Source organism: Triticum aestivum, chromosome 6D (genome assembly GCF_018294505.1).
Source record: "Triticum aestivum cultivar Chinese Spring chromosome 6D, IWGSC CS RefSeq v2.1, whole genome shotgun sequence".
NCBI lineage: Eukaryota > Viridiplantae > Streptophyta > Magnoliopsida > Poales > Poaceae > Triticum > Triticum aestivum.
The window spans coordinates 159,165,641-159,237,729 of NC_057811.1; the positions used below are offsets into that span (position 1 = coordinate 159,165,641).

General features: G+C 46.4%; 1 protein-coding gene across 1 annotated transcript; it reads left to right on the forward strand.

The window, feature by feature from the left end:
* The first annotated feature begins 35,981 nt into the window (after positions 1–35,981).
* Positions 35,982–40,345, forward strand: LOC123144282 (protein FLX-like 2). The gene is made up of 5 exons (XM_044563363.1): positions 35,982–36,190; positions 36,288–36,958; positions 37,052–37,194; positions 37,359–37,447; positions 39,404–40,345. Exons 2-5 carry the CDS (start codon positions 36,378–36,380, stop codon positions 39,992–39,994), a joined length of 1,404 nt encoding a protein of 467 aa, XP_044419298.1. The 5' UTR covers positions 35,982–36,190; positions 36,288–36,377; the 3' UTR covers positions 39,995–40,345.
* Positions 40,346–72,089: the final 31,744 nt, after the last annotated feature.

A 72,089-nucleotide genomic window follows, 5' to 3' on the forward strand; every position in this document is an offset into this window, starting at 1 on the left:
GCGTAAGTATTTCCCTCAGTTTTTGAGAACCAAGGTATCAATCTAGTAGGAGGCCACGCACGAGTCCCTCGCACCTACACAAACAAATAAATCCTCGCAACCAACGCAATAAAGGGGTTGTCAATCCCTTCACGGTCACTTACGAGAGTGAGATCTGATAAATATGATAGGATAACATTTTTGGTATTTTTATGATAAAGATGCGAAGTAAAATAAAAGGCAATAAAAATAACTAAGTGTTAGAAGATTAATATGATAGAAAATAGACCCGGGGGCCATAGGTTTCACTAGAGGCTTCTCTCGAGAGCATAAGTATTATGGTGGGTGAACAAATTACTGTTGAGCAATTGACAGAATTGAGCATAGTTATGAGAATATCTAGGTATGATCATGTATATAGGCATCACGTCCGAGACAAGTAGACCGACTCCTGCCTGCATGTACTACTATTACTCCACACATCGACCGCTATCCAGCATGCATCTAGAGTATTAAGTTCATAAGAACAGAGTAACGCTTTAAGCAAGATGACATGATGTAGAGGGATAAACTCATGCAATATGATGTAAACCCCATCTTGTTATCCTCGATGGCAACAATACAATACGTGCCTTGCTGCCCCTACTGTCACTGGGAAAGGACACCGCAAGATTGAACCCAAAGCTAAGCACTTCTCCCATTGCAAGAAAGATCAATCTAGTAGGCCAAACCAAACTGATAATTCGAAGAGACTTGCAAAGATAACCAATCATACATAAAAGAATTCAGAGAAGATTCAAATATTGTTCATACATAAACTTGATCATAAACCCACAATTCGTCGGTCTCAACAAACACACCGCAAAAGAAGATTACATCGAATAGATCTCCACGAGAGAGGGGGAGAACGTTGTATTGAGATCCAAAAAGAGAGAAGAAGCCATCTAGCTAATAACTATGGACCCGAAGGTCTGAGGTAAACTACTCACACATCATCTGAGAGGCTACGGTGTTGATGTAGAAGCCCTCCGTGATCGATGCTCCCTCCAGCGGAGCTCCGGAAAAGGCCCCAAGATGGGATCTCACGGGTACAGAAGGTTGCGGCGGTGGAATTAGGTTTTTGGCTCTGTATCTGGTAGTTTGGGGGTACGTAGGTATATATAGGAGGAAGAAGTACGTCGGTGGAGCAACGTGGGGCCCATGAGGGTGGAGGGCGCGCCCAGGGGGGTAGGCGCGCCCCCTACCTCATGCCCTCCTGGCTGATGTCTTGACGTAGGGTCCAAGTCCTCTGGATCACGTTCGTTCCGAAAATCACGTTCCCGAAGGTTTCATTCCGTTTGGACTCTGTTTGATATTATTTTTCTGCGCAACTCTGAAATAGGCAAAAAACAGCAATTCTGGGTTGGGCCTCCGGTTAATAGGTTTGTCCCAAAAATAATATAAAAGTGTATAATAAAGCCCAATAATGTCCAAAACAGAATATAATATAGCATGGAACAATAAAAAATTATAGATACGTTGGAGACGTATCACTCACGAGCCGCGGCTCGGGTTCTGTCCGTGACCGGCCTGCTGCTCGCCCGCACCGGTACGGGCCGTTCGGCTCCCGACGAGCCGATCACCGTGATCGTCTTCTTCTTGGGAGCCATGGCGATGAAGAACTGCTAAACTAACCGCTAGACCAGATTCTCACTACTGTGCCCCCTACCTGGCGCGCCAAAGATGTCGGAGGAAATGACACCTATGGAATCACTGGGATCCCTTCTACGGTTGGCGGGCGCGGGGTTGTGCAAAGAGCGGGTCTGGCAGGAAGCACACATATCGTTTACCCAGGTTCGAGCCGCGAGGATGCGTAAAACCCTAGTCCTGCTCTGGTGTATGTATTTAAGTGTTCTTGAGCTAGCTACGGGGTGTAACTTGCCCAGAAGATCCGAATCCTCCTCCTGGTCACCTCGGGCCTCCTTTTATAGACAAAAAGGGGTTGCCACAGTGGCACACAGGAGGTGGAAAGGTGTACAGTGGATGAGTCTATCCTCTAGCACCGTCGGACAAACGCATTTAATGCGCTGTCGACGTGCGCCTCTCACTTTATCGGGGACGACAAGGAAGCACGTCCCAACTGTCGCCGCCTTGCCTGGCAGCGACGCGCGTCCGGGCTGACGAGGCGTTGTGGTGCCACGTTGGCTGGCTGCTGGGCTGGCACGGTGGTGGATCCTTCACGAAGACCTACATGCCACCACGCAGGTGCTTGCCGAGTCGGTCGTGGGGGCCGCTCGTCGCCACGCAGGTACCTGCTCAGCTGGTCGAGCTGACAGCTGCATGGGGACGGTGGTGGAGTCTTGGCAGACGCAGGCCCTGTTGCTGCCCCGTAGGCGTCTCCGGCAAGGGCCTTGCCGGGGTCCCGGCCAGGGTCTTGCCGCAGCATTGTGGTCTTCCCCGGCAAGCGTCTTGCCGGGTGTAACGCCCGGATAATTAGGCTACAGTAAAACTCTCCTGATGATGCCATGTCATCTCTGTTACTGTTGCTAATCAAGTGTTAGTTCAAAACATTTCAAATTCAAAAAAATGAATTAGTGACAAACACCCAAAGTTTTCAAAAGTCAAAACAAAAATGTTCGGTGGGTGCCAAATATTGCACTGGTAATTATTGTGGAGAATACATTTTTTTAGAAAGTGCCTAAGTATTTTAAAGTGAAGTAAACAGAAAAGAAAAGAAAAAGAACCCCCCCCTCACTGGACCAGACGGCCCAGCTAATAGCCAGCCAGCCGACCGGCCCAGCCGGCTCGGCCCGCCTCCCCCTGCCGCCTCTTTTCCCTGTTCCCCCGACCCGGGTCGGAACAGGGGTGCGCTCCCGCCCGACCACCTCGCCGGCACCGACGCTGGAGAGGATAAGGTCGCCAGCGCCCCCGCCTCCTCGGCCCCTCTCCCACTCGCCCCCGCTCTCCCTCTCGGCCTCTGCGCCTCTCCCTCTCCCCTTAGATCCACGCCGCTCCCTCCTTCCCCACTGCCCGAGCGTGCTCGCCGCCGTTCTCTGTCGTTCCCGCGGCCACCGTCATTGCCCTGCACCCCCGACATGCTGTAGGCGTCCGCCGTCATCCTCTACCTCGTCTACGCCTCGCCATCGAGCTCGAGGAGCACCGCACGGTCAGGATCGAGCTCGTCCCCATCTTCCCTGTCGCCGGTGACCGTCGTCGTGTCCGGCCACCTCTGCGCTCCTAAGCTATCACGGGCCTGCTTGCGTGCCGCACGGTGAGCTCCTCCGCCTCCTGCTCCTCCCTGTTAATCTCCTAGCGCGTCGTAACTAGCTCGCCATCGTGCCCGAGCTCTGGTCGCCGCTGTGCGCCTTGCCGTCGTGGCCACACTCACCGATGAGCTCGCCCGAGCTCGCAGTCGTTCTCAGCACGCGCGTAGGGCTCCGTAGCGCTAGCTAGCTCGCTCCGCCGTGCTGGGTATAGCCGGATCCGCTCGTGCCCGAACTCCGGCGCCGCCGTTGCCGCTTGCCGGCGCCGTCTCCGGCCTTTTCCGGTCGGGCCACCACCGCAGTTCGACGCGTGCTGCTCCGCTCGTTCGAACGCACCCTAGCGCGCGCGAAATGGTCGCCCGTAGGAGAAATACGACGAGGCCCGAGGCCCTCCGCCGCATTTTGGCATCGCCGGCGTCGAGCCGCCAGCCACCGCCGACGTGGCACACCTGGGGCCACCCCAGGGTCACTGCCAGCGGGCCCCGCGGGCCCCAATTGACTGGGTTGACCCAGTCAACTGCTGACTGGGCTGCCCAGTGACACTGACGTGTGGGCCCCCCTTCGGTTAATAATCCAAATAAACATTTTTATAATTAAAACTAATTAGTTTAGTTAAATAGACACTGACAGGTGGGCCCAGTAGTTTTACTAACTAAATTAGATTAGTTTGAACTCTGTTTAACCCACTGTCTATGATAGGTGGGTCCCCCGTGTCAGTTTGACCTGGTCAACCATACTGTTGACTGTTGACATCACACATACGTCATGCTGACGTCATATTCCTTTTCTGTTAATTTAAGTAATTCCAGAAAATGATTAAATCTTTAGAAAATCATATAAAATAATCCGTAACTCGGATGAAAATACTTTCTACATGAAAGTTGCTCAGAACGACGAGACACATCCGGATACGCAGCCCATTTGTTCACCACACGTCCCTAGCATAGTGAACCTGCAACATTTCACCTCCGGTCCATCTGTCCGAAAACGCGAAACATCGGGAATACTTTCCCGGATGTTTCCCCCCTTTGCTGGTATCACCTAGTACCGCGTTGGGCACACCTAGCATCACGCTTTGTCATGTCATGCATCGTCATGCATCTGTTTGCATTGTATTCATTGTTTCTTCCCCCTCTTCTCCCCGGTAGACTACGAGACCGACGCCGCTGCTGGTGCCCCGACCGACTACGCTGTTGACGACCCCTCCTTCTTGCCAGAGCAACCAGGCAAGCCCCCCTTGATCACCAGATATCGCCTATTCTTCTCTATACTGCTTGCATTAGAGTAGTGTAGCATGTTACTGCTTTCCGTTAATCCTATCCTGATGCATAGCCTGTCCTTGCTACTACTGTTGTTACCTTTACCTGCAATCCTACATGCTTAGTATAGGATGCTAGTTTTCCATCAGTGGCCCTACATTCTTGTCCGTCTGCTGTGCTATACTATCGGGCCGTGATCACTTGGGCGGTGATCACGGGTATATACTTATATACTCTATACATGACACCTGTGGTGACTAAAGTCGGGTCGGCTCGTAGGAGTACCCGCGAGTGGATCTTTGTGGCGGAGCGACAGGGCAGGTTGAGACCACCTAGGCGAGAGGTGGGCCTGGCCCTGGACGGCGTCCGCGGTTACTTCAAAATAACACGCTTAACGAGTTCTTGGTATTTGATCTGAGTCTGGCCATTTGGTCTATACGCACTAACCAACTACGTGGGAAAGTTATGGGCACTCGACGTCGTGGTATCAGCCGAAGCCTTCGTGACGTCAGCGACTGAGCGGCGCGCGCCGGATTGGACTGGAACGCCACTAGGCTAGGTCTGCTTCCGGCCGCGTACGCAACGTGCAGGTGTGCAATGGGCGATGGGCCCAGACCCCTGCGCGCATAGGATTTAGACCGGCGTGCTGACCTCTCTGTTGTGCCTAGGTGGGGCTGCGACGTGTTGATCTTCCGCGGCCGGGCATGACCCAGAAAAGTGTGTCCGGCCAAATGGGATCGAGCGTGTTGGGTTATGTGGTGCACCCCTGCAGGGAAGTTTATCTATTCGAATAGCCGTGTCCCTCGGTAAAAGGACGACCCGGAGTTGTACCTTGACCTTATGACAACTAGAACCGGATACTTAATAAAATACACCCTTCCAAGTGCCAGATACAACCCGGTGATCGCTCTCTAACAGGGCGACGAGGAGGGGATCGCCGGGTAGGATTATGCTATGCGATGCTACTTGGAGGACTTCAATCTACTCTCTTCTACATGCTGCAAGATGGAGGCTGCCAGAAGCGTAGTCTTCGACAGGATTAGCTATCCCCCTCTTATTCTGGCATTCTGCAGTTCAGTCCACTGATATGGCCCTTTACACATATACCCATGCATATGTAGTGTAGCTCCTTGCTTGCGAGTACTTTGGATGAGTACTCACGGTTGCTTTCTTCCTCTTTTCCCCCTTTCCTTTCTACCTGGTTGTCGCAACCAGATGCTGGAGCCCAGGAGCCAGACGCCACCGTCGACGACGACTCCTACTACACCGGAGGTGCCTACTACTACGTGCAGCCCGCTGACGACGACCAGGAGTAGTTAGGAGGATCCCAGGCAGGAGGCCTGCGCCTCTTTCGATCTGTATCCCAGTTTGTGCTAGCCTTCTTAAGGCAAACTTGTTTAACTTATGTCTGTACTCAGATATTGTTGCTTCCGCTGACTCGTCTATGATCGAGCACTTGTATTCGAGCCCTCGAGGCCCCTGGCTTGTATTATGATGCTTGTATGACTTATTTATGTTTTAGAGTTGTGTTGTGATATCTTCCCGTGAGTCCCTGATCTTGATCGTACACATTTGCGTGCATGATTAGTGTACGATTGAATCGGGGGCGTCACAAGTTGGTATCAGAGCCGACTGCCTGTAGGAATCCCCCTTTCCACACTCCTTGGCCGAAGTCGAGTCTAGACATTACAAAACTTTTACTAACATGGTTGTGTGTCTTACGGGCCCACGTCGCCATTGGGTGGTACTAGGATCTTTTACTCCTCGACCTTTACTCTGGGACTCTGAACTCTCTTCTACTCGGGTTAAACGAATTTACTAACTCTAACACTAGGATCCCGTGACCACATTCACCCCAAAGTTGGATAAGCCATAGTTATTTCTTAGAATAGTATTTTGAACAATTCACACACTGTCATTTGACTCCTTTGAACATCTCGGCTTTCAGATGGAACCCACGAGGCAGGTCGTGCGCCACACGACGGCCATTGGTGCCTCGGGATCACCTGCTGTGCTAGCTGAGATGATGACCTATCTGGGTTATCGCTGGCACCCTGAGTACACCGTCTACGAGGAGTACCAGGACTTTAACCAGGAGCAGTACCGTGCCATCGTCCACCTCTACTCTCGGGAGTATGACTCCACTACTGTGCTGCACACCGCTCATGGTGTTGGAGTGACCATCGATATGGCTGTCCACGATGCTGCTTATGCTGCTCTGACACGTCTTCGTGGAGAGTATCGGGAGTTGGACACCTCCCCTTTCAGGCACATTGCTATCGCATCTGATGTTGGTGCGGAGGGATACTATACTGCTGCCTACTCCACTGTCACCCGAGAGCCCTTCTACCATCAGAACCTGGTTCTGCATGCTGATGGGCTGGATCGAGCTAACCGAGCTCTTCGCCACGAGTTGTACACCACCCGTCAGCACCTTTACCGTGCTCTGACGCTGTTGCACCCCTTTGTCCGATCTAGAGAGCTGCCCCGTTCTGCGATCTACCCAGCCAGGACTGTGATGCCCCAGGGTGTCGGCTGGCCAGATGTGGGAGGCTACTCTCCCGCACTTGGTCCTCTTCTGCCACCTGAGCGTCAGGTTCTGCACCAGAGTATTCGCGGACCCCAGGTTGCTGACGTGGAGTTCCCGATGCGACACTACCAGCTTTCAGGCTACACCTACCTCCACAGTACCTCTTGGGACTGATGTAGGCTTGCTTGTTAGTGTTAGATGCATTCGCCGCGAGCCTGTGTGCCGCCTATGGTGTTTTAGTCTATGTACTGAACTCTGTGTACTGAACTCTATGCATGACCCCTTTTGTAAGTTATGCCGACTACTATGTAGTAGCTATCGTGCTCCTTTCATTATGCATGTTTCATCATGAATGATTCTTGTCTTTGCAAATTTCTCAATGCTGAACTACCCCTGTTATATATTAGCAGGATGGTTAGACCAGGTGGTCGTGGTAGTGGTGGCAATGCCCCACCACCACCTGAGTACATGGCTGGTATGATCCAACAGTTCGAACTGAACCGCCAATTCATGGAAAATATGATGGCTCAGTTTCCTCGCCCCAATATGGACCAGCAGCCAACCCCAGTAACTCTGCAGGATTTCATGCGCCTCAACCCAACTGTGTACCGCAGCTCAACTCAGCCTCTGGATGCTGATGACTGGCTCCGTGACGTCACCTATGAGATGGAGTCTGCCGATGTAGCCCCTGCCAGCTATGTCACCTTTGCTTCCTTCTTCCTGAAGGGACCCGCAGCTCAATGGTGGGACAGCCACAGGCGTACTCTGCCAGCTGGAACAATCATCACCTGGCCAGACTTCCAAGCTGCTTTCCGTGCCCGCTTCATTCCTCAGGGAGTCATGGACCGGAAGAAGCGTGAGTTCCGTAACCTCACCCAAGGCAACAAAACTGTTGAAGCTTATCAGCGGGAGTTTCTGGACTTGTCTCACTATGCTGAAGAGGACATTGCAACTGATGCACGCAGACAGGAGAAGTTCCATGATGGCCTTCAAGCTGACATCAAGCTCGCACTTCTAGTGCATGACTTTACTGATTTTGCCACCTTGGTGAACAAGGCCATCAATGTCGAAACTGGTCTGCAGGAATACCAGAGCTCTCACAGGCGCAACCGTGACACGGGCTCATCTTCAGGCCCGCCCTCGCAGAAGCGTAAGATATGGATTCCCAACAGCATGTACCAGCCAACTGCTCCTGCCCCAAGGCAGACCTATGCTGCACCTCATCTGCCTACTCCTCCAACTAGGCAGCCAAGGCTTCTAGCACCACCACCCCGAGCTCCTGCTCCCACTCCCAATAATGGTTTGTGCTTCAGGTGTGGTCAACCAGGACACCGTGCTAGAGAATGCAACCAGAACCAGAATCAACTGGCCCTTCCAGCAACTAGCCATGGAAACAACCAGCCCCGCAGCAACAAAGCCAAGTCTTATGGTCGTGTTCATGCCAACCATGTTGATCTCAATGAAGCTCAAGACCAGCCTGCTACTGTGATGGGTACGCTCCTCGTAAATTCAGTACCAGCATCCGTTTTATTTGATACAGGTGCATCGCATTCATTCATGTCAGAAGATTTTGCATACAAGCACGACGTTAAATGTGAGGACATGAACACCTCGGTAGTGGTCAAAACCCCCGTGGGACAGTGTCAAACCTCCATGGTTGGCATCGACGTCCCCGTGGAAATCGAAGGGCTGGAATTCTATGCCTCTCCCATTATCCTGAAGTCGTCTAACATCGACCTCATTTTGGGGATGGATTGGTTGAAAGCGCATACTGCTTCTATAGTTTGCGCCACTAAAACCGTCCATCTACTTCACCCTTCATATGAAATAGTTACTTACCAAGCTCATCTGGTGCAAAATGCCGAGGCCAGGCTCTATGCATTGAATGCATTGAACGCTGCACCACTCGAGGGCATTGAAAACATTCCCATCGTGCGTGAATTCCTCAATGTCTTTCCTGAAGAACTTCCAGGGATTCCCCCTGCTAGAGCTGTCGAATTCATCATCGACTTGAAACCAGGCACCACTCCAATAGCCAAGCGACCCTACAAGATGCCGCCGCATGAACTCCTTGAGCTTAAGGAGGAAATCGACAAATCTCTTCACAAAGGATTCATTCGCCCAAGTTGCTCTCCTTGGGGAGCACCTTCTCTCTTTGTCAAGAAGAAGGATGGGACAAACCGATTAGTTCAAGACTACCGTCCTATAAACCAAGCTACCATTCAGAATAAATACCCTCTTCCTCGGATCAATGATCTGTATGATCAACTGGCGGGTTCATCAGTGTTCTCTAAGCTCGACTTGAGGTTGGGTTACCACCAGATCCGTGTTCGCGAAGAGGATATCCCAAAGACCGCCTTCGTGACTCGATATGGTTCATACGAGTACACCGTCATGTCTTTCGGTTTAACCAATGCTCCAGCCACCTTCTCTCGTCTGATGAACTATATATTCATGGATTACCTCGACAAGTTCGTCGTGGTTTATCTGGATGATATCCTGGTATTTTCCAAGAACGAAGAGGAACATGCTGAACATCTTCGTCTTGTGCTGGAAAAGCTACGAGAGCATCAACTATATGCCAAGTTCTCCAAATGTGAATTCTGGCTACCCGAAGTAACCTATCTTGGGCATGTCATCTCTAAGGATGGTATTGCCGTCAACCCTGAACGAGTCCAGGCTATCCTTGATTGGACTCCTCCCAAGAACGTTAAGCAAGTCAGAAGTTTTCTCGGTCTCGCCAGCTATTGCCGTCGATTCGTCGAGAACTTCTCCAAGATCGCCAGGCCTCTGACTAACCTGTTGCATAAGGGCGTCAAGTTCCAATGGACAGACAAATGTCAGGAAAGTTTCCAGGCACTCAAAGACAAGTTGACTTCTGCCCCAGTGCTAGCTCCACCTGATACTAAGAAGGACTTCGTCATTTACTGCGACGCTTCCCGTCAAGGATTAGGCTGTGTCCTAATGCAAGACCGCAAAGTGATTGCTTATGCCTCTCGGCAATTGCGCCCTCACGAAGAGAACTACCCAGTTCACGACCTCGAACTTGCTGCTGTCATTCATGCGCTGAAGCAGTGGCGACATTACCTTCTCGGTAATCGTTGCGAGATCTTCACTGACCACCAAAGTCTGAAGTATCTGTTTACTCAGCCAGACCTGAACCTCCGTCAGCAGAGATGGATGGAGATTGTTGCAGACTTTGACTTGGGTATTTCCTATACGCCAGGCAAGGCTAATGTAATGGCTGATGCCTTGAGCCGCAAGTCTTACTGCAACCACCTCCAGGTTCACAAAGTTCAGCCCTCGCTTGTTGAAGAATTCAGAAAGCTGAACCTCCATATTGTTCCTCCGGGTGCACTCGCTCCCCCTCCTAAGGAGTTTCGCAAGATGAACCTCCGTGTTGTTTCCCAGGGTTCCCTCAATACCCTGGCTGTCGAACCAGATCTCTTAGACTCCATCAAGAGAATACAGGGATATGACTCTGAAGCCCACAAGATTAAGCGCTACCTCGCAGAAGGAAAGCCCTCATTCTTCACTATTGCTGATGATGGCACTTTGTACTTCAAGGGCCGCCTAGTGGTGCCATGTGCAGAGAAAAACCTGGATATGACTCAGGAAGTTATGAAAGAAGCTCATGATACGCCTCTATGTATCCATCCTGGTAGTACAAAGATGTACCAAGACATCCGTCAGAGATTCTGGTGGTCTAATATGAAGCAAGACATTGCTCGTTATGTTGCTGAGTGTGACGTTTGCCGTCGTATCAAAGCAGAACATCAAAGGCCTGCTGGAACTCTGCAACCTATCTCTATTCCTGAATGGAAATGGGACCATGTTGAGATGGACTTCGTCACTGGATTTCCCAAATCACAGAAAGGTAATGATGCTATTCTTGTCGTCATTGACCGGCTTTCCAAAGTTGCACATTTTCTGGCGGTCAAAGAAACGATCACTGCTAGTCAGCTGGCAACGCTCTATATGTCCAGGATTGTTTCACTCCACGGTATTCCATTGGTTATCAGCTCAGACCGTGGCAGCTTATTCACTTCAAGATTCTGGGCAAGTTTCCAAGAAGCTATGGGAACTCATCTGTCATTCAGTACTGCGTTTCATCCTCAGTCGCAAGGGCAAGTTGAACGTGTCAACCAAGTTCTCGAAGACATGCTTCGAGCTTGTGTTATTTCCTTCGGCAAGAAATGGGAGGAATCTCTCCCGTATGCTGAGTTCTCTTATAATAATAGCTATCAAGCTAGTCTGAAGATGGCCCCCTTCGAAGTGTTATATGGACGAAAGTGCCGAACCCCTCTGAACTGGTCAGAAACTGGGGAACGTCCACTCTTTGGTCCGGATATTATCCAACATGCCGAAGAACAAGTCCGCATTATTCGTGAGAATCTCAAGACTGCTCAGTCGCGTCAGAAGAGTCAGTATGACCGTCATCATAAAGACATGGTCTATCAACCTGGCGAAAAGGCTTATCTTCGAGTCACACCAATGAAGGGTGCTCACCGCTTCGGGATCAAGGGCAAACTAGCTCCTCGCTATATTGGCCCATTCACTATTCTCGAAAGGCGTGGAAAAGTGGCATACCAACTGGAGCTTCCGCCGAACCTTTCTCAGGTTCACGATGTGTTCCACGTGTCACAGCTCCGCCGTTGCTTCAAGGACCCAATCCGAGCAGTGGATCATGAAGTGCTCGAATTGCAGCAGGACCTCTCCTATAAAGAGCATCCGGTCCGCATTCTCGACCAAGCTGAACGCCGCACACGTCAGAAGGCGATCAAGTTCCTCAAAGTCCAGTGGTCGCACCATTCTGAAGATGAAGCCACTTGGGAACGCGAGGATCGCCTGCGTGATGAATACCCCGCACTGTTTCCTTCTACCTCCTAAATCTCGGGACGAGATTTCTTGTAGTGGAGGAGATTTGTAACGCCCGGATAATTAGGCTACAGTAAAACTCTCCTGATGATGCCATGTCATCTCTGTTACTGTTGCTAATCAAGTGTTAGTTCAAAACATTTCAAATTCAAAAAAATGAATTAGTGACAAACACCCAAAGTTTTCAAAAGTCAAAACAAAAATGTTCGGTGGGTGCCAAATATTGCACTGGTAATTATTGTGGAGAAAACATTTTTTTAGAAAGTGCCTAAGTATTTTAAAGTGAAGTAAAACAGAAAAGAAAAATAAAGAAAAGAAAAGTAAAAGAAACCCCCCCTCACTGGACCAGACGGCCCAGCTAATAGCCAGCCAGCCGACCGGCCCAGCCGGCCCAGCCCGCCTCCCCCTGCCGCCTCCTTTCCCTGTTCCCCCGACCCGGGTCGGAACAGGGGCGCGCTCCCGCCCGACCACCTCGCCGGCACCGACGCCGGAGAGGATAAGGTCGCCAGCGCCCCCGCCTCCTCGGGCCCCTCTCCCACTCGCCCCCGCTCTCCCTCTCGGCCTCTGCGCCTCTCCCTCTCCCCTCAGATCCACGCCGCTCCCTCCTTCCCCACTGCCCGAGCGTGCTCGCCGCCGTTCTTCGTCGTTCCCGCGGCCACCGTCATCGCCCTGCACCCCCGACATGCCGTAGGCGTCCGCCGTCATCCTCTACCCCGTCTACGCCTCGCCATCGAGCTCGAGGAGCACAGCACGGTCGGGATCGAGCTCGTCCCCATCTTCTCTGTCGCCGGTGACCGCCGTCGTCTCCGGCCACCTCTGCGGTCCTAAGCTATCATGGGCCTGCTTGCGTGCCGCACGGTGAGCTCCTCCGCCTCCTGCTCCTCCCTGTTAATCTCCTAGCGCGTCGTAGCTAGCTCGCCATCGTGCCTGAGCTTTGGTCGCCGTTGTGCGCCTTGCCGTCGTGGCCACGCTCACCGATGAGCTCGCCCGAGCTCGCAGTCGTGCTCAGCACGCGCGTAGGGCTCCGTAGCGCTAGCTAGCTCGCTCCACCGTGCTGGGTATAGCCGGATCCGCTCGTGCCCGAACTCCGGCGCCGCCGTTGCCGCTTGCCGGTGCCGTCTCCGGCCTTTTCCGGCCAGGCCACCATCGCAATTCGACGCGCGCTGCTCCGCTCGTTCGAACCCACCCTAGCGCGCGCGAAATGGTCGCCCATAGGCGAAATCGGACGAGGCCCGAGGCCCTCCGCCGCATTTTGGCGTCGCCGGCGTTGAGCCGCCGGCCACCGCCGACGTGGCACACCTGGGGCCACCCCAAGGTCACTGCCGGCGGGCCCCGCGGGCCCCAGTTGACTGGGTTGACCTAGTCAACTGCTGACTGGGCTGCCCAGTGACACTGACATGTGGGCCCCCCTTCGGTTAATAATCCAAATAAACATTTTTATAATTAAAACTAATTAGTTTAGTTAAATAGACACTGACAGGTGGGCCCAGTAGTTTTACTAACTAAATTAGATTAGTTTGAACTCTGTTTAACCCACTGTCTATGATAGGTGGGTCCCTCGTGTCAGTTTGACCTGGTCAACCATACTGTTGGCTGCTGACATCACACATACGTCATGCTGACGTCATATTCCTTTTCTGTTAATTTAAGTAATTCCAGAAAATGATTAAATCTTTAGAAAATCATATAAAATAATCCGTAACTCGGATGAAAATACTTTCTACATGAAAGTTGCTCAGAACGACGAGACAAATCCGGATACGCAGCCCGTTCGTTCACCGCACGTCCCTAGCATAGTGAACCGGCAACATTTCACCTCCGGTCCATCTGTCCGAGAACGCGAAACATCGGGAATACTTTCCCGGATGTTTCCCCCCCTTTGCCGGTATCACCTAGTACCGCGTTGGGCACACCTAGCATCACGCTTTGTCATGTCATGCATCGCCATGTATTTGTTTGCATTGTATTCATTGTTTCTTCCCCGTTTTCTCTCCGGTAGACTACGAGACCGACGCCGCTGCTGGTGCCCCGACCGACTACGCTGTTGACGACCCCTCCTTGCCAGAGCAATCAGGCAAGCCCCCCTTGATCACCAGATATCGCCTATTCTTCTCTATACTGCTTGCATTAGAGTAGTGTAGCATGTTACTGCTTTCCGTTAATCCTATCCTGATGCATAGCTGGTCCTTGCTACTACTGTTGTTACCTTTACCTGCAATCCTACATGCTTAGTATAGGATGCTAGTTTTCCATCAGTGGCCCTACATTCTTGTCCGTCTGCTGTGCTATACTATCGGGCCGTGATCACTTGGGCGGTGATCACGGGTATATACTTATATACTCTATACATGACACCTGTGGTGACTAAAGTCGGGTCGGCTCGTAGGAGTACCCGCGAGTGGATCTTTGTGGCGGAGCGACAGGGCAGGTTGAGACCACCTAGGCGAGAGGTGGGCCTGGCCCTGGACGGCGTCCGCGGTTACTTCAAAATAACACGCTTAACGAGTTCTTGGTATTTGATCTGAGTCTGGCCATTTGGTCTATACGCACTAACCAACTACGTGGGAAAGTTATGGGCACTCGACGTCGTGGTATCAGCCGAAGCCTTCGTGACGTCAGCGACTGAGCGGCGCGCGCCGGATTGGACTGGAACGCCACTAGGCTAGGTCTGCTTCCGGCCGCGTACGCAACGTGCAGGTGTGCAATGGGCGATGGGCCCAGACCCCTGCGCGCATAGGATTTAGACCGGCGTGCTGACCTCTCTGTTGTGCGTAGGTGGGGTTGCGACGTGTTGATCTTCCGCGGCCGGGCATGACCCAGAAAAGTGTGTCCGGCCAAATGGGATCGAGCGTGTTGGGTTATGTGGTGCACCCCTGCAGGGAAGTTTATCTATTCGAATAGCCGTGTCCCTCGGTAAAAGGACGACCCGGAGTTGTACCTTGACCTTATGACAACTAGAACCAGATACTTAATAAAATACACCCTTCCAAGTGCCAGATACAACCCGGTGATCGCTCTCTAACAGGGCGACAAGGAGGGGATCGTCAGGTAGGATTATGCTATGCGATGCTACTTGGAGGACTTCAATCTACTCTCTTCTACAAGCTGCAAGATGGAGGCTGCCAGAAGCGTAGTCTTCGACAGGATTAGCTATCCCCCTCTTATTCTGGCATTCTGCAGTTCAGTCCACTGATATGCCCCTTTACACATATACCCATGCATATGTAGTGTAGCTGCTTGCTTGCGAGTACTTTGGATGAGTACTCACGGTTGCTTTCCTTCCTCTTTTCCCCCGTTCCTTTCTACTTGGTTGTCGCAACCAGATACTGGAGCCCAGGAGCTAGACGCCACCGTCGATGACGACTCCTACTCCACCGGAGGTGCCTACTACTACGTGCAGCCCGCTGACGACGACCAGGAGTAGTTAGGAGGATCCCATGCAGGAGGCCTGCGCCTCTTTCGATCTGTATCCCAGTTTGTGCTAGCCTTCTTAAGGCAAACTTGTTTAACTTATGTCTTACTCAGATATCGTTGCTTCCGCTGACTCGTCTATGATCGAGCACTTGTATTCGAGCCCTCGAAGCCCCTGGCTTGTATTATGATGCTTGTATGACTTATTTATGTTTTAGAGTTGTGTTGTGATATCTTTCTGTGAGTCCCTGATCTTGATTGTACACATTTGCGTGCATGATTAGTGTATGATTGAATCGGGGGCGTCACACCGGGGGGTCTCGTGGATTTCCTCGGCTAGGATCCCGCCGAGGATCGCCGTCTTCTAGTCCTCATCTGATTTTGTATGTTTATGATCTTGACGAAGATCTGCATGCCACCACAGAAGCGCCTCCTGAGCCTTGGTTCCAATGTGGATGGTTGGTGGTGCTTGGAACCCGCGGGCTCAAGGGTGGCTTGCTCTGCTGGCGTCGGGCAAGTTGCCCCGGCAAGGATCCTGCCGGGGCTACGGAGGCTGCCCCGGCAAGGGTCTCGCCGAGAGAGTCCACCTCGCCCTCTTGCTCTTTGTGTCTCTTGGTCATGGCGTTGCTCCGATCGCTTCGTGCTTCGGCTCCCCTTCCTTGCCCTGCTTAGTGTGGCCGTGGGCGCAGCTCCGACTGTCCGTGCACAAGTAAAGGGGTCAAAAGGAGAGCCCCTACTTTTGTACACCGACACAATTGTGAAAGATTAAATGATAGTTGAGTATGTGGAGTTTGCCGAATCAAAGCTTTTACATAGACCCTTCCCGAAAATAAGATGAATTGCAATTGTTTGATGACTAAGAGCACGTTTGTTAGTTTTCAAGAAAGTTTATGATCTATACTTTAACATGTTGAAAGAACATGCGGTGCCCCCATGTTTGGTTTTGGTAATTGATGATAATCTCTATGGACTAATGGTTGCCTTGAGTTATATTTGAAGGTTTTGTCCATAGGCTTTTCTTGGAGTACATGTGTTGGTTTCAAGGAGAGTTTGTGTCGACCAAGGTGCTATTCAAGGAATTACCTAAAGATTGGTCTTGTGAGAGGTTGATCAATACTAAGTCAAAGAATGAATCAAGTTGATCAAAACACAAAGCATAGAAGATGTACCGAGAGGGATCAAGTGATCCCATGGTATGGTAAGCATTGTCAATTACGCTTTGTGTACTAACCCATGGTCTTCGTGAGAGTTCTTTGTGGGGTTAGGTTGCGGTGTGCAAGTTCAAGTGATGCATCACGAAGAGATCAAGTGCTTGAAGCTTGCCGTCCATTGTGGTGACAATGGACTTGTGAAGATGTGCCGAAGAGTGGCTCACCCATAGTGGACTATGGGGGAGCAATCATCTAGTCTTCATCGAGCCAACACAATCAAGAAGGTGGTCCAACTTGAGGGAGTCAAGATCGGCATCATATAGCTCAAGTGGACTTCGTGCAAGGCAAAGGTTTTCCCTTGATAGGTCTTCTATTTTATCGGTCTCATGGTGGTAGTTGGGAGACCGGGTTATAGGATCGATTGCCGTACTATCAAGGGGGGCTCTCGATGAGTAGCTTGATCGTATCATTCATAGAGAGCTCAAACCATTGCATCCTTGCATCATCTTTCTTGGTTCTTGTTTGGTTCTCTTTGTGATATTTGGAGCTTATGGTCATCTTCTTGACAAGCTCGAGTTCATCGAAAACGGAGTTCACATGCTTCTTCTATTGCGTTTTCGGTGTTGCAGGTTTTACCGGTCTTATTCGAAGAAGGGTTCTCACCGTTTTCTTATGGGCCTTTCCTAATTTGCTTCTTATTGTTATTTCAATCAAGATTGTGTTAGCCCTTGTTAACAAACTTGGTTTCGTTGAATTCGGAGTCCGTTTGCAGAAGTTGTGTCAGTTTTGGTGTCCTGATAAAAGCTGCAGCAGTACTACCGCTCGTGGGAGCGGTACTACCGCTTGGAGGGGATGTAATTTTTTACTACCGCTCTTGGGAGCGGTACTACCACTTGGAGCAGTATTACCGCGGCTACTTTCGTGGCTACTTCCGCTCCGGACCAAAAACTCGTCACAAGTCCAGCGGTGGTGGGCACGGATGTATTTTTTTAGTACCGCTCGCAAGCAGTAGTACCGCTACCCTTTGAGGTAGTACCGCTACCCCTAGTGGTAGTACCGTGCGGTCGTGCGGTAGTACCGCTCTGTGCGGGCTGTGAGCATAATGGTTGGATTTTTCCCACCTATAAAAGGGGGTCTTCTTCCCCAATGAACCTTATCCTTTGAGCTCGTGTTCTTCCCCCATTGTTGACCTTCTTCGAGCTTGCTACCTCTCAATCCCTCCATGGATTCTTGCTAGTTTTTGAGGGAAAGAGAGAGGAGATCTAGATCCAGATTTCCGCCAATCACTTTCTCCTCTATGTGAGGGGAACCCCTTGGATCTAGATCTTGGAGTTCTTGGTGTTCTCCTTCTTGTTCTTCCTCTCATTTTCCTCCCTAGCATTAGTTGCTTCGGTGGGATTTGAGAGAGAAGGACTTGGGCACTCCGTGTGCCCTTTCCATTGCATTTGGTGCATCGGTTTGAGTTCTCCACGTGATACGTGGAAGTTACAAGTTGAGAAGCTTATTACTCTTGGGTGCTTGGTACCCTTGAGCTTGTTCCTCTTGGGTGCTTGGGCGCCCTAGACGGTTGGTGGTGTTCGGAGCTCAATCATTGTGGTGTAAAGCTCCGGGCAAGCGTCGGGGTCTCCAATTATGTTGTGGAGATCGCCCCGAGCAATTTGACGGGTACCGGTGACCGCCCCCAAGGGTTGCCAAAGTGTACGGGTTCGGTGACCGCCCCCAAGGGTTGCCATTTGTACGGGTTCGGTGACCGCCCTCAAGGGTCCCTTAGTGGAATCACGGCATCTTGCATTGTGCGAGGGCGTGAGGAGATTACGGTGGCCCTAGTGGCTTCTTGGGGAGCATTGTGCCTCCACACCGCTCCAAACGGAGATTAGCATCCGCAAGGGTGTGAACTTCGGGATACATCGTCGTCTCCGCGTGCCTTGGTTATCTCTTACCCGAGCCCTTTACTTATGCACTTTACTTTGTGATAGCCATATTGTTTCTTGTCATATATCTTGCTATCACCTAATAGTTTATCTTGCTTAGCATAAGTTGTTGGTGCACATAGGTGAGCCTAGTTGTTGTAGGTTTTGTGCTTGACAAATTAACCGCTAGGTTTATTCTGCATTTGTTCAAGCCTAAACCGCAATTATTTTAAAGCGCCTATTCACCACCCCCTCTAGGCGACATCCACGATCTTTCAATTGGTATCAGAGCCTCGTCTCTCTTTGTTAGGCTTAACCTCCTAGAGAGTAATGATGTTGACTAGGGGATTAGGATTCTCTGACACTCTTAGTTTCGATGGCACAAATTTTGATGTTTGGGTGATTCGCATGCTTAATCTCTTTAGGGTCATGGACCCAAATTTAGAGCGAATTGTAGATATGTGTTTTTCTCCTCCAAAGGATCCCCAAAGATTATCTTTAGAGGATGAGAAGAACTCTTATCTCAATTCTCAAGCTTATAATGTGCTTTTCGATGCTTTGAGCAATGTAGTTATATTTCAACTCATGTCGTTCCGGGATGCTCATGAGTTGTGGACTAAGCTTCAAGATAAATATGGTGTGTCCAAGATTTGTGGGGATGATTGTCCTCCCTCCACCTCCGGCCGTGTTGCTTTCTCAACTTCTTCTACTTCACCTACATGTGGATTGCCACAAGGTAATGATATGGTGAGTAGTGGTGTTCATTGCAATGATGATAGTGGGCTTATCATTGACGATTCCTCATCACTATCTTATTGCAACGCTCCATCTTTGGACTTCAACACTTCGAGCTCTCTAAATGTTTCACATGCTTGTGTTGATAGTCCTTGCATATCATATAGAAATTGCTTTACTAAATCTCATGATGATATGCTTGCTATGTCTTGTTGCCATGATAAAAATGCATCTATTTCCTCGAATTGTTGTGCTAACAATGTAGAGGAAACCCAACACCCCATGGAACAAGATGTGGTCTTGAAAGGAACCTCAAGGGATCCTACATCATCACTGATTGAATTTTGCCTTATGGCTAAGGCTTCAAAGGTATCTCCCACTTTGAATCCCAATATATCTTGTGATGATATTGATGACGACAAGAATGATGATGATGATGTTGATAGTGATGAAGAGAATGATAGTGTTGCCACCTTAAAAATTAAGGGGAAAATGATTTTTAAAGCTCTTCATAAGAATAAAATTGCTCGCTCCAACTTCATGGAAATCATGTCTATTGCTATTGAGGGCAAGAAATATATTGATGGGTTGGAATCTCGTCTTGAGGAGCATGATGTCACCATTGAGAAAATGGAAGGTCATGAGCGTGATTATGCTAATGAGATTGCGGACCTCTCCCAAGCTCTTGAACTTGAACAAACCACCAAGGAATCTCTTGAGAAGACTTTTGCTCTAGAATTATCTAGAGTGAAGGAATCTCATGATAGAGCTCTTGAGGTGGCCAATGTTTTTGAAACTAAAAATTCTAAGCTTGAATTTTCTCATGCTAGACTCCTTGAGGATTTTGAGCACCTCGAAAATGGCTCTAGGGTCATCAAGGGTGAGCTCATCAAACTCACCGAGTCTCATGCTCAACTTAAAGCTTCATATTCAAAAGAGCTTGTAAAGTTGCCTTCTCCTCTTGCTTTTATTGATGATGCTTGTGCTACTAACTCTATTACTAGTGAAGCATCCATTTTGAAGGAGAATGTTGAGCTACGGGTTCAACTTGAGTTACTATCTAGCAAATATGGGAAATTGGAAGAAAGTCATGAAAAGCTCTCAAACTCTCATGATGATCTTCTAGTATCCCATAATGTGCTAAAGATAGCTCATGAGGCCATGCTTGCTAAGGTAACATCTAGTGAGCCTCATGTGGATACTAGCACTACTTCTAGTCAAAATGCTATATTGTCATGTGCTAGTCCTTGTAATTCATCTACTCACAATGTTGGTACATCTTGTGATGAATTGCTTTCCTTGCCTTGTTGCTCTAACAATGAAGCTTATACTTCCTCTAGTACTTGTGTTGAGACTAACCATGTAGAGGAAATCAAAGAGCTCAAGGCCCAAATAACTTCTTTGAAGAAAGACTTGGAAAAGTGTCATGAAGGGAAGGCCACACTCAACAATATCTTGAGTGTGCAAAAATCCCCCAATGACAAAGGTGGACTTGGATTCAACTCCAATAAGAAGAAGAAGTCCAAGAGCAACAAGAAGAAGGGCCAAAAACAAGTCAAGAATTCGGCCAAGATCATTTACTTCAAGTGCAAAATTGAAGCCCATCATGTTAGATCTTGCTCTTTGAAGAAGAAGGCCATTAGTGACAAGCAACAAGGGAAGCGACCACAAGTTCATTCTCATGCTCAACCTCAAGTTGAAGAAAGGCCTCTTCCCAAGAAAACTCAAGCTAATGCTTCTCAAGTTGAGAAATCAAGTGAGAAGAAAGTGAAGAGTAGACGTTGCTACCTATGTCGTGAGAAAGGTCACCTTGCTTCCTCATGCACTAGTGGTAACTTATCCAATCCAATTATTATTGATGATATCTATTCTCTTGGGAAGGATAAGGTTGGCAATGTGTTTGCCAAAGTTGTTGGTACTCAAAGTGGTGTCAAGAAAAGAACCATTTGGGTAGCCAAGCCTATTGTGACTAACCTCTTAGGACCCAACTTGGTTGGGGACCAACTAGCTCAAACTTGATCAATAGGTGTTGATGGAGGGCATTGGAGACTTGGCTACATCATGAAGAATTAAGGGATCTTCATCATTCATATTGTCTCAAGCCAAGTCAATTGGGTTATCAAGTTTCTATCTTATATCCAATGTGCCTCCTTGCGGTAACTTGTACTTAAATTGTTTACATTGAAAGTTACTTGCCCCTTTGCATGTTTTGGTTTTGTTCCTTGCATGTGGTTGTATATGTTGTACCTCCAATTTGCTTATCTTGAGTAATCAAGTATGTGTGTGTTGGTTTGCACATCATGTACGTGTGTGTAGTGCGTTGAGCCTTTGCGCATCTTGTTTGTATGTTAGTTGGCTCTTGTGAGAGATTAATGGAACATCCCATTTTGGGGAGTGATGTGCTTTGTGCACCTCATGGTCCCATAAATGTGTGTACATGAGGAATACCACCTAGTATTGATATTGCAAGCTTATCTAGTCACTATGTGGTATGTCTTCTCATGAGAAATTCAAATTCTAAATAGTCCATTAATTATCTCTTGTTGGATCCTCTTATTGCCTCTTGTTAAGTTTTCTTTAATTGGTATCACATTATGGGGGAGTAATATGCTATGTATATTACTAGCCTAGAAAATTTGTACATTTGAGATATTGTCACCTAGTGTTGATATTGTAGATTATCTTGTTCCTAGGTGGCATGTTAGCTCTACAAGTTGCAATTTGCTTGTGTTTGGTGTGAAGATGATGTTGGATATCCTTGCTATCTACCAACGGGAATTATTTCCAAATACTTCTTGTCTTATGACAATTGGTACTCACTTATGTGTGGTAGAAATTATTGATCATCTTTACATTGGCCTTTGCTTTTATTTGCCTTATCTCGTGCCTAGGATTGTGTCAACTCCCATTGTATTCCATACCACTTGTGGATCTTGTTATTTCCTTGAGCTTGTCTAGTGTTTGTATAGATATAGTGAAAGTGGTGATCCCATCTTGTGCCTTTTGTATTCAAATGCAAATTCTCTATAATGCACAATGCCTGGGGGAGCTATCCTACTTTTCTTCGAACGCTCACCTTGTGATCCTTATCAAGTGTGTGTTGGTGGAATGCAAACCGTTTCTTTTTGGTACTTTGTGCCATCATGAAACTTTGTATAGCACTTGGTTTGTTTGGAACCATTCTCTCTTTTGGGAGTTTGACATCTTTCTTTTTGCGTGTATCATTGGATATCTTATTCCTTGATGTATCTTTCATTTGATATCCTCCAAGTGTTGATTTATTCATTTGGTATCTCTTCTACACTTGGTATTTCTTTGTCAATTGGTATCGGTTCTTGAAAGTATTGAGCATGCATATTAACTTCATGTAGTTTCTTTGGCATGCTTTCCTTCTTTGACCCAATATATAGGGGAAACTCCACCAAGTCTCAAATTGGATGAGATGTGCATGAAATTCATTTTCATATCTATATGCACATATTTATGTGGAGTTTGCCCTATGTATTGTTGGTTCTCTAACTCTTTGGTCCCAACGAGTTTGGGTACCATTTTGTTTGTGTTGTTGGTCTAGGAACAATTGGAGATGCATTGGATGCTCGGCTCACTCACAAGGAAGGTGGTGTCACCATGTGCTTATTGGAGTCAAGCTAGGATGCTCAATGAACTACTATCTACTACCTTCAATTGGTTTCTTCTACTTCCTTCCAATGATATCTCGGTAACAAGTATCTATTCATGCATTCTTTTCTTGCATTCAACCTTCTGTAGGTTGCATCTTGGCATGATATTCATTCCATCTTGTGATACTTGTTTCCTTTCTCAAAGCATCCCAACAATGATCTCTTGTTGCTAGTTGCAATGTCTTTGATGTCCGTGTGGTTCGAATTCATTTATATACAATAAGACCATATCTAGCCATGTGCTATGCTCTCAAGCAAATTTCTTATTGGTATATTTATGACTTGCTTGTGGATATCTTGTTCTTTCCTTTTTGTAACTATTTCGTGTGTATATCCTTCTTTGTGGATTGATATCATCATGATTTTCATCCAACTAGAATCTTATACACTTGAGAGGAGTTACATCTGTAGTTGATATCCTTATTCTTTCACGTCCACCTTTCCTTGGTGGTTATGTGAAAGGACTTACCTTGAGTGCGGATCGTATATCGTTGCATCTTGATGCACTTTGTTGTGGTGAAGATATTGTTTTTCTCTTGCTTGTCTTGATGAGGCTTTTGCCATTTCGATTGGTATCCCTCCTCTTGACAAAGCTATCATTTTCTTTCTTCACCTTGGGTTGTCACCGGTGTTGGTTATTCATTGTGCATTTTTAGTGTGCTTGTGAACCCTTTTGCATGTGTGTGTGGGGAGGACATGTCATGCACCTTGTATCTCCACTATCCAAGACTATGTTGATGCTTAATGCTCATCGTATATTAGTCTTCTCAAGTGCTTTGCCATGACTCACACACATCGGTTTTGGTTGAGCCTATTCTTAAGTTGCCTCTTTTACATGTTGCTCAACCATTTGTTTGTGCAAGTGCTAGGCTTTGTTTCCTTCTTGTCCACTTGCACTTCTTGTGAGTTTCTATTGATTTTCGGGGAGTGATGATCCTATTTTTGTGCACTTGGTATCCTAATGCAAATATTCTAAGAAGCGCACAAATCATGGGGAGCTTCACTAGTGTCTTTAGAACACTCCGTTGCTCTCTTGCACTTGTCGTGAGGTTCTATTGATCTTGGGGGAGTGACGATCCTATTTTGTGCTCGTTGTATCCAATTACAAAACTAAATTTTGCACAAATCATGGGGAGATTCTCTAGTTTCTCTAGAACACTCCTTTGCTCATATCATAATTTCTTTTATTCATGTGGCACGTAGGATCATTGGTCTAGTTGGTTCAATTGGTATCTGTTGATTGCTTGCTTCAATTGGTATCTTTTGATTGCTTGATTGCTTGTTCTCTCTTTGTTATGTCTTTGTGGCATATCATTCTTTGCAATCTTTGGCCTCAATATAGTTTGTCTTCCTCCAAGTATTTACCTTGGATATGTGTATTGCATTCCACTCTCTTGTTGAGAAATACACAATTTATGGAGGAACACTTTATATTGGCCTTCTAAGCTTTTCGCCCATTTTGGCAATCGATGCCAATGGGGGAGAAGTTTCAGAGAGTTTTGTGGAGAAGTTTAGAGTTTTGCATTGCTTTGGTTTTGTTCCTAAGCATTTGCATCTCATACTCATGCATCATTGGTTGTTGCATTGCATGGTGATGCATAATTCCTTATATAAACTCTCTTGAAAGTGATTGTCATCAATTACCAAAATGGGGGAGATTGAAAGAACATGCGGTGCCCCCATGTTTGGTTTTGGTAATTGATGACAATCTCTATGGACTAATGGTTGCCTTGAGTTATATTTGAAGGTTTTGTCCATAGGCTTTTCTTGGAGTACATGTGTTGGTTTCAAGGAGAGTTTGTGTCGACCAAGGTGCTATTCAAGGAATTACCTAAAGATTGGTCTTGTGAGAGGTTGATCAAGACTAAGTCAAAGAGTGAATCAAGTTGATCAACACACAAAGCGTAGAAGATGTACCGAGAGGGATCAAGTGATCCCATGGTATGGTAAGCATTGTCAATTACGCTTTGTGTACTAACCCATGGTCTTCGTGAGAGTTCTTTGTGGGGTTAGGTTGCGGTGTGCAAGTTCAAGTGATGCATCACGAAGAGATCAAGTGCTTGAAGCTTGCCGTCCATTGTGGTGACAATGGACTTGTGAAGATGTGCCGAAGAGTGGCTCACCCATAGTGGACTATGGGGGAGCAATCATCTAGTCTTCATCGAGCCAACGCAATCAAGAAAGGTGGTCCAACTTGAGGGAGTCAAGATCGTCATCATATAGCTCAAGTGGACTTCGTGCAAGGCAAAGGTTTTCCCTTGATATGTCTTCTATTTTATCGGTCTCATGGTGGTAGTTGGGAGACCGGGTTATAGGATCGATTGCCGTACTATCAAGGGGGGCTCTCGATGAGTAGCTTGATCGTATCATTCATAGAGAGCTCAAACCATTGCATCCTTGAATCATCTTTCTTGGTTCTTGTTTGGTTCTCTTTGTGAGATTTGGAGCTTATGGTCATCTTCTTGACAAGCTCGAGTTCATCGAAAACAGAGTTCACATGCTTCTTCTATTGCGTTTTCGGTGTTGGAGGTTTTACCGGTCTTATTCGAAGAAGGGTTCTCACCATTTTATTATGGTCCTTTTCTAATTTGCTTCTTATTGTTATTTCTATCAAGATTGTGTTAGCCCTTGTCGCTAGCTTTCCAACAAACTTGGTTTCGTTGAATTCGGAGTCCGTTTGCAGAAGTTGTGTCAGTTTTGGTGTCCTGATAAAAGCTGCATCGGTACTACCGCTCGTGGGAGTGGTACTACCGCTTGGAGGGGATGTAATTTTTTACTACCGCTCTTGGGAGCGGTACTACCGCTTGGAGCAGTACTACCGCGGCTACTTCTGTGGCTACTTCCGCTCCGGACCAAAAACTCGTCACAAGTCCAGCGGTGGTAGGCACGGATCTATTTTTTTAGTACCGCTCGCAAGCAGTAGTACCGCTACCCTTTGAGGTAGTACCGCTACGCCTAGCGGTAGTACCGTGAGGTCGTGTGGTAGTACCGCTCTGTGCGGGCTGTGAGCATAACGGTTGGATTTTTCCCCACCTATAAAAGGGGGTCTTCTTCCCCAACGAACCTTATCCTTTGAGCTCGTGTTCTTCCCCCATTGTTGACCTTCTTCGAGCTTGCTAACTCTCAATCCCTCCATGGATTCTTGCTAGTTTTTGGGGGAAAGAGAGAGGAGATCTAGATCCACATTTCCACCAATCACTTTCTCCTCTATGTGAGGGGAACCCTTGGATCTAGATCTTGGAGTTCTTGGTGTTCTCCTTCTTGTTCTTCCTCTCATTTTCCTCCCTAGCATTAGTTGCTTCGGTGGGATTTGAGAGAGAAGGACTTGGGCACTCAGTGTGCCCTTTCCATTGCATTTGGTGCATCGGTTTGAGTTCTCCACGTGATACGTGGAAGTTACAAGTTGAGAAGCTTATTACTCTTGGGTGCTTGGTACCCTTGAGCTTGTTCCTCTTGGGTGCTTGGGCGCCCTAGACGGTTGGTGGTGTTTGGAGCTCAATCATTGTGGTGTAAAGCTCCGGGCAAGCGTCGGGGTCTCCAATTAGGTTGTGGAGATCGCCCCGAGCAATTTGACGGGTACCGGTGACCGCCCCCAAGGGTTGCCATTTGTATGGGCTCGGTGACCGCCCTCAAGGGTCCCTTAGTGGAATCACGATATCTTGCATTGTGCGAGGGCGTGAGGAGATTACGGTGGCCCTAGTGGCTTCTTGGGGAGCATTGTGCCTCCACACCGCTTCAAACGGAGATTAGCATCTGCAAGGGTGTGAACTTCGGGATACATCGTCGTCTCCGCGTGCCTTGGTTATCTCTTACCTGAGCCCATTACTTATGCACTTTACTTTGTGATAGCCATATTGTTTCTTGTCATATATCTTGCTATCACCTAATAGTTTATCTTGCTTAGCATAATTTGTTGGTGCACATAGGTGAGCCTAGTTGTTGTAGGTTTTGTGCTTGACAAATTAACCGCTAGGTTTATTCTGCATTTGTTCAAGCCTAAACCGTAATTATTTTAAAGCGTCTATTCACCGCCCCTCTAGGCGACATCCACGATCTTTCACATGTGAATAGCTTGTTACTTGATCATGAGAAGTTTTATCAGTTGAGCTACTGTTATGATATATAATGATGCTAGAAAAAGTGATTGGAACTATCATTGATCAAACTTATGCACTTGTTAGCATTCACACTTTATTAATTATTTCTTTTATCACTTACCTACTCGAGGACGAGCAGGAATTAAGCTTGGGGATGCTGATACGTCTCCAACGTATCTATAATTTATGAAGTATTCATGCCATGTTTACAATAGTTTTATATGATTTTGGTATGATTTGATTAGAACTAACCCGGACTGACGCTGTTTTCAGCAGAACTACCGTGGTGTTGTTTTTGTGCAGAAATAAAAGTTCATGGAATGCGATGAAAATCAACGGAGAATTTTTCTGGAAAATATAAAAAATACTGGAACGAAGAGTTACCGGAGGGGAGGCCCGTGGGCCCCACGAGGGCGGAGGGCGCGCCCACCCCCCTAGGGCGGGCCCCTATGCCTTGTGGACTTCCCGTGGGGCCCCTTGACTTGTTCTCAACGCCAACCTCTCCTATAAATACCCAAACCTCCAGAAAATAACCTAGATCGGAAGTTCCGCCGCCGCAAGCCTCTGTAGCCACGAGAAATCAATCTAGGCCCTCTCTGGCACCCTGCCGGAGGGGGCCATCATCACCGGAGGCCATGGAGGAGGATCCCTGAGGGGCCATCATCGCCATGAAGGCCAAGATCCAGAGGGAGAACCTCTCCCCATCCAAGGGGGAGGCCATGGAGGAGGAAGCACAAGGGGGAGAACCTCTCCTCTCTCTCGGTGGCGCCGGAGTGCCATCGGGTGGGGAATCATCGCTGCGGTGATCGTCTTCATCAACATCACCATCATCAGCACCATCCTCATCTCTTTTACGTGGTCCACTCTCCCGCACCCCGCTGTAATCCCTACTTGAACATGGTGCTTCATGCCACATATTATGATCCAATGATGTATTGCCATTCTATGATGTATTGAGTAGATATCCTTTGTCTTTGGGTTGATTGATGATCTAGATTGGTATGAGTTGTATGTTTTATTTTGGTGATGTCCTATTGTGTCCTCCTTGTCGCGCAAGCGTGAGGGATTCCCGTTGTAGGGTGTTGCAATACGTTCATGATTCGCTTATAGTGGGTTGCTTGAGTGACAGAAGCATAAACCCGAGTAAGGGGGTTGTTGCGTATGGGATAAAGGGGACTTGATATGTTAATGCTATGGTTGGGTTTTACCTTAATAATCTTTAGTAGTTGCGCATGCTTGCTAGAGTTCCAATCATAAGTGCATATGATCCAAAAAGAGAAAGTATGTTAGCTTATGCCTCTCCCTCATATGAAATTGCAATGACGACTACCGGTCTTGTTAACGATTGCCTAGGATAATTCCGCACACCGACCCATCATTATTCCACACTCGCTATCTATAATATTTAGTAATATATTCTAACTTTATGATAACAGCACCTACTTTTATATTTTAGCTCTCCGATACCATGCAAAGTTATCCTCTTCATACCCACAACATAGTTTTATTTCTCGTTTCTAGTTGGAAGCAAACGTTCGGTGTACATAGAGTTGTATCAGTGGCAGATAGGACTTGAGAGAATATTGATCTTACATTTAGCTCCTTGTGGGTTCGACACTCCATACTTATCACTTCCACCCTTGGTAATTGCTACGATGATTCCCTGCACTTGGAGATTATCAGAGGGGAACACGATCACGGAGGGGTTCATCATCCTCATTGGTGCTCCTCCGATGATGCGTGAGTAGTTCACCATAGACCCGCGGGTCCGTAGGCAGTAGCTAGATGGCTTCTTCTCTCTTTTTGATTCTCGATACAATGGTCTCTTGGAGATCTATTTGATGTAATGACTTTTTAAGATCTGTTGTTGGGATCCGATGAAGTTCAATTTTATGATCAGATCTATATCCTTGAATATTATTTGATTTTTCATTAATCTCTTATATGCATGATTATTTATAGCCTCGTATTTCTTCTCCGAAATTTTGGTTTAGTTTGACCAACTAGATTGATTTTTCTTGCAATGGGAAGAGGTGCTTTGTGATGGGTTCGATCTTGCGGTGTCCTCACCCAGTGACAGAAGGGGTAGCGAGGCAAGTATGTATCGTTGCCATTAAGGATAACAAGATGGGGTCTATTCCTACATGAATAGATCTTGTCTACATCATGTCATCGTTCTTATTGCATTACTCCATTTCTACATGAACTTAATACACTAGATGCATGCTGGATAGCGGTCGATGTATGGAGTAATAGTAGTAGATGCAGAATCATCTCGGTCTATTAATCTTGGACGTGATGCCTATATTCATGATCATTGCCTGGATATCGTCATAATTATTTGATCTTATATCAATTGCCCAACAGTAATTTGTTTACCCATCGTATGCTATTTTCTCGAGGGAAGACACTAGTGAAATCTGTGGCCCCCAGGTCTATCTTTTATCATATTGCTTTCAGATCTATCTTTTATCGTATTTGCTTTCAGATCTATTATTCTGAAAACCCACAAATACCTTGCTGCACTTTTTCTTTACTCATTTTATTTCATGTTTTATTTAGATATCCAATCTTATACAAACCAACCTATCTTTTTACCGTGGAGGGATTGACAACCCCTTTTACGTGTCGGGTTGCAAGTATTTGTTCTTTGTGTGCATGTATCGTTTACATAGTGTTGCTTGGTTCTCCTACTGGTTCGATAACCTTGGTTTCATAAACTGAGGGAAATACTTACTGTAGTTGTGCTGCATCATCCCTTCCTCTTTGGGGAAATACCGACGCAGTCTCAAGCCGCATCAGTGTTCATGCTAGGTATGGTAGCCATCCCATGAAAGTCTTCAAAACAGACCTTAATGGCTACATCCACCAACAATTATCTCAAAGATAATGCTGCTTGTGTTACCTAGATAATGTTGATAACGTAATAAGCAATATCGCTATATTGCAAATCTTGCAAGTCCAAACATGCGGCAACTTTGCTGATTTGTTCAAGTCTCTACAAGTTTCTACATTCCAGAAATATGTCCATGGAATTGGTATGGGAAAATTTTGTTTTTGCCACTCTAGATTTTGCCAATTTTCTTTATTCCACTCTAGCTTTTCACATTTCACTTTTGCCACTATTAGATTTTGACAATGTACCACAATTGCCATTCCATCGCAAAAACAAAAAATTTAGAGTGACAATTGTGATACATTTCAAAACCTAAGAGGGGGAAAAGTGAAATGAAATTATTTGCTTTGCCATGGAAGGGAAATTGTGATACATTGTCAAAATTTAAGAGTGGCAAAATTGTGTCAATTTTTAGAGTGACATAAAGAAAATTGGCAAAATCTAGAGTGGTAAAAACAAATTTTCCAATTGGTATGTGACGGCTTCGGAATTTGCAAGAGGGGATTATCTTCCTGAATTGTTTTTGTTCAAAGCATCATATTATACTTTTTTCTTTCCCTTAATGAGTTTACTTTAAAGGTCTTTAATGAGGTAATATCAACATGAGATCATATGTCGCACTTTTCGTTTTTGTCACTAGGTTTTTAGGAAAATATATACGACATACTTATTGTACTCTAAACTCTATGAGTTTTCTTGTATTGAGTTAAAAAGAGACAATAACCATTACATGTTGCATCATTTTCGTCTTTTTCTTCACTGGGTTTAAAGGAGTTTTAGCAGTATATCAAACACCTGTCTCCTTACATTTTTGTCATAGGGTTTTCAAGGAGAATCTTTATCAAGATGAAGTCTGCTCATAAAATCAAACATTGATTAGAGGGAGTGTTAGGATTAGTTAATGAATGTTAATTAAGAATAACTCCCTGCTTTTACTAATCATAGGCAATTGCATCAGCCGCGTCGGTTCCCTGCCATAAAGGCATCTTCTTGAACAAACGCCTTCCTAGTGGCATCTCTTCCCTTGTATAATAGCAGATCTCATCTCGTAGAGATACACAACTCCATTACTATCCGCTGTCTCTCTTTTACTTCGAGTGAATATGACACGGTATCATGATATGATACAAAATACTCTCTTTTCTCATTTAATTACGTGTCACCTCATAAAAAAACCAGTCGCCACACATGATACCGTTTTTGATACTCTTATTCTTTTTATACTAAAATATGATACTCCCATTTGGCCAGCCTTACGGACAGCCTAAGGGCATCTCCAACGCCAACACTCAAACCTCCCGCGACCGTCCGGACAGCGCTGTCCGGACCGAGGAAGCCATGCAACGCGGTACTGTATCGGTCCGCGGAGCGGTCCAGACGTGATTTCTCCCGCAAACCGAAAACAAACATGGGGGCTTTGCGGGAGTCCGGACACGCAAAACATCGCTCTCCGCCCCTGGCCCATCCAAAAGGAAGGCAGAGCCCATGCTTTTGTAGCATCCCGCACTGTTTTCGCGCCAAAATCCCCCACTCTCCTCTTCCATTCCCGGCAGCTCTCCGCCCAGTTCCCGCTCTTTTCTCCCACCCCTCCTTCCTTCCGCCGCCGACGCATGGAATCATCGGAGAACCTGTCAGAGATGGAGCTGGCGGAGGTGCCGGACGATCCGAGCATCACGCTCGCCCAGAAGATCAGCTCAGAGACGCGTCAAAATCTTCACGTCAAAGCGAAGGCCACAAACGAGGAGAAGCTCAAGAAGCGGTTTGTAACATCCCAAAATCCTAAATTTTGGAATGTTATATTAAATAAATAGATTTGATTGTTTGTTTGATTGTGGTGTGGTTGCTTTTGTGAAATTGAGTGAAATTTGATTTTTTTTTTAAGTTGAATGAGAGGGAATGAAATGACTTTCCCAAACTTTCGCCTTGCATTTATGATCTCCATGAATTCAAATTTCATTTCATCACAAAACCCTAGAGAGAAGAAGATATGACTTCCTCCATTTAATTAAATGAAAAAGGGGTTTTGAAAAGGTTTGAATTCCATTTGAAAATATTTCAAATTCAAAAACTTTATGCAACTCAATGATTTTCATGAGAGAAGATAAAATGACTTCTTCAAATGCTATGAAATATGAGTTGGAAGTTTCAAATAATCAAATGAAATTCCCTTTGAAATTATTTTAAAACCCACTTTCAATTTGGAGTTATTTGGTTTTATTCAAATTATTTTTCTCCAAAAATAAAATATATGGAAAATAGGGTAAAATGATTCCCTACAGTAGAAAATTGGAGAAAAATGAGTTTGAAATTATTTTGGTATTTTAAAAATATTTTTATTTGGTTTTTAATTGAACCAGTAGTACTGTTTGATTTATTTAAATTTTTGTGGAATTTATTTGCCACTAAGAAAATGTTCATGTTGTAGAAAATCTTTTTCTGAAAATTTTGATATATAATATGCCTATATAATATGTTATATTATTTCTCCTTCTTTTTTCTTTCTGTAAAAAAATTTCCTTTCGGACCGAACTGACCGAAGCCCAGCCGGCCCAGTCGCCGCCGCCTTCCTCCTCCCGTGCGCGACCCGGACTCGCCGGAGTCCGCCACGCCCACGGCGCCGGCCGGCCCTTGTCCAAGTCGGAGCACCCCCCGCCTTTATAAGCCGCTGCCCCGCCTCGTTTTCTCCTCCAACCAGCAGCAGCAGCAAGCCACCGCAGTCGCCGCCGTCGGACTTCGCCGGAGCCGCCGCCGCAGCCCTCGCCTCGCGCCGCCGCCGCCTCGTCTGCTCCGCTGCCCCGCGCCGCACTCGCCGTTGTCTCCACCTGAAGTCGCCGACCCCGGAGCCGCCGTCCCCGATCCAAGTCGCCGCCGCCACCGTCCCGTCGGACCCCGCCGCCGTCTCGTCGGACCCCACCGCCGCTGCGTAACCGCCGCCCTCCCTCACCGTCAGATCTGGATCCAACGATCCAGATCGTTCTGTATTTTTTTCGTTTGGTTTTTATTTAGTGCACGTTCGTTCGTTAAGGTTCTGTAGCGAACGTATTCATTAGATTAGGATTTGTTTTTCTTTCGAAGCGTTATTATCTAAGTAGCGAACGTTCTCTGTTTAGGTTTTTGTAACGAACGAAATCGTCGCTCATGCTTCTGTAGCAGACGTTCGTCCGTTAGTTTCTGTCTCGTAGTTAGGGACCCATATGCAAATAGTTTTTCTTACAATTTAGCCCCTGGTTTTCAAACCCTCATAACTTTTCGATCGTTTGTCCAAATTCAACGAAACCAACGCCCAGTTCTTTGTCATGATCTCATCTATCCAGAGAACTTATAAAATCAACTTTTTGAAAATTTAAAATTTGAATTAGATCATATTCAAATTCAAACTTGTTTTGGCTACAACTTAAGTTTCATAACTCTGATTTAATTGATTCTTTTTGCAAATCAAAGCTCTTGACTTGTACTTTCTGTTAAGATCAAAATCACATAATTTTGCTGTTGTTAAAAATATGTTTCTGTCTAGAAGCTTTATTTGATGGGTTTTGAAGTTTTTCGGAGTGTTTTCTTCTTTTTTTGGATCTTCGAGTGATTGCTTATGTGTGGTTATAATTGCTTGCTTACGATAGATTGATCGGAATGTGACGAGTAGAACTATCAGGAATTATGAGTGCGAAGAATCTTCATCAACCGTACAAGGCAAGTTCACACTTTGATCATACTCTTCCTATACCCAGTTTTACTTGCATTAGATACACCCCTCAAAATTTGCATGAAGGATTGGGAATTGGGCATTGCTATGTAGTTCATGAGGTAGGAACCTATGATCCTTGAAACACCCTGGGATTTTTGCTATGTCATATATTGCTTGGCCATGCTTGTAGACGGGGATTGGTATGTGAGATTCATGCAAGTTGTGAGAGATATAATAATTAAGGGTAACTTTAAGGTGGCAACATTAACACACATCTGGGTGGAATGGTTGGGGCACCCTGGGGAAACCAGTGGCTTGCCCGGGCACCTGGGGAATCCAGTGTTGTCCTAGGAGATCCCAGGCTACCCGTGTGATCATCCTATGGAATGCCACCCAGTCTCAAAGGGATCATAAGATTATTCATGCTAGAAACTTCCGTGTGCAGCCACAAGCTATTATGGGCTCTGGCATAGTTAACTAAGTTGTGGGAAACCTTTCCATGATAGGCTAGCAGATGTAGGGGGATTGTAGGTGTACCGGCCTATCTATCGGTTAAGGGGATCTCTTCGAAAAGACTATGTCTCGATCATCCGGTTCTCAAATATCAGGCAGTGCGAGGAATTCAATGGAGGAGATCGAGTCTTGTGGGGAAAAGTACGCAAACCTCTGCAGAGTATATAAACAAATCATGATTTGCCGTGTCCCCGGTTATGGACAATCTGAGTATCTGGTATTTGAATTATTGGTTGATCTCATCACTTTACTTAATAAATTTGTTGGGTTATTAATATTACTTAATTTTGGGATTGAGTCGGGGTTACCTTCTCAATATGGGTAATTTAACTTAGTAGTAAATAAAATTTTATTCCTTTGTTGTAGGGAAAAATTAGCTTTATGCAAATGTTAAACGTAGAGCCTCCACCAGCCAAATATGCATATAGAGATAGATATTCTCATTATTATTCTATGGTGTGAAATTGCCAGTACATTCAATGTACTGGCCTACATGGCTCCAACGTCTCATGTTGCAGGAATCTTACGACGAGTAAGTGATACGTTAGAGTTACGATGTCTATACTCAACTTTGCCGTTGGTGTTGTTGGGAACTCCACAACTTTGATGTTACTTCCGCTATATGAATTGAGGTGATAGTATTTACGTTACTTTATACATGTGATTTACCTTTGTTATAAATCTTCAAGTACTGTGTGTGTCAGCATACCGATCCAGGGATGACACTTAAGCACAGAGACTTCGATCCATTGGGATCGGGTCGCTACACGATTGGCCGCTGGTGGGCCTGGTGGTGGTGATGGGCATGGGGGTCGTGGTAGACGAGGCGGTCGGCGCGGCCATGGCGGTCGCTGGCATATGGGTGCGCCGACAGCACAGACATCGTTGTGGTCGGAGCCGTACAAGCCTCTGTACCACCACACCGCCAAGCAGTTCGGAACCCTCGCCAGTACGGTGCCTTACATCGTCGACGTCAATGCAGCGCCGCTCTTCTCCGGTCGACCTGATGGAGGCGACGGAGAAGAAGATCAAGCTCGAAAAGAGGAGGACCATAATCGAAGAGAGGAAGGCGACGCGAGGAGAAGAAGGCCGCGCTCGAGGAAAAGAGGGTGAAGATCGCCGCGAATGCGGAGGATGCCAAGATGTTGACCTTGAATATCGACTATTTGGATGCCGATGCTAGAATTATCGTGCAATCCGTCTGCTACCAAATGTTGGAGCGACAGAAAGATGAGTTGGTGGCAGCAGAAGATTAGGACACGACGGAGGTGGAGGCGGACATGGGTGCGGAGGCTGGCTACGCGGCGGCGACGACACCTCCTTGATCGGGGAGCAACTGCTGGGATTGACGGTCCGGCAGGGCAGAAATGCACGATCTGTCGGACTGATATTCTTTTGGATCCGGGCATGTAAAAACTAAGCATATTTGCATCTTTTTGATCGTGATTGGGGATGCGATACGACGCGAGTGTGATCTGGCGTGTTGTGTGGATCAGCGTACATTTAAATCTGAATTTTGCTGGCGGACATATTGGATGGCGGCCTCCCATATCCATGTCTGTGAACCGGTCCCACCCTGTCCGCGGTGCGGGAGGAATTTTGCGGGTTGCCGTTAGAGATGCCCTAGAAAGAAGGCCTCCTTTGGTTTAGAGGAATTTCATAGTAATTTTAGAGGATAGGATTCTTATAGGATTTTTTTTTCTTTAAAGCCCTTTGGTTCATAGGAATGGATTCCTATTCCTACATAGGATTGGTTCCTATCCTCCATATTTCATAGGAAAATAAAAATGAGCCTAGATTCAATGAAAAAATTCCTTTGATGTCAACCAAATGACATCTCGTTTTCTATTCGTACTCATAGAGGATTTGAGATACATGTCATCTCATTTTCAACAAAATTCCTAGTCCTACAATAATCCTATCCTATGAACCAAAAGAGGCCGAAATGTGGCCATGTTCCTTAAAATTAAATAAAATGCGGCCATGTGGCACGTTCCTATTTCTCGATACGCAGAGAGTGAGAAACACCAGGGTCAGGGGCCACCGTGCAAAATTACCCCCTTGCTAAGCCCTCCACCGTCACCGACCGCCCCTGGCAACGAAGACGACGAACCAATCCATCCAATCCCTAGTCCCTAGGAAACAAGGAGGCGAAGGACCACCAGACCGGCCTCTTCTCGACGCGGCTCCGCCGCTCCGCCGCTCCGGCCCCGCCGACCAGCACGAGGTGCTCTCCCTCTCCCTCTTCCGCGCCCGCCCTGGCGCCCGAATTCCATTGCTTCATTTGCGCCTAATCGATCCGCTCCGTGCGCTGGTCATTCTAGGGTTTACTGTCGTTGGCTGAATCGAGAGCTCGCGCGTTCGTGCTAGTCGCTAATCCGCGGACCGGCGGTCGTTGTGTCAGTTGATTCGCCATGGGGAGCAAGGGGCGCATGCCTCCTCCTTACCACCACCGGCCGCTCCCAGGTCCCGGCTCTGGCCCGCCGCATGGCATGATGCACCATGATCCGTACGGCCCGAGCATGCACCAACCGCCAGGGCCGGGGCCATACCCCTACGATATGTTGCCGCCGCCTGAGATCCTGGAGCAGAAGCTCGCGGCGCAGTGTGGAGAGATACAGAAGCTGGCGGTGGAGAACGAACGGCTCGCCGCGAGCCATGCGTCTCTGAGGAAAGAGCTCGCTGCCGCGCAGCAGGAGCTGCAGAGGATACAGGCGCAGGGGGAGGCGGCGAAGGCCGCCCAGGAGCAGGAGATGAGGGGGCTCCTTGATAAGGCTGCCAAGATGGAGGCCGATTTGAAGTCCTACGAGTCTGTCAAGGCGGACCTGCAGCAGGTGCACGCCGAGGCGCAGAACCTGGCGGCGGCAAGGCAGCATTTGTTGGCGGATGCGCAGAAGCTGAACAAAGACCTGCAGAGGAACTTTGGGGAGGCGCAGCAGCTGCCAGCACTCACGGCTGATCTTGATGCTGCTAGACAGGAATATCAGCACCTCAGGTGTGTCAACGTTTGCTGTACTTGTTCTCCAGCATGTCTTCTAGCCAATATGTGAATAAAACCTCAACTTTGATCATGCTATTTAAATTTTAGGGCCGCATATGAGTATGAAAGGAAACTGAAGGTGGACCACTCCGAGTCGCTGCAGGGAATGAAGAAAAATTATGACTCCATGGTTACAGAGTTAGAGAAGCTTCGTGCTGAGTTGACAAACACAACTAATATTGACAGAAGTGGTACGTCATTATATGTCATTCATTTTATTCCTTTGTAGATATATGTACCTAGAAACCTACCTTTGCAGCCGCAGTTATATCTTTGGTTGCTATGATTTTTTATTTTTTTTACCTTTGCAGTTGCAGTCATATTTTTGGTTAACATGAGTCTTTTTTATGTGTAGGTACTTTGTACAATCCTAATTTTGCTCAGAAGGATGGCGGTACATCTAGCCACCATTCTGCTTATGATGGTGGCTATGGGGTTGCACAGGTGAGCACCTTTATTTCCTGCCAAATGGGTACCTCACAAGTTGAGACATTTATTATTTTCTGAAGTATGTATCATCTGGATGATTGTTGGTTTAACTGTTTAAGCCCAGGTGATCCGAGCATTAGACTACACTTATAATGCCGAGCTCGAGCATGGCTTGGTTAGGGTTGAACTTGAATGTAGTGACACACACTTATAACACATTAATTATCTTATTGCATGATATAACGTGTGCATGTTAATTTGTTGACGTTTTTGCTTGTTTGCCCACATTTATCACATCTCCTTTGTCCTCTACTTACAGGGGACACTCCACAAACTATTTCCAGTATTTTCTGTGCATGATTAAAGTGGGATATCTTTACCATTTCTCTTTCACCCCCTTGGTTTCTTTAACCTTAAACCTCCTTAATTATTATGCCCACTCAAAATGTCACTTATAATACGTTGAGAGCAACACTGTTTATGTTTATGCATGTATCTGGCTTGAGTGCAACAGATCCTGATGTAATACATCTTCGTAATGAAAATGGAGTGGAAAGTGGAAACATCATGGCTTTTCCGCCTTTTTCGGGAATGAGCACTGTGAACTATCCACTTCAAAAAGGATAGTTGATTGAACCGAAACCAACGTCAAGTACGAGTTACTAAGCGCCGAATCAAAAAAAGTGTACTTACTTTACGCTTGATGTAGGATTTACCTATTAAAAACGCTGCTGGGCGTTAATTATGCGTTTTGGGACATACTTGCGCCCAGCTAGCTTATCCGTTCCCTAGGCGTTTAGTCCTTTAGCATGAAAGAATGACTATATAGTGAAGAAATGCTAGATGGGCTGTCCTAGCCCATTAAACCACCGGCCCATCTTCCTATTCTTCTATCTTAGGAGTGGTTGAATCCTCGTCAGGGAGGAGGATTCCTCGCTAGGGAGGTCAAATCCTCGCCAAGAGATTGATTCCTCGCCTGAGAATACAGATTTCTCCCTGGAGGACCACGCCGGCCACTTTTTTTAGCGCCTAGGGCCAAAGCGAGGTGTTATGCCGAGTTGCGGATGCCCAGCGGTTAAGTACGCCTAGTCGAGCGTCTAGGAACACTTTTTTTGAACTATGCTTAAGTCACACTTGGTAGGCCAACACCCACTAAATTAAAGAACACAAGGCTTTGTCCCACTAGATCCAATTTCACCTTATGCTAATCATAACTTCCAATATTCCAACCGTTTATTTCCCCTTTTGCAACTTTAAAAGGCATTATATTTATTCACACAATTGCTGGTTTTCCAGATTGTTTGTCAGGAATTCTTAGATTTTGTGCTTTGTTGATTTGAAAAGGCATGGCTTGACTTAGCATGGTCCCCTAAATTGCATATTTACCGTTAATTTCTTTTACTACAGTCTTACTCGTATTAAAATGCTTCATAAATACAAATTCAACATATAATTATTGTTTCAAAACAGCTAAATATTGTTGGATAATTAAAAATAACAATTAACAATTACATTGCATATTTGCGCACTCAGGATCTCTTGTTCTTGCAAAGCTGGTTTTATTTAATTTGATAATTGTAGACTTGAAATATGATACTGGATTCTACGAACTATTCGGTTTAATTCGACACACCCCAGCCACCAACTATAACACATGTAATGTTGAATCAGGGATCTGGCTCAGCCCTTGTTTTCCCATGGCCATTCAAAGCAGAGTGTCATTGAAAATACAGATTAACATAAATAAAAGCTGGACTAGCTGTCTGGCTACTGTTGTTTGCCCATGATTGCCTTTCGTTTCTTGCCTGGAGTTAATGGATTGCTTATTTTGCTGTGCAAAAGGTGGACCAGAAAGCTTTTTATTTTTATTTTTTCCGTTGCAACAATAATATAAATTGTGTTTTCAGATGTTCTAACTAACCGTTGGAGTATTTTTTCTATATTAACAACATAATTGTTTTGTGGATCCAGGCTAGGACGCCCCCTGGTATGCCAGACCCTTTAAGCGGAAGCCCAGCTGGAACTGCTCCTCGTTCTGGATATGATCCATCAAGAGGGAATTCATATGAGACTTCTCGTCTTGCTAGAGTCCATGATGCATCAAGGGGTGCTACTGGTTACGACTCTCTGAAAGTTGCTGGATATGATACTTCTAGAATGCCTGCACTTGGAGCTCAGGCAGCGGCTCCAACTGCTCATGGGAGTAGTGCTGGTTACTATGGATCAAGTCAGGTCACACCACCTTCGCATGCACGGGCACCAGGTGCACCCACCTATGGATCTGCACAGGTGCCACCATCATATGCTTCTGGGCTAGTCCCATCTTCATCATACGGCGCAACAACAGCTCAGGGACTACCATCATATGGACAAACACAGGCTCCATCTTATGCACACACACAGATGCCACCATCCTATGGACTAGCACAGGCATCATCACATTTTGCCCCAACCCAGGGGGGGTCACCGTACGGGTTGTCTGCACAGCCTCAGGGCTATGGATCCGCGCAAGCAGCACCTAACATTGGTGGTGCTTATCAAGCTCCACATGGACGCAGATAAATTGGTGATAACCGTACTTTGTTGTGATCTTGTTGGCGAGAGAGACATGGCGCTGCTTCCTTGTTTACCAGAGTCAAATTTAGTTTCTGCAGCTACCACGGTACCAAACTGCTGTTTTATCGGTCTGATACAAATCTTTCTTGCAATCTGTAAGAGATTATATGTGCAAGCACATTTGTTTCTGAGATGGCGATGACTTCCATAAATATGTGTTGTGATGGTTTTAAACCATTTTCTATGAGATGGTGATGTCTCGAGGTTAGGCAAGAAGTAACAATACTGTAAATTTCAGCTAGTTGTATACTGTTTATTTTGCATTTTAGTTACCAGGTGATATTCAGTGACTGCCAATTGAGTTGCATGTATGGTATGATCTGTGCACCTGCTAGTCCTTATTCTAAAATATTTATCGTATCCAGTAACCATCTTGGTTGTTCGAGTTGATGGCGGCTTTCTGTTGTCTAGCAATCATACGAATTTCATATCAATAAAGTTGAGTTGTGAAAAATATGCTTCAGCACGATCCTCCAGGTTTATTTCAAACTGAGATGAAAATGTGTAGAAGCCTACAGCAGAGTTCAGTGTGGTTTTAGAAGCTTTGGTATCAGCCAGGGTGTGCAAAACCGAACCGAAAACAAAAAACCAAACCGAAAAAAAGAAACCGAACCGAAGTTTCGGTTTTTTCAGGTTTTGGTTTTGGTTTCAGTTTCCAATTTAGGAAACCATTTAGCCTTCGGTTTTTTCAGTTAAAAACCGAAAACCGTTCGGTTAAACCGAAATAACCGAAAACAGAGGTTTGAGTTGAATCCCTTCACCCCACCCCTCTATAGCTCTCCACCAGCGGCACTGCTACTCGTTCGGCGATGTGGTACTAAACAGCTGCAGCTCAAAGCAACCTGGCGCACGCGGTTCTTGTTGGGCCTCAAATTAGCCAGCCAGCCCATACTGCTCCACGCGTGGAGTGCTCCGTCGGCCCATCCCGTCCCACCACGACTGGACTCGTGGCCCGATCCCTTGTCCAAAAATTCTGAATACCTGATCCCTACGTCAAACATCAATGCAGAATTGCCTCTTTCCCTTTTTCCCTATAAATAAAAAAGATATTTCCTTTTTTCTGTCTGGCCACTTGCTCCCCCATGTAATCACACACCGTCCCTAATTTGGAACCTGCCTAATCCATTATCCATCGATCTGCTACCATCCAATTGCATAGAACAAAATCATGTTTGTCGTCTAATGATCCACTCTACGTATGTGGTTCTCACACGAAAAATCTAAACTACATACACGGACAGAATCATGTGACCAAATAATTATTTGTTGTTCAAAAATTCGCGTCAACTTTGGTTATTTTGGTTATTACCGAAACTAAATGGTTATTACCGAAAGCGAACCGTATCTACGTATAAAACCGTAAACCGAAGTATAATAACCGTATAAACCAAAAACCGTATAAACCGAACCGAATGAAACCGAAAAAACCGAATGCACACCCTGAGGTATCAGACTAGTTGCCTGCAAAGGCAGACATTTCGTTAGCTTCATGTTCTGTGCATATAGCTTTCTAACCAGCTTCATCCAGTAACTACCTAGCCATCCTGGATATTTGTTTGGCCAGTTGGTGACAGGTTAGAGCTTTCTTTTAGCAATCATCATCACAAGTCTGTCGAATTTCATACCAATAGTTTCTTTGCCTGTTAAACATGCAGCGATCGTCCAGGTTTATCTGAAACTCGGATCATCTTTGAAAAAAAAAGCCATGCTCACATACAGAAAAGCTCAGTGTGCTGTAGGATGGTGGAGCATCCGAGTCGGATTATCTTCATGCAAAGGTGTACATTTTGGTCTGCTCTGTGCATCCAGCTTTCGTAACTGAAGAACAGACCGTTGAACTTGAACACTCACAGCAGCCATCCAATTCCCTCACAAGTTGCGGCAGAGCGACAGATTCAACGGAGCATTTATATCCGCACTGTCGACAATATACCATGAGTAGTCATCACAAGTTGCTTAGTGCAGTGTACCAGGGGAAAATCCATCGCGGTGATCTTGCGGAACCCGCATTTCGGTGGTCATGGATTTCACAGAGGAAAAACAAACAAAATCTTCGGACCAAGTCATCAAATTCCAGCCGATGTTCTTGGCACCGCACTACCACTGCTTCGATGGCTCCAGGCCTCTAACCGGGCTCGAGCAGAATAAATTCATGGAACCTTTTACAGAAAGCAGCAGAGAAGAGACTGAAATGGTTCCAACCCTACACACAGGGGAATATATTAGGCCCTATACTGTCTCAAGTTTGAACCTGGTACAAACCGGGGGTCATGATCAGAAGGGATGGAGGTGAAAAGAAGTGGAGCTTTTCCTAGGGAAGGTAGAAGCGAAAGCTCTTGAGATAATTGGAGGATGAAAAAGGCTCACTCACAGCCTAACTCCCTTTTTTTCCCATTCTTTCTCCTAGGGGTGCTTTGCTCAATTGTTCATAAAGGCAATCTTCTCGCAACATATATGGTCGATAAGGTATAATCTTACAGCAGTTCTTCCGTTTTGTTCTTTTTTTAGATGGTTGTTTTGTTCTTTTCTTGAGCGAATCTTAGAGTAGGAGTTTATTCAAGTATTCAACTTGCTTCAAATCGCTCATTAGTATGTCTAGTGGCGTGATAGCTTTGAGAAAAGCCGACCCATTAAACTAGTCCCACTTGATGTTATAGCTGTTTGGAAATGACTTGTACTTTTCTACATTTGTGGTGATGCCAATCATAATCCATTCTGCCTGCCTATATATTAGATGTTGCCTATATAGCTAAACTCCACTGTGAAGTAGATTAAAATTTACTAAAACTGGCAGTTTATTAAAATTTTACTCCACCGAAGAGATGACCGTAAAGTAGATTAAAATGTACTAAATCTGGCAGCTGATTAAATTAAACTTACTTTTATGGACCAACTTAAAAAAATGCTTTCCCTGTCAAATTGCACATCTGCACCACGCACACATCGAAATGGAGATATTTCTGGCCTTCCATGTCCTCCAAGTAGATATATCTCTTGCTTTCTAGGTTCTCTAAGTAGTTACTACCATTTGTAAGATTCTGTTATTCTCCATCTGTCTGGCAACACACACCAAAAGGAAAGGAAAGGAAGTGGCAAATGATCCGAAGGGTTAAAATACTAACGAAAACACGGCTTCTAAAGAAAGACAAATGTATCAATATGCTCTCTTTTTCCATATGGTTGCTATCTTTCTTTTGAAGCCATGAACTTGCTTGCCATGTCAGGACTCATCCCTAGCTACCGGCCCCTTCCAATGCCAACTCGACAGAAAGGCGTAGATGGCACAGCACAGCTTTACTGCACGGGGTATCCAATTAATCTAACAGATATCAGGGCCAGGTGGATCATATCTATATGTCTAATCTAAGCGCTTAGCTCTCGCCTAACAACTGTGGAGATCTTTGCACATCATTGGGATTCCGCCTAAAATTCGCTGTTACGATCGATTCGACGCTATGATTACAGCAAGCGCGCATTACACCTAGATTAAGCAATGAAGCAACCCGGCTGAAAGTGAAGGTTTCTTGCATTTTGCAGCCTTGCCTGCTCACTCACCTGAACTAGGCAAAGCCAGCTGTGGACCGGGGACGGCAGTAGGAGAGACTACCGGGGGTTGGGCAGCACAGCTTGCACTGTGCAGTGTACAGGTGATCACTTTCTGTGACTGGAACAATTTTCATGGCATAATCAACCTGCTCTTTGACCACAACATGCATGCACACAGATGTATGTGTGCAGGTGAAGGGAGTGGGAATAATCTGGTGAAACTTGTGGCTGCCAACTTGTTAGGCACCGAACATATATGGTAGAAATTTGGAGCAATGTGAATGCCGCGCCTTCTTTATCTGAACACGGTATATGTTTCTTTTGTGGAATTTTGATGGGTGGATTGCGTGCTAATCAAGGCTTGCTCCCCTTGATCGAGGTTCTTCTCAACAGGAAGCTGTGCCATTGGCGCTGAGGTAAAGGGGTAGACCAAATCTCGGGCAAGCCTGATTATAAAATGGCCCTGAGGTGACTAAACCTATTAGTGACTCGTAAGATGCGGGCTTATCGTTGCCGTAAGCTTCCTTATCTTTTTATTTTTATTTTGAGGATTTAAGCTTCCTTATCTGAACAGCCCCCCCTTGTCTGAATTTACTTGGAGAAATAATGTTCAACTGTGACGGTGCACAACAAAGTCGCGGATTCAAAAAATCAGAAGAGAAAGGAAGAGTTGTTGTAAATAACTGATGACATCGACTCGGTGTTTTGTCACGCAGTTTTAGATCCAAATTTGATTTTTCAATTTAATTGCGCCAGCCGGGTCTTGAACTCAAGACCTCTTGGCTCCGATACCATGTAGAAGTGCACGCTCTAGCCAATGCAACCAAAAGACCGATCTGATGGAAGAGACTAGGCAGCACATTATACGTAACACACCCACACATGTGGCTCCCTCAGGCCTAAACGTGGACCGAAAGTGGGCTGTAATTTAATTGCGCCAGCCGGGTCTAGCCAATGTAACCAAAAGACCGATCTGATGGAAGAGACTAGGCAGCACATTATACGTCAACAAGAAACATTCTTCGCCTGGAGTACTCCACGGTTGAAACTTCTGGAACTTGAGTTGAGTACTCTTGGTGCCAATGCGTACCACGGTGTAGAAAGACCTTAATTATTACGCCCAGCTACATGAGTAGGGCGCACCACAGTTAGTTTTCACGGCATTGCAGACAAGGTGGCAAACACTGCAGATCCTTTTTGGAGGAAAAAGAATGGTTCACCGCAGCCAGATCGATCGTCCAGTAAACAACTCCCCAAGAAGAATCTTCCAGTAACTCGTGCGGTGCTCTGAGGTGCGGGCGTTAACGTGATCGCACGTTTCCCCGAGACCGATCCTGGCCGTCGCAGCCGCGCTGCAACTTGCAGCGAATATATCGTGCAGATTCCGGCCGCTCGGACGGACCGCACAGCGGCACAGAGAGTCGCTCGCTTCATGGCGCCTTCCTCGCCAGCCCGACCGACCGCCCCCGCTATAAATGGCGCGCCCCTCAGCTGCCATTCGAAGCATCGAATTCCCAGTGCCCCAAGCTAATACCAACTCCCCGGCGCCAAGAGCCCAACACCATCGAAGCTACGAGAGAAGACCCGAGGAAGACAATGGGCGGTTGCTTCTCTTCGTCCGGGGCGTACGAGGAGGCCGGGTGCCGGCGGCCGCAGCGGGTGAGGCCGAGCGACCAGGACGGCATCTACTACGTCGGTGAGCGGGACGTGGACAACAAGGCCGGCATCTACATCGCCAACTTCCACCGCTACCAGTCCGAGGTCGTGCCCATGACGCCGGCCCCCTCCTCAGCCGCCGCCTGATCAAGATGGTTCCATCTTCCATGGCGGGTTGGTTATTGGTGCTGTTCTTTCGCTTAATACCTTTGTTTAGGCTGCGCGAGGGCGCGGCTAAAACCTGAGGGTGAGCTCCTAATGAATAATGAATTAGTGAAGATGAGGGGTTGTGTTAATGTTAGTAGTTGATCAGTACTTATACTACTAGTGTGTGCAGTACGTATATGTATGTATGTATGTAAATTTGTTCAAGACCGGAGAGTGAATATATGGAGTACTTAATTAGCACTGGGATTCGATCTTCTTGCGACGCTTCCTCACGACTTCATGAGAAAATCACATCCGGCAATTGACTGGATCACGCGAGCGAAAGCTGCAGATTGCATTGATGCATGGTTGTGTTTTCTAGCGATTGATCAACTGGCACTGAAAAGACTAGCTATGGGTGCGCTGCCTTGCTGATTCTGCCATGCATCCGGCCTGGCATGCATGCAGATTGGCCATTAATTTTCCATGCATGTTTAAGAAAAGAAAAGGCACTGAGATTCTTTATCATCAAACTGGTCACCGGTAACTACTTCAGTTCGATCAGCTGTCAAAAGAGTAGGTAGGATTTCTGCACCCTGAAAAATTACATGGTTCTTTTTAGTGCTCAGGTGGATCCGCCACGTCGCATCAGCACACCCAGACGCCACATATATCACCACTCTGGATGAACCATAGACTGCAGTCAAATCACACTCCCCGTCTCTCCACTTCACTCTTTGTCTCCGGCCATCCTCGTCCCGTCCCATTCTGATCTATGGTGAGCGACGGTAACAACGCAACGTCCGGTGGTGGATCTGGCGTCAAGGACAACGTGGAGGAGCCCGCCCTTCGATGGTCGCGGCTGGACCAGGGTGGCAGCGGAACTCTGGAGGTGCGCCGTCCCCCGTCGCCGTAGTGCGGAGGACGGCCCCGGACCGTTGCGTCCGCGAAGCTCTGCGCACTCCGCGCCCCTTCCAATCCACCACCCGCGCGCACCTCTCCGCCACCTCGCCCTGCGTCGGCGAGGACACGAAGGCACTGGCCGCACGTCGGGCCTGCGCAAGCGCGCCAGTGGATCCAGAGGATCAACTCCTCAAGACGGTCCTCCGCCGCTCTCTCACACCGACAGAGACCGACGCGCGGTGGTTCGGCCACAAAAACACCAAATCCCTTCGGCTCGCCATCGAGCTATCGCAACACAAGGCTAGGGAGGCGGCGGCGAAAGTGAAGGTGGCCTGGATGGCCAAGGCCTAGGAGCGTGCGGTGCGGAGGATGACCAGCGTCATCTCCTTCAACGGGGTGTCCGACCTCTCCGACAGCTAATACGGCTCCAGCTCCGACGACGACGACGCCCCTCTCCCCGCCAACGCCTATATGGAGGGGTATAGCCGCACCGGCGACCGCAAGGGGGGCGGCGAGGAAATAATTTCCTCCACCCTTCTCCGTCTCCGTAGTTTTGATAATAGACCGTATGAACTATGTGCATTTTGGTGTGAACTGCGATGTATATACTCCCCTATGCAATTTCGTTGTTCTATGTCTGTTTGTTGCTTTGTTTCCTTGATCTACGTAGTTTTGCTCATTACGTTGCATGGACAAAAAAGAATTGGGGTGCCGGTGGCCATTGGCGGCCGGCGGCAGTTTCTGCGGTGGCCGGTACGCGCGATCTGGCGCCTCCCCTCCTCCCCTATTCGGCGTGCGGGCCAACCTCGTCGAGCCGCGCTTTCTTGGGTCGCCGGTTCTGTACAGGAGGCGCTGTTGGTGGCGGGGATCTAGTTTGGGAGAAATCCCTGGTCGGCCATGGCCGGTCGCGTCGACGGCGACGCCTGAGGGCGCCGTTTCCCTCCTTGGAGGCGTCAGTATGGACTGATCTCCTCACTTCCCCTTTCCCTAGGTCTCCCGTGCGAAAGCCCTAACTTTGTTGGGCGGCGACGACGCTCACGGCGCCGTTCCCTTCTTGAAGGCGCCGCTTTGGGAACCTTGGGGCTGGGTGGCGCTTGTGGGTGGTGGGCGACGGTGGTGGTGCGGCCCTATCCTAGCATGGATCTGCGTCCGTTGCTTGGAGATGGACTCGCGTACGTGGAGGTCGTCGTTTGGCGTCATGGTGGCGCCGATGGCGGAGGCACCTGCCAAGGTTGGCACCTCAATCTGCTCTGAAGATGGACCAGTGAAAGATGGCGGCAACGACACATGTGAGTGTGTCGGACCGGTTTGTGCCCGGGACCCGGTATGTGGCTCGGTCGGGGCCTCTGGCTTTAGATGTTAGGCTTAGGTGAGAGGTCTGAGTATTTGGCCCAGCTTGCACCCCTTCATCATATGGATTGGAGTAGCGGCAGATGTTGCCAAGATGGAGGATTCAGACATATTGTTGTACTACTTTGTAAGGTCCTCGAGAATAATCAATAAAATGGCCGCATGCATCTCCCAGATGCAGAGGCCGGGAGTCATCCTCCTTTTTAAAAAAAATTGAGGTGCCGGATTTGAGGTACCCGGCTGTGGACGCATGCATTTGAGGGGTGGCTGGTCCATCTAGACGGACACCCCGTTGCGCTCACCGACGTATAGGAGCCAAATTTTCTATATCCAACTGTAGATGCTCTAACCTCCTCAGGTTCCCCCCGAAGAAATGTTTCTCTTGATCGATCATCTGGCGCACTGCTTGCTGATATAGGGAAATTTTATCATACTTCGTGGAGCTAGTTGTTGAACTTACGGATCCTACCCAAAGGTTTTAGGCCAGATCCCCTTCCTTGCCATAAGCCTTGCTTCCCATAAGGATTTAGCTATCTATTGGAGTATAGGGAGCAGTGCAGATAATCCTATAGATTTCACAGCAAAGTTATTGAAGCCTCCCTCTCATGAATGACATCTTTCTGGATGCACTGCTTGAACACTATGAAGCAAGATAGAGAAAAAAAAACTCCTATCCCAGTTGATCGAGCTGAACCCATCCACCGCCGGGCTTCAGACCCCCGGACATGCATTCAGATTGCCCATTAATTTAGCATGCACGTGAAAGAAAAATAAAGAGTAAATAGCATAAAACTACTAGTTTATAGGCTATAGTTCCAAAAAGCTACCACTTTTTAATTTTTCTCATAAACCTACCAGTCGCGCGGACCGCTGTTTCAAAAAACCCAAAACGCCCGTGACTAGCGATTGAACCGTTTTTCTGACAGTCTGGACCCACATGTCAGGCCACCTGGCCACGCGCGCTCACGGCGCGGCCGTTGACGGCCGTTAGCCCTCGCGGTCCGGTCGGAACGAAAGGAGCTGGTCGGGCCGCTCTCTCTCTCAGTCTCCCCCTCCTCTCCCCTCTTCCCCGCAGTGACCTAGGTTGGCGATGGCGGCGGCGCAGCCAAATGCCGTCGGCGGCGAGCTATTGAGCCAAGGCGTCACCGGCCAGGAGGGCGGTGGACATCCAGAGGTGGCCCCAGGGCGAGGCAGCTCGAGCTTCCCGGCGCAGTGGTTGCAGCAGCCATCACCGCCCGCGGCTGAGGTCGATCCGGCGAGCTCAGATCCGGCAGTCCGCGCGGCTAGGGCAGTGGCGAAGTCCATCCACGTTGATCCAGATGGCGGCCACACTTGGGCTTCATCCTTTGGTGGAGTGAGGTAAGAAATTTCTGGGCCCTTCATACTTTTAGTTCAAATTACAAATTTCTGGGTCCTTTAGTTCATTTTAGAACTAGGGTTAGTAATTGTTTGTTCTTGGCATGGTACTTTATTTTATTGGTTAAGTCACTGTAGAAGAAAGTGCATTTGGTTAGTTCATTTGGTCAGTGCATTCACTATAATTAGTAGAAAGTTCAGTAATGTTCAGTACATTTGGTCATTGTTTTAAGTTTTAGTGAGTTAAAGATTAATTATTTGTCAATTTAATCCTACAGCTTAGATGATGAGATTTGGGACATGAGGCTACATTTTCAAGGAACAGATAACATGGAGATAAAGTATTTAGTTTCTTCAGACATTAGTTATCTGACCATATTAGCATTGGCTGAGTTGGAGGGTTATGGAATGGATGCTTGTCTGACTTATGTAAAGGAAGAGGGATAGGGCTTGGAGGGGGTGGAGGTCCTGGATAGTGAGGAGGCATTAGAGGAAATGCTTGACTTGTTTGTTGATAAGAAGATCCTGAACATCACTGTTAGAAAGCCTACTGATCCAAGCCCAGCAGATATTAACATGGATCACATCATGTTTGAGGAGCAGATCCCCATTGATCATGTTGGTGAACCTGTTGTTTATAGTGTTTCCCAACAAGGTGTCCTGTATCCACTCCATAATGCAACTTTGGCACCAGCAATCCCTGAGGAACCCTATCTTAACACACAACATAGTTGTAATTTCAACAAGGGGAAAAATGTTGTGGAAGAAGAAGAAGATGTACAAGTAGAACATGATGAAGATGAAGATGAAGATGAGATGGACAAATCCTCTTCAGATTTTGAGTTTTTTAGGGGTGATTACAAAGGGCAGAATATATCATACAAGGCTTGGTGTAGGGGTGAAAATGAGGCAGGGACAAGCCATAAGACTAGGGGAGAGGAAGAACCTGCAGATCACTATTGTGGAGCAAACTCAGAACCATCTGAGTTTTGGGAGGAAGACCAAATCCTTTCTGAAGATGAAGAACCCTCAGTTGTACCAGAGAAAGGAGCAAAGAAGCTTAATCCTGTCAGAAAACCAGGCCCAACTAGCAAGTCACACAGTGAGCCTGAAAACACCAAGTTTGAAGATTGGGTGCCTGAACCTGATGAATACTGCTTTCCAGGTGATTTTGGTCTTAGTGATGAAGAAGAAGTTCCAAGGTTGCCTTCTGGTAGGAAGAGAAGGTTGAAGAAGAGGAAGGAGAGGAGGTGGTATGATCCATCAGTCCCTGATGCACATGAGTAGTTTGCATTGCATTTGTGCTTCCTAAATGTTGTGGAGTTCAGAGAAGCACTAAGAAATTTCCATGTCAGGACACTTAGGAATTTTGAGTATCACAGAAATGAACCAACTAGGGTTATTGCTTGGTGCTCTGATAGAAAGCAAGGTTGTCAGTTTTATATAGTGGCCTCTAGAATAGCTAATGAGTCCACTTTCAGCATCAAGAAGATGAATATGGATCACACTTGTGGAGCAAGTGGAGAGAGCACCAAGGTTACAGTAAACTGGGTTGCCAAGGTTTGTGAGGATACCATTAGATCAAACCATGGAGCCGGTGTTGAGACAATTATGTCATACACAAAGAAAACATTTGGTGTTCATGTGCCTAAAAGCTTGGCATATAGGGCAAGGAGGCAAGCAGTTGAAGTTGTGCAAGGAGATCACAGACTTCAATAACACAGACTAAGGGACTATCTACAGTGTGTGCTAGATACTAATCCAGGCAGTAGATGCATAGTGACAACCAAAGAGGACCTAGAAAATCCAGCTCCTACCCCCAGGTTCCACTACATGTTCTACTGCCTTTTTGCATGCAAAGAGGGCTTTCTCAATGGATGCAGGCCATTTATAGGTACATGATCCTTACACATATATCTAAGATGGTTGCATTCATGTTATTTACAACTAAGGTGATCATATTTTCAGGTTTAGATGGTTGCTTCATCAAGCTCAGCATTGGACAACAAATATTGGCAGCTACTGGCAGGGATGGGAACAACAACATCTTCCCCATTGCATTTGGTGTTGTTGACAAGGAAGACAGACAGCTGGACATGGTTTCTCACACAGCTGAGAAATGTTATTGGAAGTGGGAACAAGTTTGGCAAGTACACAATTATGTCTGACAGGCAAAAGGTATGTGCTCCAGTACTCATGACAACCACACTTTAAACTTACCATCATACTTATCCATCATTCTAAGCCATCATTAATTCATAATTAACAGGGATTGTTGAATGCAATCAATGATGTATTCCCTGACTCCCCACAGAGGTTCTGTCTTAGACATGTATATGCCAACTTTCAATCTGCTGGTTTTAGAGGGGAGGAACTCAAGAAACACTTAGATCAGGCTGCCTATTCCTTCACTAAGAGTGGTCATGAAAAAGGGATGGAAAATTTGAAGAAAGAAAGTTTTGAAGCTTGGCAGTGGTTGTCACAGATACCAGACCATACATGGGCAAGATATAAAATGGATACTGTTTGCAAAACTGACCTGGTTGTTAACAACCTCAGTGAAGTTTTCAACAGAATGATATTGGATGTTAGGAACAAGCCAATCAGGACTATGCTGGAGGGCATAAGAACAAAGTTGATGATCAAGTTTCAGAAAACCAGAGAGAAAACAGAGTCATGTAGATGGGAGATCACACCAACCTACTCAGAAATTTTAGAAGAAGGAAAGAAGTGGGCTAAGTACTGTGATGCATACATGGCAGGTCCAGGCATCTGGCAGGTGACAAGTAGCTCTGAGAACACATATTGTGTTAACTTCAACAACCAAACATGTGACTGTAGGAGGTGGGACATGACTGTTGTGCCTTGCAGTCATTCCATTGCTGCAATGCAGAAAGTGAAGCTACATCCTGAAGACTTTGTCAATGACTTCTTCAAAAAGCCCATGTACTATGAAACATACTAACATATAATTTTTCCAGTTCCAGGTCCTGAACACTGGCCTCATACACCTGGACATGACATATCTCCACCAGTGTTCAAAGAAAAGAAGGGAAAAAAGCAAACTGCCAGGAGGAAAGGTGTATTTGAGGTGCCAGCAAAAAAGGATACCTTAAGAATTGGTACTGTCACATGTAGCAACTGCAAGAAGCAAGGGCATAGGTTCAGCAACTGTGGTGACCCTTTGAAGCCTAAGTTTCAGATGAGGATGAACAAGCACCAGGTCATTTGAGTCCATGTCTCATTTCATTTCATTGTTCATTTTCTTACAATGTTTCTTAATTGTGTAGGAAAATAGAGCCAATTACTCTCAAGCTGGTTCTTCTATGGCTACAAATGCTCAGAGGCCTCCAAGACAAGCTACTGCACCTGAAGCAAGACCAGCTACAGCAAGAGCTACACCTTCTGCACCTTCACCATCTCCAGTTGCTACTACTAGGACAAGAAAAAGGGCTGCTTCAACTATTACAGCAAGAGCTACACCTTCTGCACCTTCACCAGCTCCAGTTGCTACTTCTAGGGCAAGAAAAAGGGCTGCTTCAACTATTCCAGCAGCTACAACACAAGCACCACCAGCTAAGAGGAGCAGGACTAACACTTCTTCTTCTGCTAAGAACACCAGATCATGTACAACTTCTCCAGCAAAGAACATCAGATCTTCAAGTGCCCAGAGAAGAACTTTCATTGCACCAAGGCAATCAAATTCAACTGTTGTCCAGGAGGGGTCAAAGAGGATCAGGAAGCCAAGTGGGAGGCTGAAAGACTATTTTTATGCAAGTGGTAACTAGCTCTTGGATTTGGGTAACTTGAGTTCATTTGGCATTTGAGTTCATATGGATGGATTTGGGTGTACTATGGTCTGTAATGACTAAACTTTATTTTGTTTCAGAGATATTCAGTCAGTTGAACTACCATGGTTTGTAATAACTACTATGCAGTGTGTTCATTCAGACAGTCATTCCTGTGTTGATTCAGTCAGTACATTTCAGCCAGTGTATCTTCTGTCAGTTAATTCAGTCAGTACATTTCATATCCACTGCATAATTTCATTGACAGTAGCAAAAATACATAGATTCATTGGTTCAGAATAGCATCAAACACCAATTATTACACAGAATAGAGTATATCTTACATAGTACACCAGATCTTACATAGAACACCAACATGGAAAGGTATATAGATGGATGAGATGAGATTGACATATCAGTCATAGCGCTCGAAGAAACGGACCCACTTGGCCCTTCAAAAGCAACACGCTTAATAGGCCTCAATTGATGCAGAATGCACTTGGGATGAGCAAGCTCAAGTTGGCCACAGAAAAGGGGCTCCACAGTGGTGTCTGGTTCCTCCTGCAACCAAAATAACCAGCAAACACTAGTTTCAATCTGCACTCAACACCAGAATCAACTTGCACAGTTCATTAAACACTAAAAAAATCCCCAACTCAGCATGAACCCTAACACTATACAGAGATGAACCCTAGCTTACATCAATCCTACAATCAAACCCCAGCCTCACTGTTGAACAAGAATCCTACAACAGCAACACTACACTTAGCAAGATCCATGGCGGTAGCCTAGGCCTACTAGCACCTAACCCTAACCCTAGGTGGCAAAGAACTTACCATAAGTCCCATGTCCATGCTGACGACCTCGCACTCCTCCTCCGAGCTCGTTTCCTCGTCGTTCCAGGAAGGCATGGCGGCAAGGAAGTCGACGGCGACCGACCTCAAAGACGGCGAGCTCGTACTGGAGCAGGGGAGTGGGAGCAGGGGAGAGAGCGAGCAGGGGAGTGAGTGAGCACCGAGTGGGAGCATGTGGGGAATTTACCCTGGTTCGTTCCGACCGGACCGCGAGGGCTAACGGCCGTCAACGGCCGCGCCGTGAGCGCGCGTGGCCAGGTGGCCTGACATGTGGGTCCAGACGGTCAGAAAAACGGTTCAATCGCTAGTCACGGGCGTTTTGGGTTTTTCGAAACAGCGGTCCGCGCGGCTGGTAGGTTTCTGAGAAAAAATAAAAATTGGTAGCCTTTTGGAACTATAGCCTGTAAACTAGTAGTTTTATGTGTTGGGGAACGTAGTAATTTCAAAAAAATTCCTACGCTCACGCAAGATCATGGTGATGCATAGCAACGAGAGGGGAGAGTGTTGTCCACGTACCCTCGTAGACCGAAAGCGGAAGCGTTATCACAACGCGGTTGATGTAGTCGTACGTCTTCATGATCCGACCGATCAAGTACCGAACGCACGGCACCTCCGAGTTCAGCACACGTTCAGCTCGATGACGTCCCTCGAACTCCGATCCAGCCGAGTGTTGAGGGAGAGTTTCGTCAGCACGACGGCGTGGTGACGATGATGATGTTTTACCAACGCAGGGCTTTGCCTAAGCTCCGCAACGATATTATCGAGGTGTAATATGGTGGAGGGGGGCACCGCACACGGCTAAAATATCGTATATCAATTGTGTGTCCTTGTGGTGCCCCTGCCCCCGTATATAAAGGAGCAAGGAGGAGAGGGCCGGCCAAGGGGAGGTGGCGCGCCCAAGGGGGGAGTCCTACTCCCACCGGGAGTAGGACTCCTCCTTTCCTTGTGGGAGTAGGAGAAGAGAAGGGGGAAGGAGAAAGAAGGGAGGGGGCGCCCCCTCCCTAGTCCAATTCGGACTAGCCCATGGGGAGGGGTGCGGCCACCCTTTGGGGTCTTTCTCTCCTTTCCCGTATGGCCCAATAAGGCCCAATACGAATTCCCGTAACTCTCCGGTACTCCGAAAAATACCCGAATCACTCGGAACCTTTCCGAAGTCCGAATATAGTCGTCCAATATATCGATCTTTACGTCTCGACCATTTCGAGACTCCTCGTCATGTCTCCGATCTCATCCGGGACTCCGAACTCCTTCGGTACATCAACATACATAAACTCATAATAAAACTGTCATCGTAACGTTAAGCGTGCGGACCCAACGGGTTCGAGAACTATGTAGACATGACCGAGACACCTCTCCGGTCAATAACCAATAGCGGAACCTGGATGCTCATATTGGCTCCCACATATTCTACAAAGATCTTTATCGGTCAGACCGCATAACAACATACGTTGTTCCCTTTGTCATCGGTATGTTACTTGCCCGAGATTCGATCGTCGGTATCTCGATACCTAGTTCAATCTCGTTACCGGCAAGTCTCTTTACTCGTTTCGTAATACATCATCCCGCAACTAACTCATTAGTCACAATGCTTGCAAGGCTTATAGTGATGTGCATTACCGAGTGGGCCCAGAGATACCTCTCCGACAATCGGAGTGACAAATCCTAATCTCGAAATACGCCAACCCAACATGTACCGTTGGAGACACCTGTAGAGCACCTTTATAATCACCTAATTACGTTGTGACGTTTGGTAGCACACAAAGTGTTCCTCCGGTAAACGGGAGTTGCATAATCTCATAGTCATAGGAACATGTATAAGTCATGAAGAAAGCAATAGCAACATACTAAACGATCGGGTGCTAAGCTGACGGAATGGGTCAAGTCAATCACGTCATTCTCCTAATGAGGTGATCCCGTTAATCAAATGACAACTCATGTCTATGGCTAGAAAACATAACCATCTTTGATTAACGAGATAGTCAAGTAGAGGCATACTAGTGACACTCTGTTTGTCTATGTATTCACACATGTATTATGTTTCCGGTTAATACAATTCTAGCATGAATAATAAACATTTATCATGATATAAGGAAATATATAATACTTTATTGTTGCCTCTAGAGCATATTTCTTCAGTCTCCCACTTGCACTAGAGTCAATAATCTAGTTCACATCGCCATGTGATTTAACATCAATAATTCACATCACCATGTGATAAACACCCATAGTTCACATCTCTATGTGACCAACACTCAAAGGGTTTACTAGAGTCAATAATCTAGTTCACATCGCTATGTGATTAACACCCAAAGAGTACTAAGGTGTGATCATGTTTTGATTGTGAGATAATTTTAGTCAACGGGTCTGTCACATTCAGATCCGTAAGTATATTGCAAATTTCTATGTCTACAATGCTCTGCACGGAGCTACTCTAGCTAATTGCTCCCACTTTCAATATGTATCTAGACCGAGACTTAGAGTCATCTAGATTAATGTCAAAACATGCATCGACGTAACCCTTTACGACGAACCTTTTGTCACTTCCATAATCGAGAAACATATCCTTATTCCACTAAGGATAATTTTGACCGCTGTCCAGTGATCTACTCCTAGATCACTATTGTACTCCCTTGCCAAAATCAGTGTAGGGTATACAATAGATCTGGTACACAGCATGGCATACTTTATAGAACCTATGGCCAAGGCATAGGGAATGACTATCATTCTCTTTCTATCTTCTGCCGTGGTCGGGCTTTGAGTCTTACTCAATTTCACACCTTGTAACACAGGCAAGAACTCTTTCTTTGACTGTTCTATTTTGAACTACTTCAAAATCTTGTTAAGGTATGTACTCATTGAAAAAACTTATCAAGCGTCTTGATCTATCTCTATAGATCTTGATGCTCAATATGTAAGCAGCTTCATCGAGGTCTTTCTTTGAAAAACTCCTTTCAAACACTCCTTTATGCTTTGCAGAATAATTCTACATTATTTCCGATCAACAATATTTCATTCACATATACTTATCAAAAATGCTGTAGTGCTCCCACTCACTTTCTTATAAATACAGGCTTCACCGCAAGTCTGTATAAAACTATATCCTTTGATCAACTTATCAAAGCGTATATTCCAACTCCGAGATGCTTGCACCAGTCCATAGATGGATCGCTGGAGCTTGCATATTTTGTTAGCACCTTTAGGATTGACAAAACCTTCTGGTTGCATCATATACAACTCTTTTTTAATAAATCCATTAAGGAATGCAGTTTTGTTTATCCATTTGCCAGATTTCATAAAATGCGGCAATTGCTAACATGATTCGGACAGACTTAAGCATAGATATGAGTGAGAAACTCTCATCGTAGTCAACACCTTAAACTTGTCGAAAACCTTTTGCGACAATTCTATCTTTGTAGATAGTAACACTACTATCAGCGTCCGTCTTCCTCTTGAAGATCCATTTAATCTCAATGGCTCGCCGATCATTGGGCAAGTCAATCAAAGTCCACACTTTGTTCTCATATATGGATCTTATCTCAGATTTCATGGCCTCAAGCCATTTCGCGGAATCTGGGCTCATCATCGCTTCCTCATAGTTCGTAGGTTCGTCATGGTCAAATAACATGACCTCCAGAGCAGGATTACCGTACCACTCTGGTGTGGATCTCACTCTGGTTTACCTACGAGGTTTGGTAGTAACTTGATCTGAAGTTACATGATCATCATCATTAACTTCCTCACTAATTGGTGTAGGAGTCACAGGAACAGATTTCTGTGATGAACTACTTTCCAATAAGGGAGCAGGTACAGTTACCTCATCAAGTTTTACTTTCCTCCCACTCACTTCTTTCGAGAGAAACTCCTTCTCTAGAAAGGATCCATTCTTAGCAACGAATATCTTGCCTTCGGATCTGTGATACAAGGTGTACCCAACTGTCTCCTTTGGGTATCTTATGAAGACACATTTCTCCGATTTGGGTTTGATCTTATCAGGATGAAACTTTTTCACATAAGCATCGCAACCCCAAACTTTAAGAAACGACAACTTTGGTTTCTTGCCAAACCACAGTTCATAAGATGTCGTCTCAACGGATTTAGATGGTACCCTATTTAATGTGAATGCAGCTGTCTCTAATGCATAACCCCAAAACGATAGTGGTAGATCAGTAAGAGACATCATATATCGCACCATATCTAATAAAGTACGGTTACGATGTTCACACACCATTACACCATGGTGTTCCAGGTGGCGTGAGTAGTGAAACTATTTCACATTGTTTTAACTGAAGGCCAAACTCGTAACTTAAATACTCTTCTCCACGATCAGATCGTAGAAACTTTATTTTCTTGTTACGATGATTTCCGCTTCACTCTGAAATTATATGAACTTTTCAAATGTTTCAGATTTCTGTTTCATTAAGTAGATATACCCATATCTGCTCAAATCATCTGTGAAGGTCAGAAAATAATGATACCTGCTACGAGCCTCAATATTCATCAGACCACATACATCTGTATGTATGATTTCCAACAAATCTGTTGCTCTCTCCATAGTTCCGGAGAACGGCGTTTTAGTCATCTTGCCCATGAGGCACGGTTCGCAAGCATCAAGTGATTCATAATCAAGTGATTCCAAAATCCCATCAGTATGGAGTTTCTTCATGCGCTTTACACCAATATGACCTAAACGGCAGTGCCACAAATAAGTTGCACTATCATTATTAACTTTGCATCTTTTGGCTTCAATATTATGAATATGTGTATCACTACGATCGAGATCCAACAAACCATTTTCGTTGGTGTGTAGACCATAGAAGGTTTTTATTCATGTAAACAGAACAACAATTATTCTCTAATTTAAAGAATAACCGTATTGCAACAAACATGATCAAATCATATTCATGCTCAACGCAAACACCAAATAACACTTATTTAGTTTCAACACTAATCCCGAAAGTATAGGGAGTGTGCGATGATGATCATATCAATCTTGGAACTACTTCCAACACACATCGTCACCTCGCCTTTTACTAGTCTCTGTTTATTCTGCAACTCCCGTTTCGAGTTACTACTCTTAGCAACTGAACCAGTATCAAATACCGAGGGGTTGCTATAAACACTAGTAAAGTACACATCAATAACATGTATATCCACTATACCTTTGTTCACTTTGCCATCCTTCTTATCCACCAAATAGTTGGGGTAGTTACGCTTCCAGTGACCAGTCCCTTTGCAGTAGAAGCACTTAGTCTCAGGCTTAGGACCAGACTTAGGCTTCTTCACTTGAGCAGCAACTTGCTTGCCGTTCTTCTTGAAGTTCCCCTTCTCCCCTTTGCCCTTTTCTTGAAACTAGTGGTCTCGTCAACCATCAACACTTGATGTTTTTCTTGATTTCTACCTTCGTCGATTTCAGCATCATGAAGAGCTCGGGAATTACTTTCGTCATCCCTTGCATACTATAGTTCATCACGAAGTTCTACTAACTTGGTGATGGTGACTAGAGAATTCTGTCAATCACTATTTTATCTGGAAGATTAACTCCCACTTAATTCAAGCGATTGTAGTACCCAGACAATCTGAGCACATGCTCACTAGTTGAGCGATTCTCCTCCATCTTTTAGCTATAGAACTTGTTGGAGACTTCATATCTCTCAACTCGGGTATTTGCTTGAAATATTAACTTCAACTCCTGGAACATCTCATATGGTCCATGATGTTCAAAACGTCTTTGAAGTCCCGATTCTAAGCCGTTAAGCATGGTGCACTAAACTATCAAGTAGTCATCATATTGAGCTAGCCAAACGTTCATAACGTCTGCATCTGCTCCTGCAATAGGTGTTGGGAATCGTAGCATAATTTTACAATTTTCCTACGCTCACCAAGATGCATCTATGGAGTATACTAGCAACGAGGGGAAAGGAGTGCATCTACATACCCTTGTAGATCGCGAGCGGAAGCGTTCCAATGAACGTGGATGACGGAGTCGTACTCGCCGTGATTCAAATCACCGATGACCGAGTGCCGAACGGACGGCACCTCCGCGTTCAACACACGTACGGTGCAGCGACGTCTCCTCCTTCTTGATCCAGCAAGGGGGGAGGAGAGGTTGATGGAGATCCAGCAGCACGACGGCGTGGTGGTGGATGTAGCGGGATGCCGGCAGGGCTTCGCCGAGCATATACGAGAGAGAGAGGTGTTGCAGGGGGAGAGGGAGGCGCCCAAGGCTGTCATCTTGCTGCCCTCCCTCCCCCCCTTATATATAGGCCCCCTTGGGAGGGGGGGCGCCGGCCAAACCCATCTAGGGTGGGGGCGGCGGCCAGAGGGGTGCCTTGCCCCCCAAGGCAAGTGGGAAACCCCCACACCCTAGGGTTCCCAACCCTAGGCGCATGGGGGGAGGCCCATGGGGGGGCGCCCAGCCCACTAGGGGCTGGTTCCCTTCCCACTTCAGCCCACGGGGCCCTCCGGGATAGGTGGCCCCACCCGGTGGACCCCCGGGACCCTTCCGGTGGTCCCGGTACAATACCGGTAACCCCCGAAACTTTCCCGGTGGCCGAAACTTGACTTCCTATATATAATTCTTTACCTCCGGACCATTCCGGAACTCCTCGTGACGTCCGGGATCTCATCCGGGACTCCAAACAACTTTCGGGTTTCCGCATACACATATCTCTACAACCCTAGCGTCACCGAACCTTAAGTGTGTAGACCCTACGGGTTCGGGAGACATGCAGACATGACCGAGACGCCTCTCCGGTCAATAACCAACAGCGGGATCTGGATACCCATATTGGCTCCCACATGTTCCACGATGATCTCATCGGATCAACCACGATGTCGAGGATTCAATCAATCCCGTATGCAATTCCCTTTGTCAATCGGTATGTTACTTGCCCGAGATTCGATCGTCGGTATCCCAATACCTTGTTCTATCTCGTTACCGGCAAGTCTCTTTACTCGTACCGCAATGGATGATCCCGTGACAAACGCCTTAGTCACATAGAGCTCAATATGATGATGCATTACCGAGTGGGCCCAGAGATACCTCTTCGTCATACGGAGTGACAAATCCCAGTCTCGATCCGTGCCAACCCAACAGATACTTTCGGAGATACTCGTAGTGCACCTTTATAGTCACCCAGTTACGTTGTGACGTTTGGCACACCCAAAGTACTCCTACGGTATTCGGGAGTTGCACGATCTCATGGTCTAAGGAAAAGATACTTGACATTGGAAAAGCTTCTAGCAAACGAAACTACACGATCTTTTATGCTATGCTTAGGATTGGGTCTTGTCCATCACATCATTCTCCTAATGATGTGATCCCATTATCAATGACATCCAATGTCCATAGTGAGGAAACCATGACTATCCGTTGATCAACGAGCTAGTCAACTAGAGGCTTACTAAGGACACGTTGTGGTCTATGTATTCACACATGTATTACGATTTCCGGACAATACAATTATAGCATGAACAATAGACAATTACCATGAACAAAGAAATATAATAATAACCATTTATTATTGCCTCTAGGGCATATTTCCAACAGTCTCCCACTTGCACTAGAGTCAATAATCTAGTTACATTGTGATGAATCGAACACCCATTGTCTCCTGGTGTTGATCATGTTTTGCTCTAGGGAGAGGTTTAGTCATCGGATCTGCTACATTCAGGTCCGTATGTACTTTACAAATATCTATGTCTCCATTTTGAACACTTTCACGAATGGAGTTGAAGCGACGCTTGATATGCCTGGTCTTCCTGTGAAACCTGGGCTCCTTTGCAAGTGCAATAGCTCCAGTGTTGTCACAGAAGAGAGTCATCGGGCCCGACGCATTGGGAATCACCCCTAGGTCGGTAATGAACTCCTTCATCCAGACTGCTTCCTGTGCTACCTCCGAGGCTGCCATGTACTCCGCTTCACATGTAGATCCCGCCACGACGCTTTGCTTGCAACTGCACCAGCTTACTGCTCCTCCATTCAAAATATACACGTATCCGGTTTGTGACTTAGAGTCATCCAGATCTGTGTCGAAGCTAGCGTCGACGTAACCCTTTACGACGAGCTCTTCGTCACCTCCATAAACGAGAAACATATCCTTGGTCCTTTTCAGGTACTTTAGGATATTCTTGACCGCTGTCCAGTGTTCCATGCCGGGATTACTTTGGTACCTTCCCTACCAAACTTACGGCAAGGTTTACATCGGGTCTGGTACACAGCATGGCATACATAATAGACCCTATGGCCGAGGCATAGGGGATGACACTCATCTTTTCTATATCTTCTGCCGTGGTCGGGCATTGAGCCGTGCTCAATTGCACACCTTGCAATACAGGCAAGAACCCCTTCTTGGACTGATCCATATTGAACTTCTTCAATATCTTGTCAAGGTATGTACTCTGTGAAAGACCAATGAGGCGTCTCGATCTATCTCTATAGATCTTGATGCCTAATATATAAGCAGCTTCTCCAAGGTCCTTCATTGAAAAACACTTATTCAAATAGGCCTTTATACTTTCCAAGAATTCTATATCATTGCCCATCAATAATATGTCATCCATAATATGAGAAATGCTACAGAGCTCCCACTCACTTTCTTGTAAACACACGCTTCTCCATAAGTCTGTGTAAACCCAAACGCTTTGATCATCTCATCAAAGCGAATGTTCCAACTCCGAGATGCTTGCACCAGCCCATAGATTGAGCGCTGGAGCTTGCATACTTTGTTAGCATTCTTAGGATCGACAAAACCTTCCGGCTGCATCATATACAACTCTTCCTTAAGGAAGCCGTTAAGGAATGCCGTTTTGACGTCCATCTGCCATATCTCATAATCATAGTATGCGGCAATTGCTAACATGATTCGGACGGACTTCAGCTTCGCTACGGGTGAGAAAGTCTCATCGTAGTCAACCCCTTGAACTTGTCGATAACCCTTAGCGACAAGTCGAGCTTTGTAGATGGTCACATTACCATCCGCGTCCGTCTTCTTCTTAAAGATCCATTTGTTTTCTATGGCTCGCCGATCATCGGGCAAGTCAGTCAAAGTCCATACTTCGTTTTCATACATGGATCCTATCTCGGATTTCATGGCTTCAAGCCATTTGTCAGAATCCGGGCCCGCCATCGCTTCTTCATAGTTCGAAGGTTCACCGTTGTCTAACAACATGATTTCTAGGACAGGGTTGCCGTACCACTCTGGTGCGGAACGTGTCCTTGTGGACCTACGAAGTTCAGTAGTAACTTGATCCGAAGCTTCATGATCATCATCATTAACTTCCTCCCCAGTCGGTGCAGGCACCACAGGAACATCTTCCCGCGCTGCGCTACTTTCCGGTTCGGAAGGGGTGACTATCACCTCATCAAGTTCCACTTTCCTCCCACTCAATTCTTTCGAGAGAAACTCCTTCTCTAGAAAGGAACCGTTCTTGGCAACGAAGATCTTGCCTTCGGATCTGAGGTAGAAGGTGTACCCAATAGTTTCCTTAGGGTATCCTATGAAGACGCATTTCTCCGACTTGGGTTCGCGCTTTTCAGGTTGAAGTTTCTTGACATAAGCATCGCATCCCCAAACTTTTAGAAACGACAGCTTAGGTTTCTTCCCAAACCATAATTCATACGGTGTCGTCTCAACGGATTTCGACGGAGCCCTATTTAAAGTGAATACGGCAGTCTCTAAAGCATAACCCCAAAATGAGAGCGGTAAATCGGTAAGAGACATCATAGATCGCACTATATCCAATAGAGTGCGATTACGACGTTCGGACACACCGTTTCTTTGAGGTGTTCCAGGCGGCGTGAGTTGTGAAACTATTCCACATTTCCTTAAGTGTGTACCAAATTCGTGACTTAAATATTCTCCACCACGATCTGATCGTAAGAATTTTATTTTCCTGTCACGTTGATTCTCAACTTCACTCTGAAATTCCTTGAACTTTTCAAAGGTTTCAGACTTGTGTTTCATTAGGTAGACATACCCATATCTACTTAAGTCATCAGTGAGAGTGAGAACATAACGATATCCTCCGCGAGCCTCAACACTCATTGGACCACACACATCGGTATGTATGATTTCCAATAAGTTGGTTGCTTGCTCCATTGTTCCGGAGAACGGAGTCTTGGTCATCTTACCCATGAGGCATGGTTCACACGTGTCAAATGATTCGTAATCAAGAGACTCCAAAAGTCCATCTGCATGGAGCTTCTTCATGCGCTTGACACCAATGTGACCAAGGCGGCAGTGCCACAAGTATGTGGGACTATCGTTATCAACTTTACATCTTTTGGTATTCACACTATGAATATGTGTAACATCACGTTCGAGATTCATCAAAAATAAACCATTGACCAGCGGGGCATGACCATAAAACATATCTCTCAAATAAATAGAACAACCATTATTCTCGGATTTAAATGAGTAGCCATCTCGAATTAAACGAGATCCAGATACAATGTTCATGCTCAAAGCTGGCACTAAATAACAATTATTGAGGTTTAAAACTAATCCCGTGGGTAGATGCAGAGGTAGCATGCCGACCGCGATCACATCGACCTTGGAACCATTCCCGACGCGCATCGTCACCTCGTCCTTCGCCAGTCTCCGTTTATTCCGTAGTTTCTGTTTTGAGTTACAAATATGAGCAACCGCACCGGTATCAAATACCCAGGAGCTACTACGAGTACTGGTAAGGTACACATCAATTACATGTATATCACATATACCTTTGGTGTTGCCGGCCTTCTTGTCCGCTAAGTATTTGGGGCAGTTCCGCTTCTAGTGACCACTTCCCTTGTAATAAAAGCACTCAGTTTCAGGCTTGGGTCCATTCTTTGACTTCTTCCCAGTAACTGGCTTACCGGGCGCGGCAACTCCCTTGCCGTCCTTCTTGAAGTTCTTCTTACCCTTGCCCTTCTTGAACTTAGTGGTTTTATTCACCATCAACACTTGATGTTCTTTTCTGATCTCCACCTCCGCTGATTTCAGCATTGAATATATCTCCGGAATGGTCTTTTCCATCCCCTGCATATTGAAGTTCATCACAAAGCTCTTGTAGCTTGGTGGAAGCGACTGGAGGATTCTGTCAATGACCGCGTCATCCGGGAGATTAACTCCCAGCTGAGTCAAGCGGTTGTGCAACCCAGACATTCTGAGTATGTGCTCACTTACAGAACTATTCTCCTCCATTTTACAGCTGAAGAACTTGTCGGAGACTTCGTATCTCTCGACCCGGGCATGAGCTTGGAAAACTAATTTCAGCTCCTCGAACATCTCATATGCTCCATGTTTCTCAAAACGCTTTTGGAGACCCGGTTCTAGGCTGTAAAGCATGCCGCACTGAACGAGGGAGTAATCATCAGCATGCTACTGCCAAGCGTTCATAACGTCTTAGTTTTCTGGGATTGGTGCATCACCTAGCGGTGCTTCTAAGACATAATCTTTCTTGGCTACTATGAGGATGATCCTCAGGTTCCGGACCCAGTCCGTATAGTTGCTGCCATCATCTTTCAGCTTGGTTTTCTCTAGGAACGCGTTGAAATTGAGGACAACGTTGGCCATTAGATCTACAAGACATAGTGTAAAGATTTTAGACTAAGTTCATGATAACTAAGTTCATCTAGTCAAATTACTCAATGAACTCCCACTCAGATAGACATCCCTCTAGTCATCTAAGTGAAACATGATCCGAGTTAACTAGGCCGTGTCCGATCATCACGTGAGACGGACTAGTCAAGATCGGTGAACATCTCCATGTTGATCGTATCTTCTATACGACTCATGCTCGACCTTTCGGTCCTCCGTGTTCCGAGGCCATGTCTGTACATGCTAGGCTCTTCAAGTCAACCTAAGTGTATTGCGTGTGTTCCGAGGCCATGTCTGTACATGCTAGGCTCGTCAACACCCGTTGTATGCGAACGTTAGAATCTATCACACCCGATCATCACGTGGTGCTTCGAAACAACGAACCTTCGCAATGGTGCACAGTTAGGGGGAACACTTTTCTTGAAATTATCATAAGGGATCATCTTACTTACTACCGTCGTTCTAAGCAAATAAGATGCAAAAACATGATAAACATCACATGCAATCAAATAGTGACATGATATGGCCAATATCATTATGCTCCTTTGATCTCCATCTTCGGGGCACCATGATCATCTTCGTCACCGGCATGACACCATGATCTCCATCATCATGATCTCCATCATTGTGTCTTCATGAAGTCGTCACGCCAACGATTACTTCTACTTCTATGGCTAACGCGTTTAGCAACAAAGTAAAGTAAATTACATGGCGTTATTCAATGACACGCAGGTCATACAAAATAATAAAGACAACTCCTATGGCTCCTGCCGGTTGTCATACTCATCGACATGCAAATCGTGATTCCTATTACAAGAATATGATCAATCTCATACATCACATATATCATTCATCACATCTTCTGGCCATATCACTACATATAGCACTTGCTACAAAAACAAGTTAGACGTCCTCTAATTGTTGTTGCAAGTTTTTACGTGGTTTGTAGGTTTCTAGCAAGAACGTTTTCTTACCTACGTATGACCACAACGTGATTTGCCAATTTCTATTTACCCTTCATAAGGACCCTTTTCATCGAATCCGTTCCGACTAAAGTAGGAGAGACAGACACCCGCTAGCCACCTTATGCAACTAGTGCATGTCAATCGGTGGAACCTGTCTCACGTAAGCGTACGTGTAAGGTCGGTCCGGGCCGCTTCATCCTACAATGCCGCCGAAACAAGAAAAGACTAGTAGCGGCAAGAAGAATTGGCAAACTCAACGCCCACAACTGCTTTGTGTTCTACTCGTGCATAGTAACTACGCATAGGCCTGGCTCATGATGCCACTGTTGGGAATCGTAGCATAATTTTAAAATTTTCCTACGCTCACCAAGATGCATCTATGGAGTACACTAGCAACGAGGGGAAAGGAGTGCATCTACATACCCTTGTAGATCGCGAGCGGAAGCGTTCCAATGAACGTGGATGACGGAGTCGTACTCGCCGTGATTCAAATCACCGATGACCGAGTGCCGAACGGACGGCACCTCCGCGTTCAACACACGTACGGTGCAGTGACGTCTCCTCCTTCTTGATCCAGCAAGGGGGGAGGAGAGGTTGATGGAGATCCAGCAGCACGACGGCGTGGTGGTGGATGTAGCGGGATGCCGGCAGGGCTTCGCCGAGCATATACGAGAGAGAGAGGTGTTGCAGGGGGAGAGGGAGGCGCCCAAGGCTGTCATCTTGCTGCCCTCCCTCCCCCCCTTATATATAGGCCCCCTTGGGAGGGGGGGGCGCCGGCCAAACCCATCTAGGGTGGGGGGCGGCGGCCAGGGGGTGCCTTGCCCCCCAAGGCAAGTGGGAAACCCCCCCCACCCTAGGGTTCCCAACCCTAGGCGCATGGGGGGGCCATGGGGGGGGGGGCGCCCAGCCCACTAGGGGCTGGTTCCCTTCCCACTTCAGCCCACGGGGCCCTCCGGGATAGGTGGCCCCACCCGGTGGACCCCCGGGACCCTTCCGGTGGTCCCCGTACAATACCGGTAACCCCCGAAACTTTCCCGGTGGCCGAAACTTGACTTCCTATATATAATTCTTTACCTCCGGACCATTCCGGAACTCCTCGTGACGTCTGGGATCTCATCCGGGACTCCGAACAACTTTCGGGTTTCCGCATACACATATCTCTACAACCCTAGCGTCACCGAACCTTAAGTGTGTAGACCCTACGGGTTCAGGAGACATGCAGACATGACCGAGACGCCTCTCCGGTCAATAACCAACAGCGGGATCTGGATACCCATATTGGCTCCCACATGTTCCACGATGATCTCATCGGATGAACCACGATGTCGAGGATTCAATCAATCCCGTATGCAATTCCCTTTGTCAATCGGTATGTTACTTGCCCGAGATTCGATCGTCGGTATCCCAATACCTTGTTCAATCTCGTTACCGGCAAGTCTCTTTACTCGTACCGCAATGCATGATCCCGTGACTAACGCCTTAGTCACATAGAGCTCAATGTGATGATGCATTACCGAGTGGGCCCAGAGATACCTCTCCGTCATACGGAGTGACAAATCCCAGTCTCGATCCGTGCCAACCCAACAGATACTTTCGGAGATACCCATAGTGCACCTTTATAGTCACCTAGTTACGTTGTGACGTTTGGCACACCCAAAGTACTCCTACGGTATCCGGGAGTTGCACGATCTCATGGTCTAAGGAAAAGATACTTGACATTGGAAAAGCTTCTAGCAAACGAAACTACACGATCTTTTATGCTATGCTTAGGATTGGGTCTTGTCCATCACATCATTCTCCTAATGATGTGATCCCGTTATCAATGACATCCAATGTCCATAGTCAGGAAACCATGACTATCCGTTGATCAACGAGCTAGTTAACTAGAGGCTTACTAGGGACACGTTGTGGTCTATGTATTCACACATGTATTACGATTTCCGGACAATACAATTATAGCATGAACAATAGACAATTACCATGAACAAAGAAATATAATAATAACCATTTATTATTGCCTCTAGGGCATATTTCCAACAATAGGTCTGTCACCTAGCGGTGCATCAAGGACATAATTCTTCTGTGCAGCAATGAGGATAATCCTCAGATCACGGATCCAATCCGCATCTTTGCTACTAACATCTTTCAACATAATTTTTCTCTAGGAACATATCAAAAATAAACACAGGGAAGCAACAACGCGAGCTATTGATCTACAACATAATTTGCAAAAATACTATCAGGACTAAGTTCATGATAAATTTAAGTTCAATTAATCATATTACTTAAGAACTCCCACTTAGATGGACATCCCTCTAATCCTCTAAGTGATCATGTGATCCATATCAACTAAACCATGTCCGATCATCACGTGAGATGGATTAGTTTCAACGGTGAACATCACTATGTTGATCATATCTACTATATGATTCACGCTCGACCTTTCGGTCTCCGTGTTCCGAGGCCATATCTGCATATGCTAGGCTCGTCAAGTTTAACCTGAGTATTCCGCGTGTGCAACTGTTTTGCACCCGTTGTATTTGAACGTAGAGCCTATCACACCCGATCATCACGTGGTGTCTCAGCACGAAGAACTTTCGCAACGGTGCATACTCAGGGAGAACACTTTTATCTTGAAATTTTAGTGAGGGATCATCTTATAATGCTACCGTCAATCAAAGCAAGATAAGATGCATAAAAGATTAACATCACATGCAATCAATATAAGTGATATGATATGGCCATCATCATCTTGTGCTTGTGATCTCCATCTCCGAAGCACCGTGCTTGTGATCTCCATCTCCAAAGCACCGTCATGATCACCATCGTCACCGGCGCGACACCTTGATCTCCATCGTAGTATCGTTGTCGTCTCGCCAACTTATTGCTTTTACGACTATCGCTACCGCTTAGTGATAAAGTAAAACAATTACATAGCGATTGCATTGCATACAAAAAAGCGACAACCATATGGCTCCTGCCAGTTGCCGATAACTCGGTTACAAAACATGATCATCTCATACAGTAAAATATAGCATCATGTCTTGACCATATCACATCACACCATGCCCTGCAAAAACAAGTTAGATGTCCTCTACTTTGTTGTTGCAAGTTTTACGTGGCTGCTACGGGCTTAGCAAGAACCGTTCTTACCTACGCATCAAAACCACAACGATAGTTTGTCAAGTTAGTGCTGTTTTAACCTTCGCAAGGACCGGGCGTAGCCACACTCGGTTCAACTAAATTGAGAGAGACAGACACCCGCCAGTCACCTTTAAGCAACGAGTGCTCCCAACGGTGAAACCAGTCTCGCGTAAGCGTACGCGTAATGTCGGTCCGGGCCGCTTCATCTCACAATACCGCTGAACCAAAGTATGACATGCTGGTAAGCAGTATGACTTATATCGCCCACAACTCACTTGTGTTCTACTCGTGCATAGCATCAACGCATAAAACCAGGCTCGGATGCCACTGTTGGGGAACGTTGTAATTTCAAAAAAATTCCTACGCTCACGCAAGATCATGGTGATGCATAGCAACGAGAGGGGAGAGTGTTGTCCACGTACCCTCGTAGACCGAAAGCGGAAGCGTTATCACAACGCAGTTGATGTAGTCGTACGTCTTCACGATCCGACCGATCAAGTACCGAACGCACGGCACCTCCGAGTTCAGCACACGTTCAGCTCGATGACGTCCCTCGAACTCCGATCCAGCCGAGTGTTGAGGGAGAGTTTCGTCAGCACGACGGCGTGGTGACGATGATGATGTTCTACCGACGCAGGGCTTCGCCTAAGCTCCGCAACGATATTATCGAGGTGTAATATGGTGGAGGGGGCCACCGCACACGGCTAAAATATCGTATATCAATTGTGTGTCCTTGGGATGCCCCCCTGCCCCCGTATATAAAGGAGCAAGGAGGAGAGGGCCGGCCAAGGGGAGGTGGCGCGCCCAAGGGGGGAGTCCTACTCCCACCGGGAGTAGGACTCCTCCTTTCCTTGTGGGAGTAGGAGAAGAGAAGGGGGAAGGAGAAAGAAGGAAGGGGGCGCCCCCCTCCCTAGTCCAATTCGGACTAGCCCATGGGGAGGGGTGTGGCCACCCTTTGGGGTCTTTCTCTCCTTTCCCGTATGGCCCAATAAGGCCCAATACGAATTCCCGTAACTCTCCGGTACTCCGAAAAATACCCGAATCACTCGGAACCTTTCCGAAGTCCGAATATAGTCGTTCAATATATCGATCTTTACGTCTCAACCATTTCGAGACTCCTCGTCATGTCTCCGATCTCATCCGGGACTCCGAACTCCTTCGGTACATCAACATACATAAACTCATAATAAAACTGTCATCGTAACGTTAAGCGTGCGGACCCAACGGGTTCGAGAACTATGTAGACATGACCGAGACACCTCTCCGGTCAATAACCAATAGCGGAACCTGGATGCTCGTATTGGCTCCCACATATTCTACAAAGATCTTTATCGGTCAGACCGCATAACAACATACGTTGTTCCCTTTGTCATCGGTATGTTACTTGCCCGAGATTCGATCGTCGGTATCTCGATACCTAGTTCAATCTCGTTACCGGCAAGTCTCTTTACTCGTTTCGTAATACATCATCCCGCAACTAACTCATTAGTCACAATGCTTGCAAGGCTTATAGTGATGTGCATTACCGAGTGGGCCCAGAGATACCTCTCCGACAATCGGAGTGACAAATCCTAATCTCGAAATACGCCAACCCAACATGTACCGTTGGAGACACCTGTAGAGCACCTTTATAATCACCTAATTACGTTGTGACGTTTGGTAGCACACAAAGTGTTCCTCCGGTAAACGGGAGTTGCATAATCTCATAGTCATAGGAACATGTATAAGTCATGAAGAAAGCAATAGCAACATACTAAACGATCGGGTGCTAAGCTGACGGAATGGGTCAAGTCAATCACGTCATTCTCCTAATGAGGTGATCCCGTTAATCAAATGACAACTCATGTCTATGGCTAGAAAACATAACCATCTTTGATTAACGAGATAGTCAAGTAGAGGCATACTAGTGACACTCTGTTTGTCTATGTATTCACACATGTATTATGTTTCCGGTTAATACAATTCTAGCATGAATAATAAACATTTATCATGATATAAGGAAATATATAATACTTTATTGTTGCCTCTAGAGCATATTTCCTTCGTTATGCTATTTACTCAAAAATAAAAGACACCAAGGGTTATGATCATACATTCATAGTACTGCTACTTCAATTCAACTGTCAAAAGAGTTTTATGACTTCTACAACTCGAAGTATTAGCCATGTGGTTCCTTAGGTTGCTCCAGAAGATTCAGTTCTTATGTGAGCTACGCGTGGCCTTCCTATGGAAAATCTTGGGTCAATCAACTACTGAAGTTCCGGCCGTATTGCACTTTTGACAGAGAGAAACGGAAAGGAAGACACAAAGTCCAAGTCAGTCACTCACTCAAGTCAAAATATCTCTGTCAGTTAACTTTATTTCTCAGCGACCCCTGGTCAACCGACAAACCGGCCAAAAATTCCAACCGAGCTTGGATTTTGATTTGGTGTGTTTCCACAAGTTTCGCTTGAACTTGGTGTGGTCTCTACGAAATTCACCTGAATTTGGCGTGTGTTCTGCAAAATTCCTTTGAATATAGTGTGTTCTTACTGTACAAGAACTTGGTGCTTTCGGGTACCCACGCATCCTATATGCGCAAAAAAAGTTAGTAATCCAAAAAAAGTTCAAGAAACTCCAAATCTTGTTTGGAATACTCGTATGAAAAGTTTGAACACGAAATGATTCCTACTGACTTGGCAAAAAAAAAAACAAGTTTATGACGACAATATAGCGTGTATAGTATTTGTATATAGCGTTTTTTTGCCAAA

What these genes read in the sequence shown, in the direction of transcription:
- LOC123144282 (XM_044563363.1), top strand. Translation starts at nt 36,378, where the DNA reads ATGGGGAGCAAGGGGCGCATGCCTCCTCCTTACCACCACCGGCCGCTC. An exon ending in AACTAATATTGACAGAAGTG is followed by an intron (nt 37,195 to 37,358) that starts GTACGTCATTAT and finishes TTTTATGTGTAG; the next exon opens with GTACTTTGTACAATCCTAAT. An exon ending in GTGGCTATGGGGTTGCACAG is followed by an intron (nt 37,448 to 39,403) that starts GTGAGCACCTTT and finishes TTGTGGATCCAG; the next exon opens with GCTAGGACGCCCCCTGGTAT.